General features: G+C 43.9%; 1 protein-coding gene across 1 annotated transcript; it reads right to left on the bottom strand.

Annotated features, from left to right (window-relative positions):
• Positions 1–23,804: 23,804 nt before the first annotated feature.
• LOC310870686 (uncharacterized protein) lies at positions 23,805–57,608 on the bottom strand (the record flags this gene model as incomplete). The annotated part of the gene is made up of 11 exons (XM_083781955.1): positions 23,805–24,364; positions 25,358–25,419; positions 25,915–26,073; positions 26,319–26,492; positions 26,988–27,161; positions 28,216–30,049; positions 32,050–32,100; positions 38,108–38,374; positions 40,347–40,547; positions 42,909–43,043; positions 57,467–57,608. The coding sequence occupies 11 exons, from the start codon at positions 57,606–57,608 to the stop codon at positions 23,805–23,807; spliced, it is 3,759 nt and encodes a 1,252-aa protein (XP_083638081.1).
• Between the last annotated feature and the right edge of the window lie 4,831 nt (positions 57,609–62,439).

A 62,439-nucleotide genomic window follows, 5' to 3' on the forward strand; every position in this document is an offset into this window, starting at 1 on the left:
TGGCTTGGCAGCCTGACTTTCTCTACTGGCTGACTGGCGGAGCTGGCTGCCTGCGTTTGCTGACTGGGCGGGCTTGCTGGCTAGCTGGCATGCTGGGCTCCCTGAGGGAAGCTTTGGGATGGATCTCTAGGGGCATCGGCTTGTGTTGAGCCTTCCAACAGCGTCTACCTTGATCTCCGTCCTAAGAAAGAAAGACAGAAAAAGAAAGACACACACAAACCACAAACTCTCCAACCATACCCACCACATGTATCTTGTACTTACACTGGACAGGACACTCCTTCAAAAAACACCTGGAGAACACAAAAGCCACGGTCAACACCCACAATAACATCCTGTGAAAACTAGTGAACTCCAAGTGGGGCGCAGACCCACAAACAATCTGTGCAACTGCCTGCTCAAGCTGGAGCCGATCCCGTCACACCAAATTGGTCGACACAGCCCTAAATGACACCTGTCGCATCATCACAGGATGTGTCAAGACAACACCCGTCTCGTGCCTTTATGCGCTAGCCGGCACCTCCCCCCACACATCAGACGACTGTGTATCGCTCAAGAGGAATGGAGAACACAGGAGATAGACAGTGAAGTTGGGGATGAACGAAGGAAAGTCTGGAATTAAATGATAGAGATTACCTCACACACACACAGTTTCCTTTCGTGTTGTTTACATTCAAGGGTCGCCGGTCCTCTTGAACGGAACAGTTTAACGTCATGCCCAGGACGAAAAGATATAGAGAACACCAACATGACAAATAACAGCAGGAAGGCATGAGCCACAATCCACCGTCTTGGCAAAGACCACACCACCCATAATTCACAACAGTCACAGCAAACTCTGTTGCATCACAACTGGTGGCCAACAGTCGTAAACCAACACCGCCGCCGACCCACAGGAGAATGCCATCGCACAGTGGTATCAGACCAACCACAATCAGCCAGTCCTCAAACCAAACCCTTCGACCTAGAAGAACTCAAAACTGCAATGGGAAAGTTGAAACCCGGAAAAGCAGCAGGGATTGATGACATACTGGCAGAAATGATACAGCACCTGGGACCTAATGCAAAGACCTGGCTCGTGGGGATGCTGAACACATGCATGGCATAGAAAACCATCCCTTCTGTCTGGAAAAAGGCCAAAGTGGTTGCAATCCCCAAACCTGGCAAAGACCCATCATCCCCAAAGAGCTACCGACCCATTTCCCTCCTCTGCATCACCTACAAGCTCTATGAGAGGCTGCTACTCCAACACCTCATGCCACTCATAGACACCAAGCTGACTAAAGACCAAGCTGGTTTCCGTCCCGGCCGCTCCTGTGCTGGACAGAGCTCAACCTCACCCAACACATTAGCCGCAATTTGCAACTCTAGATTTTTTTAATAATGGGATGAATCTAGAGTTGGAATATAACCCTCCATTGACTCCCCACTCATCTTTTTTGGTTTGCGATCTGCTCGTCTTACACAACGTTAAACTCACCGACATTGCAGCTGAAGTACAAGCTTGAATTATTCTCTTTCAATCTGCCGAGCTTGTTTTTCATAAAAATCCACCGTAGAGATGTTATGAGCTACTTTCTGTCAAGACATCCTCTACAAGTGATTATTTTTCTAATTGTTGCAGTTTGGAAGCACTCGTTTTTATTAACGGGTCGCGCTGCTGCCTCCTGCATTATGTGCAAATTCGAAACAGGTGGAACGCAGGGCCGTTCAGTGACGTACGTCGAGTGCTTCCAAACTCCAGCATTTAGAAAAATAATCACTTGCAGAGGATGTCTTGACAGAAAGTAGCTCATAACATGTCTACGGTGGATTTCTATGAAAAACAAGCTCGGCAGATTGAAAGAGGATAATTCAAGCTTGTAAAATTGGAAAATGATCAACAGGGCTCGAACCCGCAAAGTTACGTAGCTAGGATTGGAAGCCGGAAGTCTAATCCACTGGACCACTGAAGACACCAACAGAGTTAGGGATCCAGTTCTATATTATGTATTGAAGCCATGATGTCAGCGTCAGCCGCTCTTCCAGAGTCACTTCCGGGCTCAAGGAAACTTCCACGTCATGTATTTTCGTTGACGTGGACACTTGTACAGTTACAATAGTGCCTTATTTTTTGTTTTATAATTTACAGGTCCAAATCACAGTTGCCTGTGTGTCTTGCCGACGTCTCACGGCAAGATCATTTGATGATACATTAAAAAAAAAGACAAGTCCTTAACCCTTGGACTACCAATCACAATTTTTTTGTTTGGGTAACAAATTGGCAAATCTTTAATTAATCATTTTCACATTAATAGAAAGATCTGGTGGTTTGAACAGATGTTTTTTTTATTTTTTTCATTGCTAGTGTATTCTCTCGAATTGCCACCAGATGGCGGGAACGCACCATTATGCTGATTTTGGCCAAAATAGACGAATCTTCCTAAGTCACTTCCGGTTCAACGATCGACAACATCCGGTAGTATTTTGACCCTAGTCACTAGCTTGGCTGGTCCGGATTGCTAAGCTAATGCTATATTTTTCATAACTAAGTCAAATGAACCTCAAATGAACCCCAAAACATCGCAAAATATCACATTTTTTACAGCGACGCACATAGAGACGGCGCGCGTGTACGATAGCGCACGCTCACGCGGATTTCGGCCGTTTTTTGGTAAATTACATCCAACATTAGGGATATTAGCGAAAGAAATACTAATTTGTGCTCCGTTGAACCCTAGATAACTGACATTTATTGACATTCCGTTAATTCCGTGAACGGGAGGTTTGTATTTTTAGCAATAATCAGTTTTTTCCGTTAATTGTAGCCCAGGGGTTAATAGCCTACACACTCAATTTGAATCATGACTATAAATGATAGCCATGATTATGTCTTTATACAATTGAAAACCGGAAGATTCACTCCACAAATACCTTAAGGAAAACTCCTCAGACATAAACTAAGAAAATTGCTTTTATTTTTTTCGTGTTCATAAAGTGCTGCAAAGTGCAAGTGAACTGGGAAGCGATACAGTTGTGGGAGATGTTCCTTTCTTTCGGTGTATAAAAATGAACACAAAAAATATCCTATATATATATATAAATATCCTATATGTATAGGATATTTTTGTGTTAATTTCTGCCTGTCAATGTCTGTGACCTTAGAATATGCATATAGGGCTGGAATACACATGGACCTATAGCTGTAATTTGCAACTCTAGATTATTTTTATAATGGGATGAATCTAGAGTTGCAATACTCTCCATTGACTCCCCAGTCCCCACTTATCCAATAAATATTGTTATTCATGCATCCCTCTTTTATCCATCCGGCAAGACGGGTCGCCGCATTTTAGGAGCACCAAGTAACTCCTCCAGGTGCTCCTCTGAGTACTAGACCAAAAAAGTTGTGTGCAGCCCTGACTATATTATATTTCCACACTCACTCCAGAGGGCCACTATATTTCCACACTCACACCAGAGGGCCACTATATTATATTTCCACACTCACTCCAGAGGGCCACTATATTTCCACACTCACTCCAGAGGGCCACTATATTTCCACACTCACTCCAGAGGACCACTATATTATATTTCCACACTCACTCCAGAGGGCCATATTGCATGTATTACTGTCATAGCAAAAAAAAAAGCCGATCTTGTAGATCAGCTATTTTTGCTATATTTGAATTGAAATCCTGAAAAGAATTGGCAATGTTTTTTTTATTGGAATCCTGAAAAATATCATCTATGAAAAGGCAACACAATGAGCAGAAAATGAACCATGTAACAACAAATTGAGCAGGGCACCGCAGAGAGTTGAACCCCGTTCTGGTAAACCAGAAGTACCACAACCAGTGCCTTAGTTTTTGTTTTATAATTTATAGGTCCAAATCACAGTGTGTCTTGCCTACAATTTCCAGATTGAAAATACTTGACAAAATAGTCTATTGTCCATGAACCCATTTTGGGCGGGAACCCTTTTGGTGATTTAAGCATTATGTTATGAAAAATAGCAGATCTACAAGCTCATAGCGCGGCACCGAGTGCCGTGCTACGAGCTTGTGGGTCTGCTATTTTTTTTAAATCGTGAAAATGTGGCGCAAATCTTTGAATATAATATTCCAGGATGAACGTTTTTAACTCAAATCTTCCCTGAAACAACATCTTTTTAGATGGGGGTCGGCGGGCAATTACATATAGTTTTGGGGGTCCTTGACATGAAAATGTTTGAGAATGACTGACATAGAAACATAGGGTTTTCAGACAAACTGTCAGGATTTAGAAGACATTTATAGAATCGTCCTCAGGTCTATTTTATGTTTAATACTCCCAGTGGAGAAGAGAGAAGCTTTTATACCAAATGCTTGTCTTCAGTTATGTTCCTCCATTTTCAACGGACCCCAACTAGCCTAATTAGACCCGACCGATGCTAAAAAACAAAAAAGTCTTCTAAATAGTCAGTTTTCTGAAAAAACCTCTGTTTCTATGTCAGTGGTTCTCAAACTATTTTATGTCAAAGACCCCCAGAATTATATGTATTTGGCCGCCGACCCCCATCTGAAAATATGTTGTTCCAGGGACACCCCACCAGAAGCAAAGATTTGAGTTAAAAACGTTCTGAAAGAATATATACCCGTATATTACCAAAATACCAAAATTACCACTTTAAATTAAAACAAATGGTTGTGCATAGGCTGAGTATATATATGGCACTTATGAATCTATAGCCTATTTATTTTGGGGATGTGGAGGAGGAGGACTTTGTTGTTGCGCTATTGTGAGGCCACGAGGAGATCTGCAAACTCAGCATGCAGTATACATATATATATATATATATATATATATATATATATATATATATATATATATATATATATATATATATATATATATAAATAAATGAGAGGCTGACTAAGTTTGCAAATAAGGGCCCATGGGCGGTTATATGGACAAGGGCAGATATTTGGACGAGGCGGTTATAATGCAAAATGGTGTCAGAACCTGGGCTGTTATCTGGAAATATACAGAATTCAAAGATTTGCGCCACACAAAATTCATAAAAATCCAATCCCTCACTAAAATTTGGCCATATTTATTCATTTATTCACTCAGTAAATGAGTTAATGGGTAAAAATGGCCTGTCTTGGTTTAAAGCCCACTCACCACGACAAGGTGCAGGCCGAGAAAGGGGACGCCCTCCCCCCCCCCCAAACAGGGGGAGGGGAGGGGTTGGGGGGGATTGGGGGGGTAGCAGAACACAGCACAGAACAGCACTGATCGACAGTAACAGTAAAACGAGACAGGTGGTGATTATGTGATTGACAGTAACAGTAAAAGGAGACAGGTGGTGATTATGTGATCGACAGTAAAAGGAGACGGGTTGTGATTATGTGATCGACAGTAACAGTAAAAGGAGACAGGTGGTGATTATGTGATCGACAGTAAAAGTAAAAGGAGACAGGTGGCGATTGTGTGATCGACAGTAAAAGGAGACAGGTGGTGATTATGTGATCGACAGTAACAGTAAAAGGAGACAGGGGGTGATTATGTGATCGACAGTAAAATAAAAAGGAGACAGGTGGCGATTATGTGATCGACAGTAAAAGTAAAAGGAGACAGGTGGTGATTATGTGATTATGTGGTGGTGGTGTGTTACATGGTGAGGACTTTGTGGTGGCGGTGTGTTACATGGTGAGGACTTTGTGGTGGCGGTGTGTTACATGGTGAGGACTTTGTGGTGGCGGTGTGTTACATGGTGAGGACTTTGTGGTAGCGGTGTGTTACATGGTAACTGCATGGTAACTGTCAGTTACAGTCAGTGTTTGTCAGCAGCAGCAACAACTTCACCACCTGAGAGCCCTCTGTCCTGGAGCTTCAGGCCTTTGTTATGCGTCATTGAAGTGAGTTCAGTTTGTTCATGTTCATTTGTATATTGCATTTTATCTTTATCTGTTTTCCTGAAACTCTAGAGTGTGTGCACTGCACATTACACACACTCTCTAGAGTTTCAGGAAAACAGATAAAGATAAAATGCAATATATATATATATATATATATATATATATATATATATATATATATATATATATGCATTTCATCTTTATCTGTTTTCCTGAAACTCTAGAGCAGTGTTTCCCAACCTTTTTTGTCCCAGGGAACACTTTTCATAGCCTAAAAATCTCGGGGAACACCTAGATATACGGGGGGATATATATATATATATATATATTAAATATATATATATTAAATATATAGTAAAACGTCTTTGATACCAAACACATTATACTTTTGACAGAGTCACAGAGTAAAACTTCGTCTTTGAATGAGACACTCAGACACCCCTTACCTTCTGCATGGGCATGTTCAACCTAATGGCCAATATTAACACAGAGGTGCCCATGTGCCCACTCTTCCTGCACCCTTTTGCAATGTGAAATGCCAACAAATTCATAATCCTTGCCCACTTTCCTCCTGTCTTTTCTTTATATGGAATGAACATGTGAAAGCTGGTGTGCTTTTATTGTGATGGGGAAAGTTTCTAAATGTCTCAGCCTGCATATTTCCATGATCTGATCTACAAGCTCACAACGTGTGGTGGACGCAACGCGTTGTGAGCTTGTAAATCTGCTATTTTCAGCATGCAACACCACGTCAACACCACAACAAGTTTACCGTGTTTGGGGACGAGGCGCAGTCAACCATATGTTCTGTGTCTGCTGTTTCCGTGGATTCAGCGACAGCAATGCACAGCATCATTATCCCAGTTGTAAAATGTGTGCAAAGTGTGCGCTCCAGGGAAACTTATGTACAGCTGTCGCTGAAATCTTTGTTTCGTTTTTGAGCGCGCCGCTGCTGTTTGACTCATGCGTGTCGTGTGCAGACCGGTGCAGACAGACAGGCAGAGAGAGAGAGGGAGCGAGAAAGAGAGAGAGGAGGCGAGACTCGACGGAATGAGCGAGAATAAAGTAATATTTTATTATCGCGCTAACGCCCGTGCTTCATGGTTGAGGCTGGGAGTGAAAGCAATAAGTAGCACAGGCGAGTACAGGTTATGGCGATTAGCATTAACATTCCTTTAACATTCCTATGGCCGATGGTCGTTAGAGTCTATTGTTCCACCGTTGTTGTCGCACGTCTAATTAGGTTGTCGACGCAACAATAGGAAGCCTGCAGCTCAGTAGCTATTTCGGGGGAGGGATAGTGTTAATTTCGGTCAAATCAGGGTTATCAGGCGGAACACCTGGACACATCAAACGGAGCACCAAAGCTCCGCGACACACAGGTTGGGAAACACTGCTCTAGAGAGTGTGTGCACTGCACATTACACACACTCTAGAGTTTCAGGAAAACAGATAAAGTGCATACATTTATGCACTGTTACTGTAATAACATAATTGTAACAGTGTTATTTTAATAACACTCACCGGTCTGCCGGGGCCACAGGCCGGGGAGAGGCAGGGAGCCAAATCTGTACCTCTCCCCCACCGCCGTTCTGAGGAAGGTTCCAGACAAGGGTTCCAGACAAGGGCACCAGGCATCGTTTTCCTTTAAAAATAAACAAAGAAAAAAGGATTAAAACCGAGGACAATTCTACAAATGCCTTCTAAATCCTGACAGTTTTCTGAAAAACCTCATGTTTCTGGGTCAGTGGTTCTCAAACGTTTTCATGTCAAGGACCCTCATCTGAAAATATGCTGTTCCAAGGACCGCCCCCCCCCGAAGCAAAGGTTTGAGTTAAAAACGTTCACTCTGAAATAATATATTCAAAGATTTGTGCCACATTTTCCACGGTTTAAATTTTTTTAGCAAAACTACAAGCTCATAGCGCGGCACATGAGCTTGTAGATCTAACATATTGCTTAACACCAAAAGGGATTTCCCGCCCTCAATGTGTAAAAAAACAAATCACACCTGTGTGAAGTGAGGGGCCATTTGAGCCACGGAACCACCATTTGATGACATATAGCCTCTCAGACCCAAAACTAAGGAATATTTTGGTGTCGTTGGATAAGATGTTTTCCATCATTCCATGCTGTATTGATGTTGGTACCATTATTAGAGATGTCACGGTGTCCGGTGATACCGGTGTTACCGGTGGGCGGGCACGCCACCGAGTACATTACTTGCACACCGATAGCACCGTTTTTTTTTTTTTTTAATGCTAGACTATTTATTTTCTCGTGTACCCTATAAAACCACTTCAGTTCATTTTCGTATGGCACCCGTGTGCTTATAAGCAGGTTATCAATACTTTAGTCAGACAACAGGTTGTATTATTATTATTATTATGATGAAGAGAACAGAAGTGATCTGCAGCAGGCAGAGCGGAGCTGTCTGAAAACACACCAGCATGGTGTCAGATTTCACTTTCGCTTTGGTGACAGGTCTGAGCTGCATTCAGACTAGTGCATTGGATTTACGGTACGGTGAGCTTATACTTCCACAATGTTTTAGTGCTTTATTTACTCACAATAACCTGTAGCAACGGTGCGCTCTCAATTCACCCTGTAATGATCTCCCGTTAGCGTCTTGATCAACGCTGATGAAGGCTATGTGAGCTGCCTGAAACACGTGCGTTGTTGGTCTCGCGGTGATATGACTCGTATCATATGAGGAAAATAAAATGATGAAAAGAGTTCTGCTGGATTGCTTATCTTCTAGTTGCATTGTTTGACCGTGCCTGCCTATACTGCCTAAAGCCTCGACGTAAGTAATTACTTTGGAAGTGCAAAGCGCTGTTTTAGTTTCTGTTTCTAAACTTTCTGGATCAATGCGAGGCAGGTCAATTAGGACACCTAGTGGTTGGATTTGGTGTTACCGGTTTAACCGGTGTTGAGAAGCACGGTGAAAACGGTGGGGAAATTCTAACACCGCGACATCTCTAACCATTATTATATATTATATTATTATTATGAATATATATATATATTAATGCTGTCAAAGTTAACGCGTTATTAATGCATTAACGCAACACCTTATTAACGGCACTCTTTCTTTTATCGCATTAACGAAAAAAAAAAAATCACAGCGATTGGCAGGCAGGATGTTGCGGAATACATGGTTCCTGCAATGCACTCCCTTCCCAGACCCCTTGTTAGGATGTTTTAAGTGGAGTAACAGCCTTCCATTTACATTTCACAAAGGTTTTGCTCGTGTCGTACGTTCCAGTACAAAAAAGCTTGAGAAACCTGTCCAATTCATCCATCCAGACCCAAAGCAAAACCCCCGCTGTTAATTTTGCATTGCATTGTAAACAGCTGTGCCTCGTTATAGCCACACACGTTTCTAACTTGCGGTCACACCGTCACAGTCGCGCTACTTTTCAGTTGTGTGGTACTTTTATATTGATTTAACTGTAACAGAAAGTTTTATCCAGACTATCGACAGTCCCATCTCCCAGTCACGGAGCAGGGACTGACAGTACACACACAGACGAGACGGAGCAGCAGCAGCAGCCTAGAAGCCAGAGGTGTTGCCAGTATAACTATGGCAGAAACAAGCCACCTAGGTCTATACAAAATAAGACAAAAATAAGCAACACTGGTCGTTTCTGGCCAGTGTTGCCAAATAAGCGATTAGTAAGTAATTTAATTTAATTTATAAGCGATTTTGGGATTATTTTTGTAGATTGAAAAAATATTGGGGGTCCTTTGCTCTTGGCATGAAAATGTTTGAGAACCACTGCTCTAAAACAATATTAGACAAAGTTTGAGCCACAAACACATTGCTCTCTCTCTTCTTTTGTATAAATTAAATAGGCCTATTCACGATTCTGCTTATAGAGAAGTAGCCTATGTTAGTTTGTTTTATGGAAACAGTTGTTTGTGTTGAATGTGCTAATTTCACAGAATTATTCAAAAGAGAGAAAATGGGCAAGCCATAAAATAATGCACATTGCACTTGTCTTTTCATACGTCATGTGGAAAAAAGGTAAATAAAAAAAGTAACCAAAACCTGATCAGCATCTCTATAATACAGCGTTTTCTTTCAGTTCATCATTGAATTTAGAGCAAAAAAGGTTTTGCGATTAATTGTGATTAATCGCGCGATTAGCTACACAAATCATGCGATTAATCGCGATTAAAATGTTTAATCGCCTGACAGCACTAATATATATATATATATACACACACATACACACATACTGTAGGAGATATAGCAGGCAGATGTTGATCAAAATAACAATTTTTCTACATTCTCTAATTGGGTAGACTTCTTGTAAATTAAGTAATGCAGATGTTTAACAATAATTTAACTCTTGAGAGCCTAAAATTAAACCAAATATTCGGTTTCATTTTACGCTCTCAAGAGTTAAAGATCTATAGAGCGTTGCAGTCCCGCTCCCTCGAGAGACCCGGAATTTCTTTTTTTTCTCCTCAGACTTTTCAAAAAGTATTCATTTAAAGACGTTTACGCCGTGGACAAAGCCAACTCGTCATGATTTCTGACCACTTGAGTTGGCTCTGTCCGCGGCTTAAACATCTTTAAATAAATACTTTTTGAAAAGTCTATGAGGAAAATGAACGTTATTCTTTTCCGGGTCTCTCGTCGTCATGAAAACTGCAACGCTCTATAAGGGTTCATTTGGTTACCAACTATCCATCATTTAGCTGGGGACCACCTAGCTGGAACCCTCTCAAGGACCACTGGTGGTCCCCGGACCACTGGTTGAGAACCACTGATTTAGATCATTACTACAAAACACACAACCACATTAAGCCCTATATACACTTCGACCATTTGAAAATTGCTGATCTACAAGCATGCGATGTGACACATTGTTGAGTTTGTATAGATCTGCCATTTTATAAATATCTGTATACAATTTATACATTTGAAAACGTGTGTGAAATGGGACATTCTGCATAATAATTGCAACCGTAGATTACTATGAAAACCTGCAAAACCTGTGGCGTGACCCATCAGTCACTCCACCATATATGGGCATCAGTCCGTCATGCCTCGTGACGCAAGTGAGAACAGAGCGACACAGAGGCTGCCGTGACACTCCATATATGGGCATTGCATTGGGACTGTATTACCAAGAAGCTCTGATAATTAAAGCTGCTAGAAGCAATATTTCTCAAAATGTTAAGGACATTTATTAGATTTTTTTTGGTATATTCAGACAGCCAGAAATTAGTAAAACGCTCAAAAACAATGTTAAGTCTCTGTGACACATCTAGGGGCCACAATCGGCATTCAAAGATGTTCCTAGAAGCTTTGTCATTGGTCGAAAAGGCAGTGGTAGAAATGAGAAAAGATTTTTTTGACCCGAGTGCCCCCCACAAAATGACTGTAAAATGAAGGGAAACTTCACCTTTTTTGCAAAACAATATTTGTTTAGAAGATTTAGAACACTTTCCTGGGGGTCTTTACGAGTGTAATATGTGGTTTTGGATATTTTAGATTTTAGCAGTGAGCCCAGTGTCTCCGATGTCATGGACACTGGGCTCACTTACTTCCTGGACTACATGTCTCAGTAAGACAGCCCTCCCTCTATCCACAAGGAGGAGCAGTGCACAAAGCATTATGGGAATTGTAGTCCAGGAAGGAAGGGAGCCCAGTGTCGATGCCATCAAAGACACTGGGCCCACTGCTAAAATATTAAAACCACATATTACACACATAAAGACCCCAAGGAAAGTGTTCTAAATCTTCTAATCGTCATTAACATTATTATTTTTAGCAGGACGTTGCTTTACTGAAAACGAGTGCTTCCAAACTCTGATGGAAACATGGCATCTGCAAAAGGTCAATTGGCCAGACCGCTGCCATCTTGCCATCAGAGTTGGGAAGCACTCGTTTTCAGTAAAGCAGCGTCCTGCTGCCTGCTGCATTTCATGAGCAAATTCAAAACAGGTGGTACGCAGGGCAGTTGAGTGATATCTAACAAGCACTTCCAAACTCCAGCACTTGGGTTAATCACCTGCAAGGACAAAAAGTAGCTCATAACATGTATACAGTGGATTTTTATGAAACAAACACTTGAGGATAGAAAGAGAATAATTCAAGCTTTTCGTACAGCTGATGTTGGTGAGTTTGACGTTGTGTAATACAATCAGATAGGACTGTTCTGTTTGGATCAATGTGCTGCCTATGGGAAGTTGCACCTTGTTAGCACCTTGCCATTAATGTATATGGTAAGATGGCCGCGGTTGCACCACTCAAAAAGACTAAACACCAAACAAATATGAACATGAACACCCCTCCACAGTGCTTTGGCACCTTCCCCATCAACAGGATTGCTAACAACACTGCAGATCAGACAGGCCGGTGACCCACAAATAATTTAGCTTCCGCACAGTGTCAATAAATTAACAGATTAAAAACCATTTCAGTTCTCTCGTGTTGTTACTTAAACATGGTCTATAACTCTATATGTTGCACACAAGGAACGAAACATATGCAACACAACACGGCTTAACAGTCACTTCCAATCCAGCAGCTGGTGATGTCAATTAGTCATTTTGACTCAGGGGTGTGTGTGTGTGTGTGTGTCCAATCCAAATCACAATGTTGCACATTAAGCAATATGAACTGTGGACCCATTGGGGGGAGATTTGTATGAAATGCATACAAATAGCAGATCTACAAGCTGTCCAAATATCGCAGCGCACCACACACACACACACACACACACACACACACACACACACACACACACACACACACACACACACACACACACACACACACACACACACACACACACACACACACACACACACACACACACACACACACACACACACACACACACACACACACACACACACACACACACACACACACACACACACACACACACACACACACACGTAATAGAGTACAAAAGTAATATGGGAAATACTCGGCCAATAAAAGCTTCATATCACACAATGCTTCTAACTAACTAGTTGCTGCTTTATCAAGAAACATCAAAGTGAAATAGGCAATTCCATCAATTCCTTTAATGATAATTAAGCAGGCAGTTAATTAGCTAAGCCAGTGCACCATTGGTCCTTCCAGGTGGTCCCCAGCTAAATGAATGATTGTCATTTTGATCAATGTTTGCCTGTCATCTCTCCCAATAGGTGGTACCAACATCAATACAGAATGGAATTGTGGACAAAATAGTTTATAGAAGTGTATAGCCTATTTGTTAGTCTCTAGTCTAAATGTTCTGTAGCCCCTTTCGGGACCCTACATAAAGCTTTTCTGAAATTTTGATGAGTTTTATGTTGGGTCCCTGCTCACTACTGTATTTTCGTATGGAAATCCCTGGACACGGATGTAGAAATTCTCTCTAAAATAGGATCTGCGCCAAGTGACGGCATTATTTTACTTGAGTTATTCTGAATTCGGGAACTTTAAGTAGCTATACATCCCGCTGCGAATATCTCCTGTGGCGCGGAAGCCGCTAAGTATTTTTTATCTTTGTTTGACCGATTTGGTCGCTTTATTTCTTCTTGTTTGTTTACCGTTTATTGTACCGCCTCCCGGTGTGCGGTTGGCTTGTGCGGCTACGTCCCTGCCTCTGATCTGCTCTGTCATAGCTATAGCGCCACTAGCTAGCCAGATAGGCGGTACAATGAGGTGTCAATAAACAAGGAAGGAAGAGATTAATCCAAGCTTCCAAATCGGGCAAACATAGATTAAAAATACTTAACGGCTTCCGCACCACAGGAGATATTCGCAGCGGCATGTATGGATACTTATACTTCACATATTCAGAAAGCCTCACACTGAATAATATCGTCATAGAGCGCGGGAGCCGCAAAACATGTTGTTTATGTTTTAAAATGGGTGCATCCCATGTGGCATGGTAGTAGTGCAACAGGACCCCATGGACTGGGTCGGACAAAATGTCAGAAACTTCAGTACCATTGGGTTCTGCTTGGAGGGCTAAATGTTCTGATGAATTGAAAATGGTGGACCCTATTGTAAACAAGTGTAATGCTGTCCACAGTAACAGTCTTTGACTTTCATGTGAAATGTACCCATGCTGCAAAACTGTTACTTAAATCATCCAAGACAACAAAACATTCTAATAGCCTATATAGTTTTGGGTAATTCTCATGATCTCATTAATGGTGGTCCGTGGCTCAAATGGGTCTGAGGGGCTAAATGTCATCAAATGGTGGTCCGTGGCAAATGCCGAATAAATAGGCTAATGGACCTTGATATGAAAACGGTTGAAAACCACTGAGCTAAATAAGCTAACAGTAGCCCAACACACTCACCTAAGTTTGATAGACCGCAGACTGAGTACTTCGTTTCCACAGCTTCTTGTAGAAGCTTTTTTTGTTGTTTTTCAACAGCCTGGTAAAAACACTGACGACTCTCCTCTAGGCCTACTCGATGTCCATGTCAATTAAATGTTATGTTACGAGTTATTCATGAAAAACAAACAGCTTGTTGTAGGCTAGCAAACACTAGCAGCGTGGTGGGTGTGGTTATTGATTTTACCGTGGCGTGAGAGCGACCGGAGGACTTTAATACATGCGCATCCCACCCCACGCACGTACAAAAGCACACACACACACACACACACACACACACACACACACACACACACACACACACACACACACACACACACACACACACACACACACACACACACACACACACACACACACACACACACACACACACACACACACACACACACACACACACACACACACACACACACACACACACACACACTTTATTTATGTATTCATTCATGAATTTCATGACGGTAGCCTATACACTGAATTGCATGGCTGCATTGAAGTGTATGATTCAACTTATCATGGTTTATATTAAATTGTTTTAAAATGTTAATAGTGTTATAGTAGGCCTATAGTAAAAAGGCATGACGACATATTAAAGAAGAGTAAAGCTCCAGTTGCCATGTATTGCTGTACTGCAATATATTTTGATGAGAAATATTTTTTTATGGAATATTTTATATTGGGTAAAATATAGCCTACCCGTGTTTGGTGATGGTGGAACAAAAAATATATTTGGTGTTCTAGCAGTGCCGGCCCTGAGCAATTTGGTGCCCTAGGCAGGATTTTTCGTGATGCCCCCTTGAAAGAATAATGACCATGGCCCCCTTGTGTTCGACGCGTTTTGAGCTTGTAGATCGGCTATTTTTGCTATATGATTTCTTTTTTTTTTTCTTTTTAGTTTGAATCCTGAAAATTAACATTTTTATGTAATTTCAAATGCCTTTAATTATACGTGTGTTGAAGCATTGAGCTACTAATTTAGACTGAAGTAATTAAAGCAGGTCATGTTTTGCATGTTGTTGAATTGTAAACAGCTGAAACCAATATTATATCAGTATTCTGATATTAACATGAGGGCCACATTAAGTGAAGGTGGGGGCCGCTGCATGTGGCCCCCGGGCCGCCAGTTGCCCACCCCTGTCCTATAATGTAGACACATTCCCTGTCTGCTGGGTGGGTATTTCTCATACCTTCTATAATGTAGACACATTCCCTGTCTGCTGGGTGGGTATATTTCTCCTACCTTCTATAATGTAGACACATTCCCTGTCTGCTGGGTGGGTATATTTCTCATACCTTCTATAATGTAGAAACATTCCCTGTCTGCTGGGTGGGTATATTTCTCATACCTTCTATAATGTAGAAACATTCCCTGTCTGCTGGGTGGGTATTTCTCATACCTTCTATAATGTAGACACATTCCCTGTCTGCTGGGTGGGTATATTTCTCATACCTTCTATAATGTAGACACATTCCCTGTCTGCTGGGTGGGTATTTCTCATACCTTCTATAATGTAGAAACATTCCCTGTCTGCTGGGTGGGTATATTTCTCATACCTTCTATAATGTAGACACATTCCCTGTCTGCTGGGTGGGTATATTTCTCATACCTTCTATAATGTAGACACATTCCCTGTCTGCTGGGTGGGTATATTTCTCATACCTTCTATAATGTAGACACATTCCCTGTCTGCTGGGTGGGTATATTTCTCATACCTTCTATAATGTAGACACATTCCCTGTCTGCTGGGTGGGTATTTACCTTCTATAATGTAGACACATTCCCTGTCTGCTGGGTGGGTATTTACCTTCTATAATGTAGACACATTCCCTGTCTGCTGGGTGGGTATTTCTCATACCTTCTATAATGTAGACACATTCCCTGTCTGCTGGGTACTTCTCAGGGTAGTCGGGCGAGGTGAAGGAGCCTCCGTCTTCCTCTTTCACCCAGCCCCCGCCGCACTCTACGGCCGGCGTCACCCCGGAGTTGTTCTTCACTGCAAAAACACACAGGGAGGCAATGAATGAAGACATTTTGATAGTTGAATTAAGTGAAATCACTGAATATATACCTTTTAAAATAAATTAAAATATGCCTCTGTGATGTTCAAGTTCATTTCCAGTTCAACTTCACACATACTGTACCTTGCAGAGCTTTCTTCTTATCAGCCGTGGGCCGTAGACAACGCAGGTATGCTGAGACACACAACTGTACAGATTGGAGAGCAAAGAACATGTTAACCCATTTAGACCTGAGGACGATTCTACAAATGCCTTTTAACTCCAGACAGTTTTCTGAAAAACCCTATGGGCTGTATTTTGCGTGTCTTAAGTACCAGGTCTTATAGGTCCTATAACTTGAGTAAACTAAAGACCTGGAGGCGTGATCAATGCCATTTGGCCAAAGATCACGCCTCCAGGTCTTTAGTTTACTCAAGTTAGGGAATAAGACCTGGTACTTAAAGATGGAGTGCCACAATTTTTGTATTTTTCCAGTTTGTCATGTGTCTATGAGGTGACAGTACTTCATTAGACACCCAGGAGTTGTTTTTATGTGCAATGGTGTGTTAACTTTGTATTTAGGGCTTCTTCCTGGAGGCTGAACCCTTGACAGTCAAACGGGCCAATGAAATAAACAGTAATATAGTGACATCACACTATCAGCCCCTCCCCTAACCCCTCCCCTTTATCATACATGTAACTACAGCTGTGGGTGCGGCTTCAGTTCAGGTGGATCACCACCCATCACCACCCACCAGGCAAACCAGGCATACTTAATGAACTGGTGGGCGTGTCCACATGAAAGCATGATTTTAACAAATACTGTACACTTTATAATAATACCTGATGATCATGTTTTAGGGTGGAAACAAATCGTGGCACGCGCAAAATACAGCCCTATGTTTCTATGTCAGTGGTGCTCAAACTTGATGTTCATGTCAAGGAGACCCATAATTATGTTTCCATAGGCTATTCAAAGATTTGCGGCACATTTTCACGAGATTTGAAAAATAGCAGACCTACAAGCTCGTAGCGCGGCACTCGGTGCCGCGCTACGAGCTTGTAGGTCTGCTATTTTTCAAATAGCTAAAGCATGACATGATGCTTAAAACACCAAAATGGGTTTTGACCATTTGACTGAAGATGCTAATCACAGTGTGTCTTAATACTTAATACTTGGTATAGTGAACTAGTGGTATTTGATGAATGTTGTTCCACTTTAACATGCAATGCAGAGACGTGCAGAGAGTGTTAGGGAGGCAGGGGCTAACATCCCGTACGAGGGGCACTTTTAGACAAAAATACCTAAAACAGCAGATCTACAAGCTCTCAACGCGTCGCGCTGCGACGCGTTGAGAGCTTGTAGATCAGCTGTTTTCGGGGGGGGCACCCCAGAACTATTTAGCTATAGTGGAGATGCAGGTGTACATACGGCAAGGATTTATAAACAAATTTGTTCAACGCAAAATGCTGCGTTCAAGTTCAGGAGACTTTGGGGAAAAAAGGAATTCTCCTGAACGCTGCCTTCCTTCTGGCAACGCATGGAAAGGAGAGGAAAGGAGAGGAAAGGAGAGGAAAGGAGAGGAAAGGAGAGGAAAGGAGAGGAGGGGCATTTTGCATTTCTTCCACTATAGAGCACCGAAGTCCTGACGTAACTCGCTCATCCCGACGATTCCCCTGGTTCGCGGAAGTAATTTATCTATGGAGAATAACATGGGGTGATCTTAATATCGTCTACTATAAGCGTTGTGGTCCAAAAATAAACAAGCTGTCTCGGCGTTATTGTTAGGGAGGTGTCTCTGTATCGTTTGCAACAGTCAGTCACTCATATATGATACAGTCTGCTTCTAGCGAAAATCTAACTAATTCAGCAGCAGTAACATTAGCGTTTTCTCTCAGTCAGTTGATTCTTCATATCCATATGAGTGAAGCGGCCGGGGTGACATGTTTATTTTTCAAACACAGTTGTTATATGAGGCGACCTAAAATCGCCTCAATGGGGATTTCAATGCAACTAAACAAATACATGAACCTGGGGACTGACGCCCTCTACTGAAAGTGACGTCAGACTTCGGTGCACTATAGTAAACGCTGCATTCGTGGTCTCGAGAGGGCAGTTTGTTTTACAGACGGGTTAAAGGGCAGTTTGTTTTACAGACGGGTTAAAGGGCAGTTTGTTTTACAGACGGGTTAAAGGGCAGTTTGTTTTACAGACGGGTTAAAGGGCAGTTTGTTTTACAGACAGGTTAAAGGGCAGTTTGTTTTACAGACGGGTTAAAGGGCAGTTTGTTTTACAGACGGGTTAAAGGGCAGTTTGTTTTACAGACGGGTTAAAGGGCAGTTTGTTTTACAGACGGGTAAAAGGGCAGTTTGTTTTACAGACGGGTAAAAGGGCAGTTTGTTTTACAGACGGGTTAAAGGGCAGTTTGTTTTACAGACGGGTAAAAGGGCAGTTGTTTTACAGACGGGTTAAAGGGCAGTTTGTTTTACAGACGGGTTAAAGGGCAGTTGTTTTACAGACGGGTTAAAGGGCAGTTTGTTTTACAGACGGGTTAAAGGGCAGTTTGTTTTACAGACGGGTAAAAGGGCAGTTTGTTTTACAGACGGGTTAAAGGGCAGTTTGTTTTACAGACGGGTAAAAGGGCAGTTTGTTTTACAGACGGGTAAAAGGGCAGTTTGTTTTACAGACGGGTTAAAGGGCAGTTTGTTTTACAGACGGGTAAAAGGGCAGTTGTTTTACAGACGGGTTAAAGGGCAGTTTGTTTTACAGACGGGTTAAAGGGCAGTTGTTTTACAGACGGGTTAAAGGGCAGTTTGTTTTACAGACGGGTTAAAGGGCAGTTGTTTTACAGACGGGTTAAAGGGCAGTTTGTTTTACAGACGGGTTAAAGGGCAGTTTGTTTTACAGACGGGTTAAAGGGCAGTTTGTTTTACAGACGGGTTAAAGGGCAGTTTGTTTTACAGACGGGTTAAAGGGCAGTTTGTTTTACAGACGGGTTAAAGGGCAGTTTGTTTTACAGACGGGTTAAAGGGCAGTTTGTTTTACAGACGGGTTAAAGGGCAGTTTGTTTTACAGACGGGTTAAAGGGCAGTTTGTTTTACAGACGGGTTAAAGGGCATGGGGGCTGAAGCCCCCTTTGATGTTTATGTGTGCACGTCGCTGCATGTAATGTTAAGTAATGTTAAAAGTAATGTGATACTATTAAAGGACCACTTCACCACTTTTCAACCTATCTTCATATAATAGGTCCTCACTAATAATCATGAAAAAATAGTGCAATTTTTTTCCTACTCGGTCTGTGTCTCATAGGAGGGCCGTGGGCAGTTCAGAAATAGTTTTGTAAAAAAAATCTTGTTTAAAAAGAAATCTGCCTAATGATGAAGAAGGTCACTGGAAGACGGTTTCTAAACTGCCCACGGCCCTCCTATATGAGACACAGACTGAGACAAAAAAATCGTGCCATTTCTTCATGATTATTAGTGAGGACCTATTATATGAAGACAGGTTGAAAAGTGGTGAAGTGGTCCTTTAAGAACAGGCTTTAGACAATAAACTCACCAAATAGGAGCAGGCCTTTGTGCAGCATCTCTGTTCCCATATAGCATATATATATATATATATATATATATATATATATATATATATATATATATATATATATATATATATATATATATATATATATATTCACTTTAACATCGCCAGTAAATTCTTGCAGAATGCTCGCATCGTTGATCAAGTATAAGCAATCTTTCGATCAGAGTCTTCCCTATAGATATGTCGTCGTGGTATATAGGCCTATATATATATATACACTATGGATAGGTGATATATACGTTACCGGCGGCTTCGTAAAAATGAGAAAATAAATCCAGGCCGATATATATATATATAATATGTCTGATAAATCCACTATGAAGATGTGCCAGGTCCGTACCGGTACGGCACCGCCAGGTTCATCATACCCTCTGTCCACCCAGAGCTCAATGGATTAGAGAGTCCTCCACAAATCTTCACCGTAGTCCAGATAATCCTATAAAATCTATCCCCATTTGTGTCCAATTCAGGATTAAACCAAGGGATCATCTGAAACCTCAACGGGCCTTGCATCTAATTACAACCCTGGCCTATAATACTGGCTCAGGAGGTAGAGCAGGTCGTCCAATCGGCGGTTCGAATCCCGGCTCCTCCTCCTGTCCACATGTGGAAGTGTCCTTGGGCAAGACACTGAACCCCACACTGCCTCCAGTGAGTTGGTCGGTGTGAGCTCACCACCGTCGGTGCGACACTGTGGGATCAAGTGAGGACGCTGGCGTCGACTGTTCTCCGTTTCACCTCCCAATGTATGAATGAATGAACCGTTGTAAAGCGCTTTGAGCACTTGGAAAAGCGCTATAAAAATGCAATTCATCATTACTTACAAATAAGTACAATTTTGAGGTACTTTTAATTTACTGGAGTATTTTCTATACTTTAGCTTCTAATCCACTACATCTCAGAGAGTGTTTTTGAATATTATCATTACAAAACATATACATTAACACATATATATATATATATATATATATATAGCACTATAGTTACTATAGTATCGTATATGCATAGTTTAATTATATAGACACACTTTGTCCCTATAATGTGTGTACTGGTACCGTTCCTCATTACGCAAGAGACGCCACACGCCAGTATAGAAGAGAGATAGTCACAGAAGTTTATGCAGGCTATATTGTCTATTGCTATATTATCGTTAGTTTACTTTATACCCTCAATAACATCGTTAGTGTATACCCTCAATAACATCGTTAGTGTATACCCTCAATAACATCATTAGTGTATACCGTCAATAACATCGTTAGTTTACTTTATACCCTCAATAACATCGTTAGTGTATACCGTCAATAACATCGTTAGTGTATACCCTCAATAACATCGTTAGTTTACTTTATACCCTCAATAACATCGTTAGTGTATACCCTCAATAACATCGTTAGTGTATACCGTCAATAACATCGTTAGTGTATACCCTCAATAACATCGTTAGTTTACTTTATACCCTCAATAACATCGTTAGTGTATACCCTCAATAACATCGTTAGTTTATACCGTCAATAACATCGTTAGTTTACTTTATACCCTCAATAACATCGTTAGTGTATACCGTCAATAACATCGTTAGTTTATACCCTCAATAACATCGTTAGTTTACTTTATACCCTCAATAACATCCGCCCAATACATTGTGTGGTGGAAAAAGTACTTGATTGATTGATTTATTTATTTATTAACAGTTTGCAGAATTACATAATTACATTTCAAGCACAAACTCAATACAAAGACTGTTAACTGTGAGTGGACGACCCAATTAAGCATTACACTTGTTTACAACAGGGTCCACATTGTTCAATTCATCAAAACATTTAGAGACGTATACAAATAGACACTTCTATGTAGTCAAAGAACAGAAACAGGACTTCATCATAAAGGAGGAAAAAGGGAAAAGAAACATATACAGTGAGGGGAAGAGGGGGGGGGGGGCGGTGGGGGGGGGGGGGGGATTCAGGTTTTACGGGGGCCAGTTTTACTTCAGTAAAAGTACCAATAATCCAATTTAGAACTACTTCGTTGCGAGTAAAAGTACGGAATTGAAAATATCCTTGAGTAAAAGTACAAAAGTATCGGCATCAAAATGTACTTAAAGTACTGAAAGTAAAAGTATTCATATTGCAGAATGTCCCACTTCACAATTCCAAAATCTGTACAAAGTTGAAAATATAGCAGATCTACAAGCTCACAATGTGTCGCGTTGTGACGCATTGTGAGGCAGGGGGTCCCTGGTACAACACATGTTCAGATGGGGGTCCCTGGTACAACACATGTTCAGATGGGGGTCCCTGGTACAACACATGTTCAGATGGGGGTCCGTGGTACAACACATGTTCAGATGGGGGTCCCTGGTACAACACATGTTCAGATGGGGCTCCCTGGTACAACACATGTTCAGATGGGGGTCCCACATGTTCAGATGGGGGTCCCTGGTACAACACATGTTCAGATGAGGGTCCCTGGTACAACACATGTTCAGATGAGGGTCCCTGGTACAACACATGTTCAGATGAGGGTCCCTGGTACAACACATGTTCAGATGAGGGTCCCTGGTACAACACATGTTCAGATGGGGGTCCCTGGTACAACACATGTTCAGATGGGGGTCCCTGGTACAACACATGTTCAGATGAGGGTCCCTGGTACAAGTAAATATTAATTTGAGTTTGAGAACCACTGCTGTTAGGGTCCATTTGGACACCTAGTGTGGTCTGGGGACACCCAGAGGTCCTTGAGGGGGTTCTAGGGGTCCTTGAGGGGGTTACAGGGGTATTTGGGGGAGTTCCAGGGGGTTACAGGGGTCTTTGAGGGGGATCCAGGGGTCCTTGGGGGGTCACAGGGGTCCTTGAGGGGGTTCAAGGGGTTTTGAGGGGGTTCCAGGGGTCCTTGAGGGGGTTCCAGGGGTCTTGAGGGGGTTCTAGGGGTCTTGAAGGGGTTCCAGGGGGTCCTTGAGGGGGCTACAGGGGTCTTTGAGGGGGTTCCAGGGGTCCTTGAGGGGGTTCCAGGGGTCCTTGGGGGGGTTCCAGCGGTCCTTTAGTGGGTTACAGGGGTATTTGAAGGGGTTCCAGGGGGTTCCAGGGGTCTTTGGGGGAGTTCCAGGGGGTTACAGGGGTCTTTGAGGCGGTTCCAGGGGTCCTTGGGGGGTTCCAGGGGTCCTTGAGGGGGTTCCAGGGGTCCTTGGGGGGTTCCAGGGGTCCTTGAGTGGGTTACAGGGGTATTTGAAGGGGTTCCAGGGGTCTTTGAGGGGGTTACAGGGGTCTTTGAGGGGGTTCCAGGGGTCCTTGAGGGGGTTACAGGGGTCTTTGAGGGAGTTCCAGGGGTCCTTGAGGGAGTTCCAGGGGTCCTTGAGGGGGTTACAGGGGTCCATGAGGGGGAGGGGGTTCCAGGGGTCCTTGAGGGGGTTCCAGGAGTCTTTGAGGGGGTTCCAGGGGTCTTTGAGGGGGTTCCAGGGGCCCTTGAGGGGGTTCCAGGGGTCCTTGGGGGGTTCCAGGGGTCTTTGAGGGGGTTCCAGGGGCCCTTGAGGGGGTGTCAGGGGTCCTTGGGGGGTTCTAGGGGTCCTTGAGGGGGTTCCAGGGGTCCTTGAGTGGGTTACAGGGGATTCTAGGGGTCCTTGAGGGGGTCTACAAGCTGTGAGCTTGTAGAACTGCCTGTGAGTGGCACAGCTCTCTCTCTCTCTGTGTGTGTGTGTGTGTGTGTGTGTGTGTGTGTGTGTGTGTGTGTGTGTGTGCGCGCGCCACGGAATGCAATGATTTGATTGGCTGACGTCGTCATCATTATCATGTATGATGCCAGTCAAGAGCGCCGCTCACTTTACACAGGTGTGATTCTTTGAATAATAATAATGAACATTGTATCAAAAACATATCTGGTCTGTCTCTCGTCGTCATCATCATGATGATGATGTCACATGTGGAGTAACCATGGCGACCTGATGTGACCCTCGCATAGAGACTCTATCTGTGGTCACACAGAAACGCTGAGGAGCCACTCCTCCTCAACCAGAACCCAACACATAGCGGTTCAGTGGACGTGGTCTGGAAGGTGTGCAGGTGGGTCAGAGTTTCAGAGTGTGAGGACATGTCATAGAAGGACAGAGTCCCAGCGGGACGGTCCACATACAGTGCTACTCTGAAGACCCCGTAGGAGCGTCCTGTCTTGGCACGGAAAGGGAGGTAAGTCTCCATCCCATTGTGGCTGACATAGTAACGGTGACCACCACACCGCAGACTCCAGGACATGACACTGTCTCCAAGCTGACAGTCATCACCACGTCCTTTCCTGCTGATTCTTCTGTCAGTCCCTGCTATATGAACCACTCCACTGCACTCTACCTCAGAGTAGCAGCGTTCGCTCACACTCTCTGCACTCAGAACCTGAGGACAGACATCAAACCTCTGAGGATGATCAGGATACTGATGACGCTGTCCATCCACCCGTGTGACCTTCCTGTTGTCCTCAGACAGAGTGAGGCTACAGTGTGCTGTGTTTGGGTCCAGAGTGAGACGCTGGGAATCTGATGAGAAAACAACACAGTAAACATTAAATACATTATTCACTGACTGACACACACACACACACACACACACACACACACACACACACACACACACGAAGATGTGCACGGCCACATGCACGTACTGTACACACACACGAAGATGTGCACGTACACACACGCACACACGAAGATGTGCACGTACACACACGCACACACGAAGATGTGCACGGCCACATGCACGTACACACACACGAAGATGTGCACAGGCACACGCACGTACACACACACACACACTCTCACTACTGTCTAAAGGGACGTCAGTGAAACCGTTTTCTGCTCAGGTGTGGAAACACACAGACACACACACACACACACACACACACACAGACAGACAGACAGACAGACAGACAGACAGACAGACAGACAGACAGACAGACAGACAGACAGACAGACAGACAGACAGACAGACAGACAGACAGACACAGACACAGACACAGACACAGACACAGACACAGACACAGACACAGACACAGACACACAGACACACAGACACACACACACACACACACACACACACACACACACACACACACACACACACACACACACACACACACACACACACACACACACACACACACATGCCTTAACCCTTCATCGACCGGTGTCTCTCAGGGCTCTGTACCACTGGTTCTCAACCTGAGGATTGGGACCCCAATATTATTATGGGGGGTCCCCAGTTCAGATATGATTATTGTAGGGGGGTCCCCAGTTCAGATATGATTATTGTGGGGGGTCCCCAGTTCAGATATGATTATTGTGGGGGGTCCCCAGTTCAGATATGATTATTGTGGGGGGTCCCCAGTTCAGATATGATTATTGTGGGGGGTCCCCAGTTCAGAGACTTGTAGTGCGGCAGGCAGGCAGGCAGACAGACAGACAGACAGACAGACAGACAGACAGACAGACAGACAGACAGACAGACAGACAGACAGACAGACAGACACTCACATCTTGAAAGGAGTCGAGGATTAATCCAGTGATCTATCCAGTGTTCTCCTCCATGATTCACACTGTAGGAAGAAATGATAAAACATTTCTATTACCATTGAATGATACAGAGAGTATGAACATGCATCACTTCATTAAGACTCTTCAGCTCACATTCACCATTAAACATGTATTGAATAAAGCAGTGGTTCTCAACCAGTGGTCCGGGGACCACGAGTGGTCCTTAACCTATTTAGACCCGAGATCAGATTCTAAAAATGTCTTCTACATCCTGACAGTTTTCTGAAAAAGCTATGTTTCTATGTCAGTCGTTCTTTGATTTAAAAAAAAAAGCAGATCTACAAGCTCGTAGCGCGCCACCGAGTGGCGCGCTACGAGCTTGTAGATCTGCTATTTTTCAATAGCTAAAGCATAGCATGATGCTAACACCAAAAGGGGTTCCCGCCCAAAATGGGTGTTGACGCACGATTAACATGTTAACTTTGACAGCCTTAGAAAAAATAAAATAAAAACATATTTTTAACCAAGATGGATGGACACAGTCCAAGTCGACTCACTTGACAGTCTCCAGTCCAGCAGAGAGCAGTGTCTGCTCAGCATCTCCTCCTGGGTGGTTACGGCTGAGGTCCACATGCTTCAGATGGGAGGAGGGGTTGAGGGCTACAGCTGAAGCCAGAGAAGAACAGCCTTTCTCTGTGATCGCACAGCCTGACAACCTGCAGAGATATCCACACTTTAACAAACTGCTGTTGATACTCCAGTACAGAGAAAACTCTATTTACCTCAGTCTGCAGTACAGATCCACACAGAATAAAACTCTATTTACCTCAGTCTGCAGTACAGATCCACAACAGAATAAAACTATATTTACCTCAGTCTGCAGTACAGATCCACACAGAATAAAACTCTATTTACCTCAGAGTCTGCAGTACAGATCCACACAGAATAAAACTCTATTTACCTCAGAGTCTGCAGGTGACAATGTGGACTCTTCACTCCGGCACATAGAAGCTCAATTCCAGAGTCCTGCAGGTTGTTCAAAGTCAGGTCTAATTCTCTCAAATGGGAAGGATTGGAGGCGAGAGCCGAGGCCAGAAGTTCACAGCTTCTCTCCGACAACCAGCAGTTCTTCAGACTAAATGAAGAATACAACCAGATGAGGAGGGGGAGTGAGAGAGAGAGATTTTAAGACGAATAAAATACATATTCCTGCCATACAATTTCCGTTGGCTCATGCAGCATAAGTTTTCCACATAAAACCTTCTCTCCCACTGGGTTTTTAGATATTGATCCAAAGTTCATGTTTAGAACGTTTTGTGCATTTTGATTACATCTAGTTACGCCCCTGATACCAATTAATAATTTACATTAATATAAATATCATTCAAAACTAGGGGATGACACATTCAACCACTCATAGTGTCATCAGAGGTGTGTTTTAAATGTAGTATCTCAGCATAAAGACTACATACATTAGTCACTGTATCTTATCAATATTAAGGTCAGTGTGAGTTACCATGATATCAAACCTTATCCACACTTCAAATAAAGTACCACCTCCATAATAACTGCATTATAATCACTTACTATAACAGAACGTAACCAAATAAAAATGGCAAATTAATCTGACCTGAGAATCTCCAGACAACAGTTTGGGCTCTTCAGTGCAGCACAAATGAGATCCACTCCGGAATCCTTCAAGACGTTTCCACTCAAGTCCAGTTCTCTCAAATGGGACGGATTGGAGCTGAGAGCTGAAGCCACAACTTCAATGTGTTCCTCCTCGAGGGCACAGCCAGCAAGTCTGTAATTACAGATTAAATGTAAAATCAGAGATGATCAAAACAGAACAGACCACGTTCACTGTCAAAGAGGTTCCCTGTGGAGCTGTCTGAAATGTGTGTGTTTGGATACCTTTCTGGCTAAGAAAATAAGGCATTTAATTTAAATGTTCTCATAACTTTAAACTGTTTTCATTTGATTGGAATACAAACATTAAATAATGAAAATCACAACTCGCTGCTGTTGCTCCACTCTGACAGTGAAGTGAAGAAATGTTCTGTCAACAGATGAACAGCCTGTACGACCGCATGACATTTGTTAAATATTTTGGTTTGCTTAACAAAGTCCTCTGTGAACGCTAAGCAGACCTAATGCAAAATGCAAACATTTGGTCCTTGATCCAGAGCTTGTAAGCAAACGTTAGGTGTGAAAGGCACCTAAAAGATCTTCAATCTAGTTCTTCAGACATTAGCAGGATGTCAGTACAGAGAACAGAGAAAGTGGAAGATAGATGGAAAGCATGGAACTTACATTTAAATGTATTAAGTAACGTGTGAATGTAATGACCAAGCTCATTGTTTAAAAGACCATCCTCTGTACACCCCTTCACTAATGGTACGGTCCATTTCTCATTTGGTATAGTCTGTTTTCATTGTAGAATAACTAATGAGGACACTGGTAAATAGTGCACACACACACACACACACACACACAGACACAGACACAGACACAGACACAGACACAGACACAGACACAGACACAGACACAGACACAGACACAGACACAGACACAGACACAGACACAGACACAGACACAGACAAAGACACAGACACAGACACAGACACACACACACACACACACACACACACACACACACACAGTTTGAACCATTCATTCATAAATATGAAGTGAGTCTCACTGGACTGAAATAATGTTCTCATTTGTCACAATGACAACGTGTACATGTGTTTATTTTGAATGAATGAATGAATGAATGAATGAATGAATGAATGGATGGATGAATGAATGAAAGCTGCTCTAACATGATTATATTCTTATTTCTTATGACTACTAACCTGGCCGTTTTGCAGTTCCTCACAGCTGGGACCAGTCTCTGTCGCCCATTGTTGTATGTGTTGTATTTGTCCAGGTCCAACACTTCCAGAAGCTCCTCTGACATTAGCAGCATTGAGGCCAGAGCTGAACACTGAGGCACAGTGAATTTCTTCCCTGAGCTGTTCTCTGACTCCAGGTACTGCTGGATCCCCCGACTGACTGACGGGTCATTCATCTCCATCAGACAGTGGAAGATGTTGATACATCTGTCAGGACAGGGATCATCATCCATCTTCTTCAGGTTGTCGATGGCTCTCTGGATCTCCTCTGGATGGTTCTCTGTCTGACCCAGCAGGCCTCCTAACAGACTCTGGTTGGACTGCAGTGAGAGACCATGAAGGAAACGGACAAAGAGGTCCAGGTGACCACTCACACTATTCAGGGATTTCTTCATAGCAGCCTTCAGGAAGTCAGACAGGGAAATGTCACTGTTGTCACCATCATCTTTCAGGAATGTCTTCAGGACCTCCGTGTTCTTCTGTGTGAAACAGTGGGACAGGTAGACTGCAGCCAGAAACTCCTGGATGCTCAGATGAACGAAGCAGTAGACCGTTTTGTGGAAGAACAAACCGTCTTCTTTGAAGAAGGTTGTGCAAAAGCCCAAGTTCTTCAAGTCCTTGTTCACATCAAGACCACACGCCTTCAGGTCCTCCTCATAGAAAATGATGTTGCCTTTGACCAGTTGGTGAAACGCCAGCTTGCCCAGCTTCAGAAGAACTTCTCTTGCATACTTTATGAGCTTCCCTCTGTCTGCCTCGCCTTGTTCAGGATTCTCCCGCTGTATCTCACCCATCAGGAAGTGGCAGAACAGCTCAACCAGGGTTTTGGGCAGCCTGACTGTCGTCCCCATGTTCTTCACCATGTTCTTCACAACGGTAGCAAGGATCCAACAGAAGACTGGGATTTCACACATGGTGAGGAGGATCTTTGATTCTTTGATTTGTGAGAAGATTGAGCTGGCCTGGTTCTCATCACTGAACGTCTTCTGGAAGAAATCCTTCTTCTGGTCATCTCTGATGAACCCTCGTACTTCTGTCATCCTGTTTACAAATTTCTTAGGGATCTGATTGGCTGCTACAGGTCGCGAGGTTATCCAGATGCGAGCAGAGGGGAGGAGCTTCCCCTTGATGAGGTTTACAAGGAGATCTTCCAGTGGGTAAGAGTCGTTGACATTCATGAGGCCAATTTCTGTGCTGAAATCAAACTGGAAATTATTTTCATCATAACCATCCAGAACAAACATGACTTTGAAGGGGATGTCGTTGCAGTTTCCTGACTTCTGCAATTCAGTGAAGATAAGATTAAGAACGTCTTCCTCAATACATCTGGTTTCCACGATGCAGCAGTGAATTAGCTGTGCCAAAGTAAACTTCTGTCCCTTGAGCAGATTTAACTGGCGGAACTTGAGCGGGAACACGAGGTGTGGGTTTTGGTGGAAACATCTCTTGGCCCAGTCAGACACAAATTTGTGTACGAGGAACGTTTTTCCAATTCCTGCACAGCCAACGGTCAGCACTGTTCTCATGATTCGTCCAGAAAGGTCTTTGAACATCTGACCCAGTTGGATTTCTGTTCCCTCTCCTGCCTTCTTCATCTCCATCTGTCTGACCTCATGATGGCTGTGGATGTCTGTTCTTTGGATGTCTACATTGTAGAGCGGAGCAAAGACGTTTTCAAACACGACCTCAGACTGTGTGCCCAAATCTACACTAAGATATGTGCTGTTCATGTTGCGTTGAAGCTGCTCTTCATAGTCAGTGATGTGACGATATCCTGGTGTTCTCTCCAACAGACCTGTAGCGAACAAAGTATTTCCACTTTGTCATATGTCGCTCGCAAGCATGCGCACACACACGTGTACACACACACACGCACGCACGCACACACACACACACACACACACGCGCGGTGTTCCACTAGGGCAGGGTTCCCCAATAGGCGGCCCGAGGGCCATATCTTTTTTGTAAGGGTCCCAGATATAAATGCCATTAAATGGGGGTCAGTAGCCTATGCATGTCAAACTGGGCATCCTTTTCAAATGGGGTCTTGCCCTGGGGGGGGGGGGGGACTTAACAGGGGCGGGTGGAGGTGCCGCGCGCTCAGATACGGAGCATGTCAAACAAAGCACTGCGCATTCAGTCAGTGGCCTCTCCAATATGACACAGTGCATGTATCATCTATATCAGAGGTTCAATATGACATAGTGCATGTATCATCTGTATCAGAGGTTCAATATGACACAGTGCATGTATCATCTATATCAGAGGTTCCCAAACACCGGTGCCGGTCCGCGAGACAAGTGCCACTGGTACGCGAGAGGGGAATTCCAAGTTTTGCGTCGTTTAAAAATCCATTTGAAAACACTGAGAAAAGAGGACAAACACCAGACCTGATGGCCGTTGCGCCTATAGCGCGACGCTCAATCACCCGTTGGAATGCAAATGCTTGCCTTTCAGGCTGCCTTTATATCCTACTCGTCTCTTTGAAAACGCTTCTGATTGTGATTGTGGGGGGGGGGGGGGGACCAAGCGGCGGTGAAAAGTTGACTCGTCCGTTCACTGACTGATTTATAAACGGCTTGGAGTCAGTGTTACTTCCATGTTGCGTAGCACTGTCCAATCTTTGGTATCTTTGGCAGCAGCAGCTGTAGGCTATTTTATTTTGTCATGATCGCGTTAATGAAACCAAACGCTATACACGCGGTGCCGGTACAGGATTATTATTTCATGTCAAAATGTAAAGATGATGTCATCCAGGTAAAGTAGTGGTATTGGCACACAGCGCAGCAGCAGCGCAGCACAGCGGCCCGAGAACACAATAAGAGATATAACATTATTATTATCCTCCTCCTCCAACAACAACAACAACTCGATAACGTTCTCATGTTAGTTTGTTACTCATTTTCTGAGCCATGCAAATAAACAACAACCAGCACTGACCGGAGACGGAGAGGTTCATGTGCGTAAAGCTTAAGCAGAGACAGGACAGTCACTGAGCGGAGACGGAGAGGTTCATGTGCGTAAAGCTTAGCCGGAAAACAGGACAGTCATTGCGTCAGCACGGATGTAGCCTCGGAAACCCAGACGTTATATTTCCAGCACGGAGGTGAGGGGGATATCGTTTGGGGGTAACGTTTGGGGGTAACGTTTGGGGGTAACGTTTGGGGGTAACGTTTGGGGGTAACGTTTGGGGGTATCGTTTGGGGGTAACGTTTGGGGGTAACGTTTGGGGGTAACCTTTGGGGGTAACCTTTGGGGGTAACCTTTGGGGGATATCGTTTGGGGGTAACGTTTGGGGGTAACGTTTGGGGGTAACGTTTGGGGGTATCGTTTGGGGGTAACGTTTGGGGGTAACGTTTGCGCGCTTCTATCTGTTACTTCTCTGACACAGCGCTGCAGTTCAAACAGACTTCAGCCAGTCAATAGTGGGACACCGCACGCTGAGAGCCACATACACACAGCTGCATTTGGTTTTTAATTAAGGGCGCGTTCTGAATGCAATGCAAACTAATAGGCGAGTGCACTCCGGTGCATATGCAAAGGGAAAGAATGACTTCTGTCCGTGACAATAATCAATGCTACAGTTTGAATTATGTACACACGCACACATAGGCTAGAGCAAAAAATATGATAAATATGAAATATGATTTTTCTTTTTACTTTCGACTTATCTAATCTGAATCGACTTGTGTTAATGAAATAGATAAATCGATTTTTTTGAGAATGCCCTAGTGCACACACACGCACACACACACACACACACACACACACACACACACACACACACACCCTTACCTCTCAGTTTGGCAGCTCTGTCTAGTCTTTCCTTCTCTTCTCCTGTCAAAGCTGAGAGGAGAGACAGTGATTGGTCAGTGAGATGTGAGACAGTGATTGGTCAGTGGGATGTGAGACAGTGATTGGTCAGTGAGATGTGAGACAGTGATTGGTCAGTGAGATGTGAGACAGTGATTGGTCAGTGAGATGTGAGACAGTGATTGGTCAGTGGGATGTGAGACAGTGATTGGTCAGTGAGATGTGAGACAGTGATTGGTCAGTGAGATTTTAGATTTTATTTTCCCCACCATGGTTAACACAGATACATAAATGTATGATTTGTATAGATATAGATTATTAATTAATTAATTATAGTTACATAAATTAATTGATTCATCTCATTATAAACTATTACAAATACATCACTTAACAAATCATTTAACCCATTTAGGCCTGACGTCGAAATAAAAAAAATGTCTTAATTTTCTTAATTTTTTTCTGAAAAACTTTCTATATCAGTGGTTCACAATATTTCATGTCAAGGACCACAAAAATTATATGTAATTGGCCAACGACCCCCATCTGAAAATATGTTGTTCCAGGGAAGATTTGAGGCACATTTTCAAGATTTTTCCAAAAATAGCAGACCTACAAGTTCATAGCGCGCCACTCGGTGCCGCGCTATGAACTTGTAGATCTGCTATTTTTCAATAGCTAAAGCATATAACGTAATGCTTAAAACACCAAAAAGGGTTCCCGCCCAAAATGGGACAACTTTAGTTTTTTTTCCAACCAAGGTTCATGTTTTAGGTTGTTATTAGAATGAGCTATTAGCTATTTTAGCTGTTTTTGACAGGGGGGGGGGGGGGGGGGCATTTGAACATGGGGCTAAATATGTATTTTCTTTTACAAGATGTTATGGTGATTTTTTTTTTATTATTATTTACTATAGTCCTACTAGACCCACAGTATGGCAGCTCCCTATAGAACCCCCCCTACACAGTATGGCAGCCCCCTATAGAACCCCCCCTACACAGTATGGCAGCCCCCTATAGAACCCCCCCTACACAGTATGGCAGCCCCCCATAGAACCCCCCTACACAGTATGACAGCCCCCTATATAACCCCCCTACACAGTATGGCAGCCCCCCATAGGACCCCCCCCTACACAGTATGACAGCCCCCTATATAACCCCCCTATACACAGTATGGCAGCCCCCTATAGAACCCCCCTAGGTGTTCCATTATAAATGACTTAAATACTAGGGGCTGTATTTTGCCAGGTCTTATTACTTAACCTAAGACCTGGAGGCGTGATCAATGCCATTTGGCTATTCTGAGTGGCCAAAGAGCATTGACCACGCCTCCAGGTCTTAAGTTAAGTAATAAGACCTGGTATTTAAGACACGCAAAATATTGTTCCATTATAAATCACTCAAATACTATAGTGTCTTTTTTTTTTTTTTAAGATATTTTTTTGCGGCTTACGCCTTTTATTGATTTTTGAAGGGACAGACAGTAGGCTGACAGGAAACGGGAGAGAGATGGGGGATGACATGCAGTAAAGGCCGTGTCGGGTCCGGGAGTCGAACCCGCGGCACACTGCGACTGGATTACCAGTCCGGTGCCCAGACCGTTACGCTACGGCCTGGGCCATACTATAGTGTCTTGTTCCATTATAAATACTTACAAGGTTTCCTCTTCCTGAGTAAAACAGCTACTATTGCTACTATCACCATCATGACGACGGTAACAACACTCCCACGTCTCAATCCTCTGCCTGGTGGTTCTTTAGTAGCTGAAAGACAGAAATATAATATAAACAGAACTAGAAAAGAAAATGGCTTTACCTTTTCAATTGTGACCACTTCTACTGTAGCCACCCATGAGGTTTGTTTGGGACCTTTAGCATGTTGTAGGACCACCCATGAGGTTTGGGACCTTTAGCATGCTGTAGGACCACCCATGAGGTTTGGGACCTTTAGCATGCTGTTAGACCACCCATGAGGTTTGGGACCTTTAAGCATGCTGTGAGACCACCCATGAGGTTTGGGACCTTTAGCATGCTGTTAGACCACCCATGAGGTTTGGGACCTTTAGCATGCTGTTAGACCACCCATGAGGTTTGGGACCTTTAAACATGCTGTTAGACCACCCATGAGGTTTGGGACCTTTAGCATGCTGTAAGACCACCCATGAGGTTTGGACCACCCATGAGGTTTGGGACCTTTAGCATGCTGTAAGACCACCCATGAGGCTTGGACCACCCATGAGGTTTGGGACAGTTAGCATGCTGTAAGACCACCCATGAGGTTTGGATCACCCATGAGGTTTGGGACCTTTAGCATGCTGTAAGACCACCCATGAGGTTTGGACCACCCATGAGGTTTGGGACCGTTAGCATGCTGTAAGACCACCCATGAGGTTTGGACCACCCATGAGGTTTGGGACCTTTAAGCATGCTGCAAACTGGAGTTATGGCTGTTTAAAGCCCAGCCAATAGGATTCAATAATCCTAGTCCCCTATAGCAACCCCTCAAGGACCCCTGGGGGCCCCCGGACCGCACTTTGATAACCACTGGCATGGCTGGCAAATGAGAGGAGACATGGACGGAACCTCTGGGCAATGGGATTACATACACATCCAGGCTATGGGACAGAAATGAAGGAACAGCTCTTCGTCATGCGTTGTGAGCTTGTAGATCGGCATTGTTCGTGCGTGCGCGCATGTTTGAGCGTTGGCTTAAAACATCCCAATTTTAACGGTGATTACAGTGTGACGAATTCAAATACCGTTTGAACCATTAGAAAGGCTCCGTTCACTTTTCACACCCATTCTGACCTGAGATCAGATTTCATACGAGGTTTCCACTGGACACACACTGGTCTGAATAAATCGTGTTTCTATGTAACAGTATGCCAGTTAGAGAGCACAGAAGTCCTGACGTCACTGTCGGTAGAGGGCGTCAGTCCCCAGGTTCATTTTTATTTTTTATTTGCATTATAATCCCCATAGGGGGGGATTTTAGATCTCTTCATGTAAGAACTGCGTTTGAAAAATAAACCGATCACCCCGGCCTTTTCACTCATATGGATATGAAGCATCGACTGAAGGTGGAAATGTACACAAATATACCCAAAGAGTAACAAAATAAGCGTAAGAAACGAGTCAAATAACCCAGAGACTACATTTCCGGGTATATATTCAAGGCTTTTGCGGCCACATTAATTCCATTTTCTCCAGATTTTCAAATATTAATGAACATCATTAACGACACACAGCCACCCCCGACAGAAAGGCCGGGGTGGTCGGTTTATTTTTCAAACACAGTTCTTATATGAAGCGATCTAAAATCGCCTCAATGGCGATTTCAATGCAACTAAAAAAAATACATGAACCTGGGGACTGACCCCCTCTACTGAAAGTGACGTCAGGACTTCGGTGCTCTATGCCAGAGTAATGCTATTTTTGTGTCCTGTATCACTGTTCAGTATTCACTATGTTCCATGTATCACTGCACTGGCTTCCGGTTGTTTTTAGGATTGATTTTAAAATTATTTTACTTATCTATAAAGCTCTCAATGGTCTCGCACCTTCCTACCTACATGACTGCCTGCCTAAATATGTCCCAAACCGCCCCCTAAGGCAGGGTACCCCAATAGGCGGCCCGCGGGCCATTTGCGGCCCACAGAGCGCCCCCTTGTGGCCCATGAAAGAATTTCCAAAAAAAAGTTTTTTTTTTTAAGGGTCCCAGATATAAATGGCATTGAATGGGGGTCAGTAGCCTATGCATGTCAAACTGGGCATCCTTTTCAAATGGGGTCTTGCCCTGAAAATGAATTTTCAGGGCAAGACCTCGACCTCGCGCGTGCAGACTCGGCCCCCAGCCTGGTACGCTAGTCAAAATATGGCCCTTGAGGAAAATTAATTGGGGAACCCTGCCCTAAGGTGTTCCACTGCTGGCCTGCTCGCTTTGCCTAAAAAAATGGCAACTAAAAAATACGGGGAAGCAGCTTTTTGCTTCTACGGGCCGTCGGCATGGAACAAGCTCCCACTGTACCTTCGTCAGGCAGCCTCTGTAGACATTTTTAAAGCTCAGCTCAAGACCCACTTCTACAACATTGCTTTTAATTGATCTTTTATTTTTTTTGTTATTCATGACCTCACTGTATTGCATTACTGCTTGTTTTTTTAATGTCGTTGCCTTGCTTTTCTTTTATTCTCCATTGTTCTGTAAAGCACTTTGAGCTGCATTTCATGTCATGAAAGGTGCTATACAAATAAAGTTTTATTATTATTATTATTATTATGTGACAGAGGGGTCGAAGTTGAATTAAGCAATATTACACGAGAGGGTGTGGTTTAACGTGATTATTGTCACGACAGTGATGCGGTCAGGAACGAGACGGAGTCGAGTTCCGCAAGCATCACTGAAGTGGCAATAATCACGTTAAACCACACCCTCAAGTGTAATATTGCAATTATACAACAGTTAGTTACCCTTAAAACTAAGACAATCGCTGAAAAAACATATTTTTTTAATGACAGATGTAGTCACTACGACCACAAATGTCCTAAGAAACTATAGCTAGCCTAAAGCCACCGAGTTTGCTGCGCTCTGGGAGAACAGAGCAGATGAATTATTAGTTTTGATGAGGTGTGGAGCGGTGCTTGTTTGAACCACGGCTATAGAAGGATGTTTCAACCAATCAAATTGCTTCCTCGAAACGACCTGTTGTATAATGAAAGTTGCACTATATGATATAGAAATAGGTCGACAATACAAATGACGCTAGTATTGTGGATTAATTTATTTTTAATGAGTGGCCCCCAGTGCCAGCATTAATGAATCCCTCGATAGCGTTTTGCATAAGGTTTTATCGCGCGCAACACTTAACCCATTCTGACCGGGCACCCATTTTGGTGTTGGCATCATGTTATGCTTTAGCTATTGAAAAATAGCAGATCTACAAGCTCATAGCGCGCCATCGAGTGGCGCGATACGAGCTTGTAGGTCTGCTATTTTTTGAAAAATCGAAGAACGACTGACATTTTTAGAATCTGATCTCAGGTCAGAATGGGTTAATCAGACCAGTGTGTGTCCAGTGGAAAACTCGTATGAATCTGATCTCAGGTCAGAATGGGTTAACTTTGAAGAGCCAAATATCCGTAACCGAATGTTACAATGTGACAAACTGCTGCGTGTGTCGTCACGCTCGGATGTTGTTGTGTCGGAAAAGGCCGTAAAAAGCCCACCGCGAGTGTCAGCCCGCCTGCTACAGCCATAGAGTATATATATATATCTATAGAGAAGACACCCGAGTTCTCCTCCCATCCACTTGCATTGAGTTGTAGTTCTCCTCCCATCCACTTGCATTGAGTTGTAGTTCTCCTCCCATCCACTTGCATTGAGTTGCTCAAAAGCGCATGAGGCGGATTCACTCCTCCTTCCTGGTAGGAACAGAGTGCATTCTGGGACGGATTGCAATGGTGAGTGGCCCCAAACACATTAACGCGCTGCCGTTGAACGCGCACGTGCGTCGTCCGTCGTGAACGTGCACAATGATAGTCAACGGACAGCGCGTTCATGTGTTTGGGGCCAGGCTGCAATACCTTCATTCGGCCACTATGTCCATTTCGCCTCAAGATTTCCTCTGGGTGCCTTCTCTATAAATATATATACTCTAAGGCTACAGCCCGTTGAAAACCCTTGTATTCACCAGAAACGGCCCCCTCAATGTCCTTTCTGAGACAGAGCTGTGAACGGTGGGCTTTAGACTGGAAGCGGCTGCGCGCACATGTTCAAAATGGCCGCGGCCACAGTGTCCCACTCTGTGTTGATGCGGTTTGCAACATCAGCATCCGATACGATCGGATCGGATCAAAACATGGATTAAAGAATACAAGCCCTCAAACCCCAGAATCTCGGGCTAGGGTACCAATTTAAACCTTCGTTTTCCTCGTTTCTGGCGGACTCCATGTTAATACCTTTACAACAACCGCTACAATAATGGCAAGTATTTCCTACAGTCCAAAAATCAGAACCGCACACACACACACACACACACAACTGCATACCTTTGTAAAGCGGGTTGCGATGAGAACTCTGCTCCTCACTGAACAGGTTCTTTATTTGACAGGATATCGTTTTAACCCTTCGCCCTTTCTCATCGTTGTAGATGGTCGTCTCCCAGGAGTTGGGTCCGCTCCACTCGCCCGCATCCAACTTCCAGCGATAGCCGACCGGACCCGAGTCTGTGACGTCGTGAGTCAGACAGTGCAGCGTGCAGTGGCTGGAGTTGGAGTCACACGGTTTGACGCCCAGAGTTGGCGTCGGGACTTTCTCTGTGGAGGACACAGAATGAATTACTGCACCACACACACACACACACACACACACACACACACACACACACACACACACACACACACACACACACACACACACACACACACACACACACACACACACACACACACACACACACACACACACACACACACACACACACACACACACACCATCTATCTAAGTAGGTACATGTGTCTCCTGTCACAGGCCTAATGGTGTATATATTATATCACAAGTCGTAGTAGGTATGTGTCATGTGTACATAAACAAAACAAATAATTCAGCTGCTCTGTTCTCCCAGAGCGCTAGCAAACTCGGTGGCTAGGCTAGCTAGTTTCTTGGGACATTTGTGGTCGTAGTGACTACATCTGTCATTAAAAAAATATATTCTTTCAGCGATTTTCTTAGTTTTAAGGGTAACTGTTATATAATTGCAATATTACACGAGAGGGTGTGGTTTAACGTGATTATTGCCACTTCAGTGATGCTCGTGTAATATTGCTTCATTTGTCTTTTTTTTTAGATATATATTTTTTATCCCACGATTTTTGTAACCCATTTTTCACCCCTGTGTCAATCATCTAATGTGATCCTGAGCTCTACACACCCTCCACCAACCTAGTCCCCATATATGGGGGACAAGGGGAGAAAACCTAGTCCCCATATATGGGGGACAAGGGGAGACCAACCTAGTCCCCATATATGGGGGACAAGGGGAGACCAACCTAGTCCCCATATATGGGGGACAAGGGGAGAGCAACGGACTTGAACTCATGCTTCCTTCATGCCTGAGTGTCCAAGTTGCTCCTTTACACCTGACAGGGGGGAGTTTCCCTGGTTGGACGTAGCGCGTGGAAGGAACGCGTTATTCCAACCAGTTCCTTTCCCCTCCATCAGGCGCCCCGGCTGGCCAGGGGGAGGCAGTTTAGTGACCAGGATTACTGCATGTCTTTTGTGAGGGTACCTACCCTAGGGGACACGGGGAGAACATGCAAACTCCACACAGAAAGGCCCTTTCGCCAACCCCGCCTTCAGGTATGGGCACTGATGACGCGGAGGAGGAAACACGCCGCCAGCACCCACAGCGCCCCGAGCGGGAATCGAACCCAGGACCTTCTAGCTGTGAGGCGACAGCACTACCAACTGTGCCACCGTGCCCCCTATATTGCTTAATTATGTAATCTGCCTTGATCTGGAGTGTCAGTTTGGTATTCACTTGATCATTGTTTGCAAACCGTCATGTGGGTTTATTGTCATTGTTTATGTAAAGTGTAAAAAGTGTCCTGTACTGGGCGGGGCTTCTTCGGTCACTTAAGTGATCACTTAACCCATTCTGACCTGAGATCAGATTCATACGAGGTTTCCACTGGACACACACTGGTCTGATGAACCCATTCTGACCTGAGATCAGATTCTAAAAATGTCAGTCGTTCTTCGATTTTTCAAAAAATGGCAGACCTACAAGCTCGTAGCGCGCCACTCGGTGGCGCGATATGAGCAAAAATCTAAAACTGAAAAAGATTGAAAAAGATCAAAAACTGTCAGGATTTAAGAAGACATTTTGTAGAATCGTCCTCAGGTCTAAATGGGTTAAATAAATGTATCGATAATATTAAATAAAAGAACATCATTAAAGGACAGCCAATAAATGAGGAGTCAGACTTACTCATCTCTTTAACCCATTCTGGGTCGGGGAACCCATTTTGGTGTTAGCATTACGTTATGCTTTAGCTATTGAAAAATAGCAGATCTACAAGCTCGTAGCGCGCCACCGAGTGGCACGCTACGAGCTTGTAGGTCTGCTATTTTTTTTTAAATCGAAGAACGACTGTGACATTTTTTTAGAATCTGATCTCAGGTCAGAATGGGTCAATCAGACCAGTGTGTGTCCAGTATAGTGGAAACCTCGTATGAATCTGATCTCAGGTCAGAATGGGGGAAACTCTTGCAGTGAGTCATACTCACTCATCTCTTTAAGCAGGTATGTCTTGTTGTGCAGTCTGCCGTTGAACTCCACAGAATACAGCCCGATGTCTTCTACGGTCATGTTGTCGATGGCCAGCCGTCCGCTGTGTGTGTCCAGTGTGGTGCGGTCTCTGAACGTCCCGTAGTATTCCAGGTCCTCCGTTCCGGTTACAACAAACCATTCTGCTGCCATGTTGCCGGCTGTAAGAGACCACAGAGCAGTGTTGTTTACCAAACCATTCTGCTGCCATGTTGCCGGCTGTAAGAGACCACAGAGCAGTGTTGTTTACCAAACCATTCTGCTGCCATGTTGCCGGCTGTAAGAGACCACAGAGCAGTGTTGTTTACCAAACCATTCTGCTGCCATGTTGCCGGCTGTAAAAGACCACAGAGCAGTGTTGTTTACCAAACCATTCTGCTGCCATGTTGGCTGTAAAAGACCACAGAGCAGTGTTGTTTACCAAACCATTCTGCTGCCATGTTGCCGGCTGTAAAGACCACAGAGCAGTGTTGTTTACCAAACCATTCTGCTGCCATGTTGGCTGTAAAAGACCACAGAGCAGTGTTGTTTACCAAACCATTCTGCTGCCATGTTGGCTGTAAGAGACCACAGAGCAGTGTTGTTTACCATCCCATTCTGCTGCCATGTTGGCTGTAAGAGACCACAGAGCAGTGTTGTTTACCAAACCATTCTGCTGCCATGTTGCCGGCTGTAAGAGACCACAGAGCAGTGTTGTTTACCAAACCATTCTGCTGCCATGTTGGCTGTAAGAGACCACAGAGCAGTGTTGTTTACCAAACCATTCTGCTGCCATGTTGGCTGTAAAAGACCACAGAGCAGTGTTGTTTACCAAACCATTCTGCTGCCATGTTGGCTGTAAGAGACCACAGAGCAGTGTTGTTTACCAAACCATTCTGCTGCCATGTTGGCTGTAAGAGACCACAGAGCAGTGTTGTTTACCATCCCATTCTGCTGCCATGTTGGCTGTAAAGACCACAGAGCAGTGTTGTTTACCAAACCATTCTGCTGCCATGTTGCCGGCTGTAAAAGACCACAGAGCAGGTGTTGTTTTCATCCATTGATAAAAAATAAATGTCCGTCGACTACCTTTTTCCCCTGGCGAAAACGGAATTAAAAACTAAATGAAAACTAAGCTATGACGACTAAAACTAAGACTAAATATACTGACAATTCCGTCAACAAATAAAAAACTAGACTAAAATGTTAGGAAGGGACTAGTGGACAAGAGATCCACTATAAGTCATTTTACACTTGGTTGCATGAAAATAGCCGAAAATAGCAGATCGCAAGCTCACGTTGTGAGCTTGTAGATCAGCTATTTTCAGCAAGTGCAAAATCAGTCATTACGACGGCATCAAGGCCCGCCAAAATAGTCGACTAAATCACCTGTAGACTTAGTCGACTAAAATCTTATGACATTTAGTCGACTAAAACTAGACTAACATAAAACAGTATAAATCTAGTATAAGTCATTTTACAATTAGTTGCATGCTGAAAAAGCGTTGTGAGCTTCTAGATCAGCTATTTTCAGCAAGTGAAAAAAACTGTCATCAAGGCCCACAAAATACATTTTGTTCGACTAAATCAACTGTAATTTTTAGTCGACAAAAGTCGTGTGATATTTAGTCGACTAAAACTAGACTAAAGACTAAAACATTCCAGGTGACTAAAACTAAATGAAAAACTATTCAAGAGACTAAAATCAACATTTGCTGCCAAAAAAAACACTGCCACTGACCAGAAGAAGGTTACTGATACTGAGCAGTGTTGTTTTTGACAGCAGATCTGGATTTTAGTTTTAGTCATAATAGTCTCTTGAATAGTTTATTTAGTTTCAGTCACATTTTAGTCACCTGGAATGTTTTAGTGTTAAGTCTATAGTTTTAGTCGACTAAATATACAGTTGATTTAGTCGACTAAGATGTGTCTTGATGCCGTCGTAATGGCTGATTTTATACACTCGCTGAAAATAGCCGATCTGCGACGCGTTGTGAGCTTGTAGATCTGCTATTTTGTAGTTTTCACGCTGCTTCACCAACTAAAAAGCCTCGGTTTGAAACTCTATACCAGGGGTACTCAACTGGCGGACCGTGGTCCGCGACCGGACCGCGGACCACCTCTTTGTGGACCACCCAAAACATTTTTTTTTTTTTAAGTTAATAATTTAAATAACATCAGATGGTATACATTTCTCATGTGAAATTGCTGCAAAGGCCCCCAAAATGTCCCCCAAGGGCCCCCAAAATTCTGGCGCGCGCTACGCGCACAGTGTGGCCTGCCGGGGCGTATAACTCCCGGCCTGATTTGGAGTTCCACTCCGGGCCTGCACTCTGCACCCCATTATTGGTTGGGTGGAAGGGGATCTGATTTGTATAAGCTTGGCTTGACCATACTAAACGGGCATAGACTAGAGCCCCGCTCTCCGATGGACGCCGCGCATGGGACCGGACCTCGGTCTTATTCAAAAACATATTTGTGGACCTTCATCATTTCTAGTTGAGGACCCCTGCTCTATACGGTGTCATCAGCAGTCCACATACCGTGCCAGGGTGCGGACGCACCGGGTGCGTGCCGCCACATGATCTGGTGGATGGCTTCAGGAACGGAGCGGTAGTCTGGGAACAGTTCCACGCGGATGCCTCTGTCTCGTGGTGGAAGGTACGTCACCTCATGGGCTGTGGAGAGAAACGCATGGCAGTCAAGTTGAACAGGTAAAAGTGTAGTGGAATGTAAAGGCCTTATTCATACTAAAACTACAACATGACGTCACTGAGCCGCGGTGGTAAGAGACTCACCGCTCACCCCAAACACATCTCTGTTTTTACTAAAACTACAACATGACGTCAATGAGCCGCGGTGGTAAGAGACTCACCGCTCACCCCAAACACATCTCTCTGTTTTTACTAAAACTACAACATGACGTCACTGAGCCGCGGTGGTAAGAGACTCACCGCTCACCCCAAACACACCTCTCTGTTTTTACTAAAACTACAACATGACGTCACTGAGCCGCAGTGGTAAGAGACTCACCGCTCACCCAAACACACCTCTCTGTTTTTACTAAAACTACAACATGACGTCACTGAGCCGCGGTGGTAAGAGACTCACCGCTCACCCAAACACACTGTTTTTTACTAAAACTACAACATGACGTCAATGAGCCGCGGTGGTAAGAGACTCACCGCTCACCCCAAACACATCTCTCTGTTTTTACTAAAACTACAACATGACGTCACTGAGCCGCGGTGGTAAGAGACTCACCGCTCACCCCAAACACACCTCTCTGTTTTTACTAAAACTACAACATGACGTCACTGAGCCGCAGTGGTAAGAGACTCACCGCTCACCCAAACACACCTCTCTGTTTTTACTAAAACTACAACATGACGTCACTGAGCCGCGGTGGTAAGAGACTCACCGCTCACCCAAACACACTGTTTTTTACTAAAACTACAACATGACGTCACTGAGCCGCGGTGGTAAGAGACTCACCGCTCACCACAAACACACTGTTTTTTACTAAAACTACAACATGACGTCACTGAGCCGCGGTGGTAAGAGACTCACCGCTCACCCAAAACACACCTCTCTGAGTACCCAAAGACGCTTTACATGGGGGGGGGGGGGGGGGGCTTTACAGAGGTAACAACAAATTAAAAACAACTTTAATTGAAAAAAGGAAAGAAAAAAACACTAAAAGCTAAAGAACATTAAAAGACAGTGAAAAGGGTTAGCTAGGGAAGGCAATTTTGAAGAGGTGGGTTTTGAGGGTTGTTATTTGAAGGTTTGAAGGGTATAGGGGCAATGCCATCCTCCAGTCACCATGCAGCTGCCAGTGTAACACACACTCTGCCCTCTCTACTCACCATGTGCTTCCACCTCCATTTACTGTCCATGCCCCAGCCTACAGTATACTGCGCCCATGCCTGGCCCTGATTGAAGTGAAGTGAACTCAAACGCCCCCTGCATACATCTCCTCTGACCTTGCTGACCCTGACCCTGTCACACCAGACGTGTGAAATGTTGTTGATGGGGCGGCCAGACTCCTCTCTTCCCCCCCAATCTATTGTTCAAGTGAACTCCTTGGCAAAGGAAAATGGCGTTGTTTGCTGTGTGCACGACCAGGTGATTTCCTATGCGTCTTTGAACTTGTTTCAATGGAAGTCACCTCCATGATGTGGGTTATATATTTAAGACTGATGCATTTGATTTAAACTTATATTCTGATTTATATTATGAACTTATACTACATATGTGGCTGATTATTATTTGAATATGCAATAGGAAATGTATAAATATGAACTAAAGGCCATACTTTATAATTTAATGTTTATATAGAAAGATATTGTAATTCGTTTATTTTCTTTGTTTATTTATAATCATCATGTGAATGTCAACCTTTACTATCCTAATTAAACTGGATAATATAAAATCCTGTTTCCTGGTGGTTTGTGGCTCCAGTTGAACTTTATAACCTAACACATACCATTGTAATATCTACATTGGTATGTTAACTTTATAACCTAACACATACCATTGTAATATCTACATTGGTATGTTTACTTTATAACCTAACACATACCATTGTAATATCTACATTGGTATGTTTACTTTATAACCTAACACATACCATTGTAATATCTACATTGGTATGTCTCCACAGTGATGCTGGAGAATGTAGCCCAGCAGCCTGCTACTACAGAGCGTCGCAGTCCCTCCCTCGGATCGTGACAAATCATGACAATGAACACAATATTTTGGGCCGATCAAATCATTAAAAAGAAGAAAATAAAGGCAGGAGACAACACTATTTGTTTTGTTTTTCTTCTTATAAATTATTTGATCGGCCCAAAACATTGTGTTCATTGTCATGATTTGTCACGATCCGAGTTGGCTTTGTCCGCGGCGTAACCGTCTTTAAATAAATACTTAAAAGAAAATCCTATGGGAGAAATGCATTGAGATTCATTTCCTGGGCCACTCGTTGTTCTGAAAGGGGGAGGGACTGCAACGCTCTGCCTACTATAGCCTACTGGGGGCAGGAAAATGTCAACCAGAATAACCCGTTCTGAGTGAAAGTCCTCCCTATGCACTGGCCCAATACACTGACATCCTGCATTCACTAATGAGTAGAATAATTGTATACTTTTGGACAGCCTAGTTATACTATCAAGTAGGCCTACATTTTGAACACCGATGGGTTTGTACTTTCAACTCTCAGTAAATCCCGGACATTTGCACACACACACACACACACACACACACACACACACACACACACAGCTCCTCTAGATGAACTGGAAAAGCAGCTTGATGAACAATGTAAGTCAATCGATGAGAGAGCCAGAGCTGCTCAGCACACGCAAGAGGATGCACATTAAGGAGAGAGAGAGAGAGAGGATGCACATGAGGAGAGAGAGAGGATGCACATGAGGAGAGAGAGAGGATGCACATGAGGAGAGAGAGAGAGAGAGGATGCACATTAAGGAGAGAGAGAGAGAGAGAGGATGCACATTAAGGAGAGAGAGAGAGAGAGGATGCACATGAGGAGAGAGAGAGGATGCACATTAAGGAGAGAGAGAGAGAGAGAGAGAGGATGCACATGAGGAGAGAGAGAGGATGCACATGAGGAGAGAGAGAGAGAGAGGATGCACATGAGGAGAGAGAGAGGATGCACATTGAGAGAGAGAGAGAGAGGATGCACATGAGGAGAGAGAGAGGATGCACATGAGGAGAGAGAGAGGATGCACATGAGGAGAGAGAGAGAGAGGATGCACATTAAGGAGAGAGAGAGAGAGAGGATGCACATGAGGAGAGAGAGAGGATGCACATTAAGGAGAGAGAGAGAGAGAGGATGCACATGAGGAGAGAGAGAGGATGCACATGAGGAGAGAGAGAGAGAGAGGATGCACATGAGGAGAGAGAGAGAGAGGATGCACATGAGGAGAGAGAGAGAGAGAGGATGCACATGAGGAGAGAGAGAGGATGCACATGAGGAGAGAGAGAGGATGCACATGAGGAGAGAGAGAGAGAGAGGATGCACATGAGGAGAGAGAGAGAGAGGATGCACATGAGGCGAGAGAGAGAGAGAGGATGCACATGAGGAGAGCGAGAGAGAGAGGATGGTCAGACAGGTCGACATGGACCGACGCATCCGCATGAAAGAGCACCAGCTTCAGTCAGCCCAACTTGTTTCCATCTTTATTCATCAGAATATGATTTCTGACGAGCACCCTGAGGGAGCTGCTGCGCTCATTCCCTCTCCCGATGGAAAAGACACCTCTTCGTTCTATGGCCTGCCTCCCATATTCACTCCTGCCTCCTCAAGAACGATGAATGCTGACTCACAGCCCCTAACATCATCAACTGCTCAGCCATCTCCAACATCCCCCATGCTTCAATCAATACAGAAAGATGTATAGCTCCTGCCCAAGCCATTATGCAGCCCTTAGGCCCTGTTCAGGCTCCCAGTGTGGCCTATGTAGCTCCTGCCCAAGCCATTATGCAGCCCTTAGGCCCTGTTCAGGCTCCCAGTGTGGCCTATGTAGCTCCTGCCCAAGCCACTATGCAGCCCTTATAGGCCCTACTCAGGCCCCCAGTGTGCCCCATGTAGCTCATGCCCAAGCTGCATCGCTGTCCATCCCTCACATAGAAAAGAATTTAGTCCCTTGTTTGAACCCAGATTCGGCACAAACAAGGGACTAAATTCTTTTCGCTCCTATGCCACCAAAATGTGGAACGCCCTACCAACAGTCATTAAGACATGTGAATCCCTTGACTCCTTCAAAACCGCTCTCAAAGGGCACCTACGGATGGCTGCAATTCGAAACTGGCCTCTGTAAAATCTGAATCCCCCCCCCCCACCCCATTTTCCCTCACTGTATATTGTATCTTTTCCCTTTTTTGCTTCCCATATGATGAATTCCTGTTCTGTACTTTAGCTACATAGAAATGTCTATTTGTATGTCTCTAAATGTTTGTATGTCTTTAAATGTTTTGATGAATTGAACAATGTGGACCCTGTTGTAAACAAGTGTAATGCTTAATTGGGTCGTCCACTCACAGTTGACAGTCTTTGTATTGAGTTTGTGCTTAAAATGTACTGTAAATTCTACAAACTGTTAATAAATATTTCAATCAATCAATCAATCAAAGTCTGCCCAGACAATAATAATAATAATATCTCAAACTTATATAGCGCTTTTCTGAGTACCCAAAGATGCTTTACATGGGGGGGGGGGGGGCTTTACAGAGGTAACAACAAATTAAAAACAACTTTAGAAAAAAGGAAGAAAAAACACTAAAAGCTAAAGAACATTAAAATACAGTGAAAAAGGGTTAGCTAGGGAAGGCCAATTTTGAAGAGGTGGGTTTTGAGGGTTGTTATTTGAAGGTTTGAAGGGTATAGGGGCAATGCCATCCTCCAGTCACCATGCAGCTGCCAGTGTAACACACACTCTGCCCTCTCTACTCACCATGTGCTTCCACCTCCATTTACTGTCCATGCCCCAGCCTATACTTGTCACGATCTGACGTTTTCTGCTGTGTTCTAGTGTTCCTTGTTCTTAGTTTGTGTGTTTTAGAGTTACTCTTATTTTGTAGTCTTGTTCCTGTGTTTCCTGTTTGCCTTGTTTGATGTCACCTGCCTTGTCTCACCTCCCTGTATTAGTGTAACCCTAGTCACCTGTGTTCTGTTTGCCTGTTAGCCTATCCTATTGTTGATTGTCAGTTGTGTTCACCTGTGTCCTGTTTTTCCCTGCCCTTATATACTGCCCTGTTCTGTCAGTGCCTTGTCGGATTATTATTTGTATGTCTCGGTGTGTTCTGTTCCTGAACCTTTTGTCAATAAATGTCTTGCATTTGAGATCTTCTGCCTCAGCCTTGCTGTCTGCTCTTGGGTCCTACCCTCTTGCCCCGCACACGTGACAGAATAATCCGACCAGTTGGACCCAGCGGACATAGGTTTGTTTTTTGTTTTTTGGCTTTTTTGGATTTTGGATTTTGCCATGCTGCTAAGGCTGTCCACAATGGCCGACAGCCACCAGCCCAGACTACCTTTTGCACCTAAGGACTTTGGTGTAACAAGGGACGTCTTTTATGAGGATACTCAGTTCCTTGTTCAACTGGAAAAGTATTGGAGGCAGAATCCTGTATTTGCCCAGTTCATGGGTTTTTTCAGATGGGAGAGTCAGGGAGCCATTTTTCCCCAAGTGCCTCCTCTGCCGGCAGCCCTACCTCCTCTGCCTGCAGTCCTGCCGGCAGCCCTACCTCCTCTGCCTGCAGTCCCGTCTGCAGCCCCGCTTCCTCTGCCTGCAGTCCCGCCTGCAGCCCTACTTCCTCTGACTGCAGTCCCGACTGCAGCCCTACTTCCTCTGCCTGCAGTCCCGCCTGCAGCCCTACTTCCTCTGCCTGCAGTCCCGTCTGCAGCCCCGCTTCCTCTGCCTGCAGTCCCGTCTGCAGCCCCGCTTCCTCTGCCTGCAGTCCCGTCTGCAGCCCTACTTCCTCTGCCTGCAGTCCCGTCTGCAGCCCTACTTCCTCTGCCTGCAGTCCCGTCTGCAGCCCCGCTTCCTCTGCCTGCAGTCCCGCCTGCAGCCCTACTTCCTCTGCCTGCAGTCCCGTCTGCAGCCCCGCTTCCTCTGCCTGCAGTCCCGCCTGCAGCCCTACTTCCTCTGCCTGCAGTCCCGCCTGCAGCCCCGCTTCCTCTGCCTCCAGTACCGTCTGCAGCCCTGCCTACTGTGCGTGCAGCTCTGCCTGCAGCCCTGCCTACTGTGCGTGCAGCTCTGCCTGCAGCCCTGCCTACTGTGCGTGCAGCTCTGCCTGCAGCCCTGCCTACTGTGCGTGCAGCTCTGCCTGCAGCCCTGCCTACTGTGCGTGCAGCTCTGCCTGCAGCCCTGCCTACTGTGCTTGCAGTGCTTGTGCCTGCAGCCCCACCTGAAGCCCCGGCTCCTGCAGCCCCGCCTCCAGAGCCTGCAGCTTCCCTGTCATCGCCTCCAGTGTCCTCTGCCTCCTCTGGTCCTCCTGGCCGACCACCAGATGACACATCCGCCTCATCTCGTCCACCTGGCCGTCCTCCAGACACCCCCGCCTCATCTCGTCCGCCTGGCCGTCCTCCAGACACCCCCGCCTCATCTCGTCCGCCTGGCCGTCCGCCAGACACCCCCGCCTCATCTCGTCCGCCTGGCCGTCCGCCAGACCACGCCTCTTCCTTCGTCTCGTCTCGGCCTCCCGGCCGTCCGCCAGACGGCGCCTTCTTCTCCGTCTCATCTCTGCCTCCCGGCCGTCCGCCAGACATAACCTGCTCACTCCTGGTCCATCGTCCAGGCCACCCACCTGAAGGCACCTACACTGCCCCTGTCCAGTCTTCAGCCTGTGCTTGTGGTGTCCTTGCCCCCAGACCCCTTTTCCTGGTCCAGTGACAGTTTCCCTCCTCCGGACCCCCTCCACCCACCCTGCTCATTTATTGTGGACAATCGTTTAGGGATGTCTGGAAGCCATCCCTTGAGGGGGAGGCACTGTCACGATCTGACGTTTTCTGCTGTGTTCTAGTGTTCCTTGTTCTTAGTTTGTGTGTTTTAGAGTTACTCTTATTTTGTAGTCTTGTTCCTGTGTTTCCTGTTTGCCTTGTTTGATGTCACCTGCCTTGTCTCACCTCCCTGTATTAGTGTAACCCTAGTCACCTGTGTTCTGTTTGCCTGTTAGCCTATCCTATTGTTGATTGTCAGTTGTGTTCACCTGTGTCCTGTTTTTCCCTGCCCTTATATACTGCCCTGTTCTGTCAGTGCCTTGTCGGATTATTATTTGTATGTCTCGGTGTGTTCTGTTCCTGAACCTTTTGTCAATAAATGTCTTGCATTTGAGATCTTCTGCCTCAGCCTTGCTGTCTGCTCTTGGGTCCTACCCTCTTGCCCCGCACACGTGACAATACTGCGCCCATGCCTGGCCCTGTACAGCCCAGTTCCATCAGTAGTAGCCAATCACCAATGCTACTGTACAAGCCACATCATACCAGCAGCCACAATCTGCTTATTCACAGGTTCAAACCCCCCAACTCCATGGATCTGTTTAAACCATTCAGGCCTGAAAAAAATGTCTTCTAAAACAGTTTTCTGAAATACCTATGTTTCTAGGCCTATATCACTCAATATTTCATGTCAAGGACCCCAAAAATGATCTGTAATTGGCCTCCGAGACCCCCATCTGAAAGTATGTTGTTCCAGGGACCCTCCCCAGAAGCAAAGATTTGAGTTAAAAACGTTTGTTCTGAAAAAATATATTCAAAATTTTAGGCACATTTTCACGATTTTTCGTAAATAGCAGACCTACAAGCTCGTAGCGCGCCACTCGGTGAAATTCTTGGCCGAAACCGAATACCGAATATAGGAAACAGTTGGCCGAAAACCGAATACCGAATATCCGAATATGATTAATATTATACATCTTTTTTCCTACCATTGCTGTCATGGCCGTACCTTAAAGCTACCTGATTTATGGCAAAATAAATGGTTATGGCAAAACTTAACTTAAATAATAATCACTGTTATGGATCCATAAAACATTTATTCAGCCCTTTTGAATGCATTAATAATTGCATACACTATTCGGTGATATATTTTCTGCCTATTCGGGCCGAAACCGAATGGGCCGAAAATGCTTTTTTAGCCATTTTCTGCCAAACATTTTCTGCGGCTGAATATTCGGGGCATCGCTAGTTAAAATAGTATGTTTATACTTTATACAGAGTAAGTACAGAATAAATAATCTCTCAATCACCTGGTAATGACTGTGACACAGTCCTGTAGCTGAAAGGTCAGAAGGTCAGTCCTTGCAACCACAATGTTTCCAGCCAGACAGGTCTAGTCCAGAATGCCACTTAAGCACTATAAATACTTTGTTGTACAACAAATAGCAAAGATTGTTGACCTACAAGCTTGTAGATGTTTGGAAAATGTGAAAGATTTAGAAAGCTTTTGCCTATAATGCCATGTTGAAAGTGGTTATCACTTAACATACCTACACCCGCACAGTATCATTGGTATGAAGTGTAACTGAATATCGCTGTTTTAGTATCCTCACTTAACCCATTAAGACCTGAGTTAGATTCTACAAATGTTATGTTATGGTTATGGCAAAACTTAACTTAAATAATAATCACTGTTATGGATCCATAAAACATGTATTCAGCTCTTTTGAATGCATTAATTGCATACACTATTCGGTGATATATTTTCTGCCTATTAGGGCCGAAACCGAATAGGCCGAAAATGCATTTTTAGCCATTTTCTGCCGAATATTTTCTGCGGCCGAATATTCAGTGCATCACTAGCATGCATGATGCAAAACCATATTCCTCTGCCCTCCGAGCACTTAAAGAGAGATACGGCCAGCCAAGGCTGCTTGTTCAGAGTTAAATTGGAGCAATGTTGAATTCCCCCATCATTCACATTGGCCATGTAGAGGCCCTGGGTGATTTGTCGCATTCTATACATGCCCTGGTAGGCGTGTTGCTGTCCCTAGAAGGCCCCACTGGCTCAGAGTTAAAATGTGGCTCTCATGTCGACAGACTGTTAAAGGAGAATTCCATGCTAGAATGCTTTCTTACCTTTCTTTGTAGTCGTTACGTCCCCACCAAAGAGGTCCAGGTGTTCTTTTGTGCAAAAACTCCTTATTGGTTATTTTCCCTACCATAAGCCCTCAATGAATTGCATTGCATTGAATGGGAATTGAATGGGGCTATAGGGTGTTATGCTAGTTCACTTATTTCCATCTAAATAAGTAGTAAAGTGTGCCGCTTGGGATATTATTTACATTATGAAGAGAGGATATATACAAAAAATATATAATTTTGAGCGATGGAAATAAGCGAACACCCCATAGCCCCATTCAATTCCCATTCAATTCAATGCAATTCATTTAGGGCTTATGGTAGGGGAAATAGCCAATAAGGAGCTATTTTTTGCACAAAATAACACCTGGACCTCTTTGGTAGGGACGTAACAACTACAAAGAAAGGTAAGAAAGCATTTTAGTATGTAATTCTCCTTTAAGTAAGCTCTCTGTGCAGTACAGAGATGCATTCATGGAGCACTGTATTAACCCAGGCATTCTGACTGCACAGGCAAACCAAACAGACTCCCTCCTTGACCTTTCAACTTGGCTGCAGTCAAAGTCAAGAGCCAAACGAATACCGGAGAGAGCCGTTGATCTCCACGAACAGGAAAGACCACAGGCTGCAAAGGAACGCCAGCCCGCCTCCAGACAGGTCTATCCTCTCCTCCGTCTACGTGTCAACATCCTCTGGGATGGATAGCACACCAAGAGCCGTCAACCCCCAGGAGAAGGTAATGCCTAAACCCTAAACCCTAAACCCTACTGCCCCCACTGTAACGTCAGAGATCACTGAACCCTAAACCCTAAACCCTACTGCCCCCACTGTAACGTCAGAGATCACTGAACCCTAAACCCTAAACCCTATTGCCCCCACTGTAACGTCAGAGATCACTAAACCCTACTGCCCCCACTGTAATGTCAGAGATCACTGCCTTGGTTCATGCATAGACTTCAAAACACTTTCCAAAAAAATTGACATTCTGAAATGGATCAATGAAAAGGAGAGGTGCAACACATGGTGGGAGAATGCATAACATTGACAAATGCACCTTAAAGAGGCCATGCAATATCTGTATGGAGATTCACCTGGCCAGTCTCCATGATAAAAATAATAATAATAAAAAAGCAGATGGAGAAAATTAATGGGGATTCATTTCTCGTCGTTCTGAAAGGGGGCGGGACTGTGGCGCTCTATACAGTACAAGTATTCTGCCTGACCGTTAACGACATGATAACGATACCATACCCTCAAACCCTTGATATAAAGACCGTGTGCTTTGACTGTAGTCACAGCGTAGTTCAACAAAAGCATTCCTTTTGAGATCTATGTACTTTTGTGTAATAATGATGACATACATGCATTCAAAACTATTAAGTATTATGTCAATTTGAAGTATTGCTTTTTACATTATAGCTACTACATGGAAAAAAAGGAAAAGTACCTTTAGACACATGCCAAAATAATAAAAATGGCCCTCCATGTTGTTCTATCTAGGGAACCAACCAACAGCAGAAACAGCCATGCACAGCGTCCTGATTGAAGTGAAGTGAACTCAAACCCCCCTGCATACATCTCCTCTGACCTTGCTGACCCTGAGCCTGTCACACCAGACGTGTGAAATGTTGTTGATGGGGCGGCCTGACTCCTCTCTTCCCCCCCAATCTATTGTTCAAGTGAACTCCTTGGCAAAGGAAAATGGCGTCACAGTCAGATCCTATAGCTAGCTGATCAATGAACGTATTTGCTGCACAAATCCGGTGGCGGCTGTCACAACAAACTGTAAGAGCAATTTCCCCTCCGCTCCGCAAGGAGACTCCACAGTGGTTCAGGAAGGACTTGTGGCAGTGCTCACTCACTGCCTCCCCCACTTCCTCCCCCTCACTTCCTCTCAATGGTAACAAGATGACTCGCCCCGTTTCTGTTTTCCTCCCAGAATGTTCCCCAGTGAGGGGTGGGAGAGGCTGGACAGCAGACGGCTGGACTTTGAATTACTCTAACTATAAACTTTCATGACAGCAGAACAGCCTAAGTACAAATATAATTTATGAAAAGCTACTACATTGAAGTCTGTCCACAGAAGTTGTTGTAGGATATGTGGGGATTATCTGACGAGGTACCATTTGAGTGGGCAAAACCTTACATATACTAAATAATACTACATTGTTTATAGGGTCAATATAAGTAAAATAATATAGCCTTTCTACAGGAGTATCTTTTTATATTTTTCCAAAAAGAATACAAACAGCCAATAGCATATTACAAAGTTATCCCCCTCACTGGTGACAATTCCGGGAGGAAAAACGGGCAAGCACCGGGGCGAGTAGTCCAGTATTCCTCTCAATAGAGCAGGCCTGGATGCTCACTTGTCCCTTCATCCCCAACCACACAGCCATAGCCCTGTGTGCTGTGTGCATGACGGTGGCTCAGGGGTAGAGTGCCTGGATGGTAACCGTAAGGTTGCCAGTTCAAACCCGGGCTCCCCCAGAGTTACTGTCGAAGTGTCCTTGAGCAAGACACTGAACCCCTAATTGCTCCTGATGTGCTAGTTGGTGCCTTGCATGGTTTCCGCTGCCATCGGTGTATGAATGGGTGAATGTAATGCACAATCTCTGTAAAGCGCCTTGGATAAAGGCGCTATATAAATGCACCATTTACCATTTTACCAGGTGATTTCCTATGCGTCTTTGAACTTGTTTCAATGGAAGTCACCTCCATGATGTGGGTTATATATTTAAGACTGATGCATTTGATTTAAACTTCTGATTTATATTATGAACATATACTAGATATGTGGCTGATTATTATTATTTGAATATGCAATAGGAAATGTATAAATATGAACTAAAGGCCATACTTTATAATTTAATGTTTATATAGAAAGATATTGTAATTTGTTTATTTCCTTTGTTTATTTATAGAACCATCAAGGCAATCATCATGTGAATGTCAACCTTTACCATCCTAATTAAACTGGATGATATAAAATCCTGTTTCCTGGTGGTTTGTGGCTCCAGTTGAACTTTATAACCTAACACATACCATTGTAATATCTACATTGGTATGTTAACTTTATAACCTAACACATACCATTGTAATATCTACATTGGTATGTTTACTTTATAACCTAACACATACCATTGTAATATATACATTGGTATGTTAACTTTATAACCTAACACATACCATTGTAATATCTACATCTACACAGTGAGGCTAGAGAATGTAGCCTAGCAGCCTGCTACTATAGATCGTCGCAGTCCCTCCCCCTTTCAGAAGAAGAGAGTGGCCCAGGAAATTAATCCCAGTGCATTTGTCCTCATAGGCATTTCGTGCTTTATTTATTTAAAGACCTTTTTAAGTGTCGTATACGAAGCCAACTCTTGTCGTGACAAATCATGACAACACACACAATATTTTGGACCAAACAAAGAATTACAAAGAAGAAAAACAACAACAAAAAAGGTTTTAACCTGCCGTTTTTTTCTACTTTCTAATTCTTTGTTTGGTCCAAGATATTGTGTGTGTTGTCATGATTTGTCACGACAAGAGTTGGCTTCGTACGACGCTTTAAAAGGTCTTTAAATAAATAAAGCACAAAATGAGAGTGTGTCTGTGTTGCAGAGTTGATGTTAAAACTTAAAGTCAAGTAAAACAACTTTTTTTCCCAGCACACACACACACACACACACACACACACACACACACACACACACACACACACACACACACACACACACACACACACACACACACACACACACACACACACACACACACACACACACACACACACACACACACCTATCATCTATCTAAGTAGGTACATGTGTCTCCTGTCACAGGCCTAATGGTGTCTCATAGGAGGGCTGTGGGCCGTTCATAATCAATGGGGAATACAAGCTAATAGAAACTGCAGGCTTTCTAGTTTCTACTAGTCCTGAAAAGTTGCAATGCGAAAATGGAAGCCATCGTTCTCACGATAATGAAAATCTAAACATTTTTTATAAAACAATTCTTGTTTAAAAAAAAAAAAGATCTGCCTAATATGATGTCACTGGAGGACGGTTTCTTTTTTTTTTTTAAGATATTTTTTTGCGGCTTACGCCTTTTATTAGTTTTTGAAGGGACAGACAGTAGGCTGACAGGAAACGGGAGAGAGATGGGGGAAGACATGCAGTAAAGGCCGTGTCGGGCTCGGGAGTCGAACCCGCGGCACACTGCGACTGGATTACCAGTCGGGTGCCCAGACGGTTACGCCACCGCCTGGGCCTGGAGGACGGTTTCTAAACTGCCCACAGCCGTCCTATGAGACACAGACAGTGTAGAAAAGAATCATGCCATTTTATCATGATTATTAGTGAGGACCTATTATATGAAGATAGGTTGAAAAGTGGTCCTTTAAGCCTCTTCAATAAAGTAAATATCCAGACAGTCACACTAATGATACACAGCTGTATTCATCAATATAAACCACATTGAATCCATTTGGAAGGACCTTTTTGAAAACCACACCCCTACCATTTTGGTCGGGAACACATTTTGGTGTTAGCGTCATGTCGTGCTTTAGCCATTTGAAAAATAGCAGATCTACAAGCTCATAGCGCGCCACCGAGTGGCGCGCTACGAGCTTGTAGGTCTGCCATTTTTGAAAAATCGAAGAGCGACTGACATGGAAGACATTTTTAGAATCTGATCTCAGGTCAGAATGGAAAACTGTCAGGGATGTAGAAGTCATTTTTAGAATCTGATCTCAGGTCAGAATGGGTTAAAAAAAAGTTAAGGGTTTTAGTTTCCAGACGGGTTTCAGTAACAGTGTAAAACAAGTGAATGTGAATGTAATAGGGCTGTCAAAGTTAACGCACTATTAACTAGTTAACTCACAATCCTTTTAACGGCACTAATTTTTTTAATGCGCGATTAACGCACTGTGAAGTTTGACAGAATGGTTGAGAGACGCATGCATGTGAATGCAGGCAGTCAGTGAGCCCCGCCTCTCTCCCCCTCTCTCTCTCTCTCTCTCCCAGTGAGTCTACACAATTAGAAAACTTTGAAAACATGTTATTTTGATCAACATGGCCTGTTATCTCTCGTAATGGTACCATTGGCCAACATCAATACAGTTCTTTAGTTTGGGTCTGGAAGGCTAAATCTCATCAAATGGTCGTCCGTGGCTCAAATGCAGAATAAATAATGGGCCTTGATATGAAAAATCTTGAAAACCACTCATTTAAGGTATATTTAGAATGTATACAAAATATGCAATTAATTTGCGATTAATCACAGTTAACTATGGACAATCATGCGATTAATCAGATTAAATATTTTAATCGATTGACAGCCCTAGAATGTAAGTGTACATAATGGCCTGTACCTGTCCCAGGTGAATGTAAGTGTACATAATAGCCCGTACCTGTCCCAGGTGTGAATGTAAGTGTACATAATGGCCTGTACCTGTCCCAGGTGAATGTAAGTGTACATAATAGCCCGTACCTGTCCCAGGTGTGTTACAGCCGCTCCACAGAACCAGCACCAACAGCACGTAGAAATTAATCCGCATGATGACCTTCGGCCTCAACGCCATTAAAACTCTTCTGATTACCGCGAAGAACAGAGACGACAGGAGGGACTCCATGTTGTGCTCGTCTGGTAGACAGAAGCTCCTCTGCTGTGATTCTGTCAACCTTCACCTTATAGGGCCCGTGCATAGGGAGGAGTTTCACTCAGAACGGGTTATTCTGGTTGCCGCCTGCCAAAAAGGACTGTATTAGCATGGACTATATAGTTCTGTGTAGTTGTCATTCATTGGCCCCCGGGGCGTCGGTCAGAACCAGTGTTGTTTCCGTCGACTGAAACTAAGACGAAAAATGTTCGTCGACTACCTTTTTTCACTGACTAAAACTAAATAAAACAATCTATGATGACTAAAACTAAGACTAAATATACTGACAATTTCGTAAAAACTAGACTAAAATGTTAGTAAGGGACTAGTGGACAAGAGATCCAGTGTTATGCTGGGTTGCATGCTGAAAATAGCAGATATGCAATCTCACAACGCGTCGCAGTGAGATTGTATATCTGCTATTTTCAGCATGCAACCAAAGTGTAAAATATGTCACTACAACGACATCAAGGCCCGTCAAAACACATTTTAGTCGACTAAATCAACTGTAGATTTAGTCGACTGAAATCGTATGACATTTAGTCGACTAAAACTAGACTAAACACTAGAACATTCCATGGGTGACTAAAATGTGACTAAAACTAAGTGAAAACTATTCAAGAGACTAATGACTAAAACTAAAAATAGAAATTTGCTGCCGAAAACAACACTGGTCCAAACACACTGGACAGGAGAGTGAAGGGGGTTCATGGCAGTTTACTGTAGTTTACTGTAGTTGTTGTAGGAGAGTGAAGGGGGTTCATGGCAGTTTACTGTAGTTTACTGCAGTTTACTGTAGTTTACTGTAGTTGTTGTAGGAGAGTGAAGGGGGTTCATGGCAGTTTACTGTAGTTTACTGTAGTTTACTGCAGTTTACTGTAGTTTACTGTAGTTGTTGTAGGAGAGTGAAGGGGGTTCATGGCAGTTTACTGTAGTTTACTGTAGTTTACTGTAGTTGTTGTAGGAGAGTGAAGGGGGTTCATGGCAGTTTACTGTAGTTTACTGTAGTTGTTGTAGGCACAGGGATACAGGCACGGCATGGGAATGAAGATACAGCACTGAGTGCGAATGACAACATGTCAACGTGGTTTTCTGCAATAAACACAGACAAGAGACAATAATAAGTATATAGGAACAAATAAGATACCATACATATATACAATATCACCAGGGTGCTGGACAACATTAATAATATCATCATAAACATGAATCCACGTCACACCCTTTCATGTAAACTGGCCAATAAGATCAAATAAACACATATCAATAACTCCAGGAACAAGTCTCCGCACTGCAGCCTATACCTCTGCTCTAAAGTGGCTTAATTTGGACATCAAAGGACAGACCGCAACCCGCATAGCTGCGGGACGTTGCGCAATGGCGGCGCCCGTGATATACACATGGCCAAACAACTCACAGACCTATAACGTGCAGAACAAGGGGCTTAACCCATTCTGACCTGAGATCAGATTCATACGAGATTTCCGCCGGACACACACTGGTCTGATTATTAACCCATTCTGACCTGAGATCAGATTCATACGAGGTTTCCGCCGGACACACACTGGTCTGATGATTAACCCATTCTGACCTGAGATCAGATTCTAAAAATGTCAGTCGTTCTTCGATTTTTCAAAAAATAGCAGATCTACAAGCTCGTATCGCGCCACTCGGTGGCGCGATATGAGCTTGTAGATCTGCTATTTTTCAATAGCTAAAGCATAACGGTGTAGTGAAACGGAAGTAAGTGTGTGTCCCACTTCCGCATCATGGCGACGCATTTCCGAGGGAAACGTGCCAGTAAGGCGGGACACAGCGCTGGGAAGAATGTGATTTGGGGGGCGAGGGGGGGGACGAGGGGTGCAGCAGCAGCCGACCCTTTATCCCACGATTTTGTAACCCATTTTTCACCCCTGTGTCAATCATCTAATGTGATCCTGGGCTCTACACACCCTCCACCAACCTAGTCCCCATATATGGGGGACAAGGGGAGAGCAACGGACTTGAACTCATGCTTCCTTCATGCCTGAGTGTCCAAGTTGCTCCTTTACACCTGACAGGGGGGGGAGTTTCCCTGGTTGGACGTAGCGCGTGGAAGGAACACGTTATTCCAGTTCCTTTCCCCTCCATCAGGCCCCCCGGCTGGCCAGGGGGAGGTAGTTTAGTGACCAGGATTACTGCATCTTTCTGTGAGGGTATCTACCCTATAGGGGACACGGGGAGAACATGCAAACTCCACACAGAAAGGCGGGGCTTGATGCTGTCGTAATGACATATTTCACACTTGCTGAAAATAGCTGATCTACAAGCTCACAACGCGTCGCAGCGAGCTTGTAGATCAGCTATTTTCAGCATGAAACAAAGTGTAAAATGACTTGTGTCTTATACTCTTGTCCACTAGTCCCTTCCTAACATTTTAGTCTAGTTTTTATGTGTTGACGGAATTGTAAATATATTTAGTCTTAGTTTTAGTCGTCATAGCTTAGTTTTCATTTAGTTTCCATTTAGTTTTCGCCAGTGAAAAAAGGTAGTCGACGAACATTTTTCGTCTTTGTTTTAGTCGAGGAAAACAACACTGCTGACATACATGATCAAACTTCACGTGTCCCCTATGGGACATTGGTTGTGCAACGTGCTGTTGTTCTCTATTGATAATAAAGCAGCAGATCCATTAGTGACATTGGTACCTGTGACGTTATTCTGCAGAGCCTCAGTGGGTAGATCCGTAGGAACATGTCACGAACACTGCTCATGCATGGGTTTGTCCTGTCTAGTCTAATGTGTTATTTGAACCTATAGTCTTTTACTATAACCAAGAGGCAAAAGTTATATAAATGTAGTAGTTGTGAATGTTTAGCTTATTGTATGGAATATCACATAATTGTTAGTATAACACAGCAGGATTACTGTCAGTCTGTAAACAACATACATATATATGCATTATGTTGGTACAATTCACTGTTTAGATTTAGGTTTAGATTTCAGTTCACAAAAATATATCTTTTAAAATATTGTTAGAGCTTTTTATTTCCATTTCTGCTAAGCTATAATATAGCTTGCTGTAACCTATTTACATCGCTGCTACATGATGCATACATGTTGCATGTTTGAAAAGTAATGTATACAGGTGAAGATAGGCAATAATACTAGTATTGCATGGGCAAAACAATCAACCCAGAACAATGTAAAATGGGATATGTGTATGTGCGGAACATTCAGTATTGCTGCTGAATATTATTTTGCTCTGCTATGCAGGTTATGTTAAAATGTGCAGAAGCAGAGCCAGAAACCTGATCTCCCAGTTGCAAAAACTAGTTGTCTCCACCAGGCCGAAGGCATGGGGGGAGAGTATGTTTTGCACTCCGTGTGTCCGTCCGTCCGTGTGTGTGTGTGTGTGTGTCCTTGAGCAGCTAATCTCGGCCACCGTTAACCCGGTCAATGCCAAATTTTGCACACACACTCCCTGGATGCCAACGATGAACCTCTGCCCCAAACTTTCCAGAACGGCCTGTTATAGCGCCACCAGGAGGCCGCTTTGTGCAAAACAAGTTTTTGCACAGTACACCTACAGATTTTGTCCAAACATTACGCAAATTGGTACACAGTCTCTCTAGAGCCATTCAACGAAACCCGTCTTTCAGATTTCTCAGACTCCATCCTGATTGGTTAAGATTGGCTTCCAAAGTTCACAGGAGTGCTCAGTTTAAAACAAAATGCTGCAAATCATCAACACATCGCGTGATTTCCGTGAAATTGTGCACCCACATTCCCACTAGGCAGAGGACGAAATGCCACATGAACAATTTCAACTCAGCCTCAAGGTGGCGCTATAACTGGCCGAAAAGTGTTTTTACCTGTGGATAACTTTGTATGCCAACTCCCTAGAGGCCAAGGAAAAACCTTTGCCTGGAATTTTTCACATCTGCTCTTTATAGCGCCACCAGGAGGCCGACATATGTAAAACACATTTTCTATTATTACTCCTTCAGATTTTATCCAAATTTCACGCAAATCGGTACACATGATCTCCATAGTCATGTGATCAATGTCCTACATTCCTATCCTGGTGGAGACCTGTGCCCAGAAGGGCACTTTTTCTAGTTTGATGTGCAGCTATGCTCCATATTACTGCTAGACCATAAAGGACCGGCTACATTTAAACCATCTACAATGATAAAGGTTTTGTAGTTTACATGTACCGGTATGTTCATTCATACCAATTATTACAATAGACATTTGCATTCATAATTTATCCTACAAATATTTAAACATGGACCACAATTGGATCAAGCCTTAGTTTGGTATTTTTGTATTGACCCATTTGGCTTCTCATCATACTGCTGTATTTGAATTGTCTATGAAATATTCAATACTTAATTCATTTACCAAACCAAAACCTAAAACTGTTCATCATGATTTGAGGAGCTGTTTTTCAATTCTTTGCCAAAGGAGGCTGACATGTTTTATACACGGGTACTATGTTGTAACTTACTGTATGTGGGAGCAGTCTTCTCATAGCACAGAGAGTAGTAACTTACTGTATGTGGGAGCAGTCTTCTGCACAGAGAGTAGTAACTTACTGTATGTGGGAGCAGTCTTCTCATAGCTTAGAGAGTAGTAACTTACTGTATGTGGGAGCAGTCTTCTCATAGCACAGAGAGTAGTAACTTACTGTATGTGGGAGCAGTCTTCTGCACAGAGAGTAGTAACTTACTGTATGTGGGAGCAGTCTTCTCATAGCACAGAGAGTAGTAACTTACTGTATGTGGGAGCAGTCTTCTCATAGCACAGAGAGTAGTAACTT

This window comes from Protomyctophum parallelum (genome assembly GCF_964188405.1).
Source record: "Protomyctophum parallelum genome assembly, chromosome: 14".
Lineage (NCBI taxonomy): Eukaryota > Metazoa > Chordata > Actinopteri > Myctophiformes > Myctophidae > Protomyctophum > Protomyctophum parallelum.